We start from the raw sequence: 60,948 nt of genomic DNA, 5'->3' as shown, positions 1-60,948 counted from the left end.
GACCCCCATCCCACCTCTTCCCAGAGTCCAGATCCCAACAGGCTGGAAAAAAAAAAAAAAAGCTGGATTTTTACCATCTGTTTTTGTTTTGGGGCCCAACCAAGAAATGGCGGAGAGGGTAGAAGACATCTTTAGAACATTATTTTTTTGTTGTTTTAAAAACCCCTGTAATGTCACAGTCACAATAAGATAAGATGTGAAGATTTCCCGTGTTCTAAATGGACTGAATTCGGGGACTGAAACGGACGGCGCCTGCCCCCACCGCGCGGTCCAGGGTTCGCGGGGGCGGGGCGGGGCGGGGCCTCCCGACGTCACGGGACCCGCGGGCCGCCGCGTTGTTTTCGTGCCCGCGGCTCTCGGGAAAAGCCTCCGGGAATTCTCTACCTGGCCCTGCCCGGTGTTGGAACCCAGGCCCCGAGTCCCCCGTTTCTGAAGGCTCTGCCGAGCGGCCCTGCGACGTGGGCTGGCCTCTCGGAAGCGAATCTGAGACTCACTGCGAATTGCCCAAAGGGATCGTCAAAAGACGGGAGAGAAGCCTTCGTCCGCGAGAGAGGCAGGCCCCGTGCGGGGATTTTAGAAACCCTGCGGTTCATCATGAAGTTCCAGTATAAGGAAGACCATCCCTTTGAGTATCGGAAAAAGGAAGGAGAAAAGATCCGGAAGAAATATCCGGACCGGGTCCCCGTGAGTGTCCTCGGGGGAGAGCGGAGATGGGGTGGGGGCAGGGGAGTGGGGATGGCTGCCCAAAGGCGCAGAAGGGTGGCCCCTAAAATTACCCAGCCCGCACGCCCTTCGCCGCGGGGAGAGCCAGTGGAATGGCCCTTCGGACTGCGGACCTTCTAGAACTCGTATCCCTAGAGCCGGTCCCCATCTTTTAGGACTGACCGCAGTTTTAGAGCGGATCCTACGATTGAGTGACTCAGCAGTGTTGAGCGGCTGTGTTGGCTGGGATGTACTCAAAATGTAGCTTTTTGGGGCGAGAATGATGAGGTCGGGACCACCCATACGCCGCCTTAAGATAGCATGGAACTGTTCAGGAATGACAGATCCAGGGGATTTGCTCCCATCAGATTCTGCCCTTACGTGGTTCTCCGTTAATCGGGAGGACTTTGGCCCTTTGTAGCCCTGGGTTTGGGAGGGAAGTGTTCGGAAGCCATTGGATCTTTTTATTCTGTGAGGATTAGGAAGGGAAGGGGACGCCACAAGAGAGGCCTGGCCCAGAAAACAAGGTCACGTTCTCTGCGCAGCAACCCGGTTGCCTCATCATTCTTGGCTCCACGGTATGTGGGCCGGTGTTTATTCTGAACACATTGTACCTGAACACAATCAGGAAGGGCTGAGACCTTCTTCTCGGGTTTTTGGACTCGGGTTTATGTTCTTCAACCTAGTGCAGGCGGAGAGAAGGAACAGGGAAGAAATGCCGAGGTGTCTTTTTGCATCCGGGCGTTTTTCCTGTCACCCTCCCTTCCCCCCGCCTCTTGCCTGGCTTTCGCTAATGTGGGCTGCGTAGCTGGATTTGAGGGCAGAAGGCTTTTAAAGTGTGATGGAACAGCAGTCCTTGAGTTTTGGAGATGGGAGGATTAGAGACCCTAAGACTGCTGTTTATCTTAGGGCAGGGGCTTTAGGAGAAATATTACAGGTAATTTACGTGTAAAGAAATTGTAGTTACCTGATGGTGAATTCCTTTCCAGTCTTCATCTAAGTTTTCATGTTCTTGCAGCTGCCAGAAGCGACCCGGGCCGTATAAACCTCTTGCAGTACTTTTCCTATAAACTAAGGGAGACGTGAGGGCTGTTCCATTAGAGGAATTACGTACAAAGGTGTTTTCAGCTAAAAAGGAGAACTAGCCTTATTACTCACTAAAGGATGCTTCGCAAATTTCTTTCCTGGTCTCTGGACCTTGGATGACTGCTTTATAAGTTTCCCACCAAGTCTTGGTGACGCCATCCTACCCTCTTATAATATTTTCAGGTGATAACTAACTTTGATTGGTAGCTGACCACGTCCCTGGCAATATCTTCAGTGCCCTGTCTGGGGGCATTCACTTAGTCCTCACACCATTATAACCCCTTTATACAGAAGAAGGAGCTGAAGAAATGCAGTTACTTCCTGAAAGTGGCTAATGTGTGCCTGAGCTGGGATTCTGATCCTGGCTGTTGGATCCTCCGGGCCATAGTGTTTCTCAAGGTCTAAGGCACTTCATGATTTAAGAATGATTTAAGTGTGCCTTGCGCTGTCAGGTGTTGGAAATAGAGATGTCAACTGTTGCTGCCCTCAACAGTTAAGATGGCAGTATGATGCCAGGAAAACATTCCAGTAAGCAAATGATGACTGTTTTTTTTCAGAACTCTAAGACTAAAGCTCTGTTCCAATAGTTCTGTATAAGCTACAAGCTCAGAATTGTACCTGTTCCGAAATCTAGTTAAAATTCTCCTGTATTTCCTCAAAACAGCCCTTCCCATTTCAGTTTTTTCCATGCATTCACCCAGAATTTCAGCTAATCCCTCTTTTTTTTTCTTCTCATTGTTTGCTGTTAAATATTTTACTTATTTGATAATTTGTAAGCTCTTATGACTCACTCAGATCTCATGATTTCTCCAGTTGGATTTTAACCAGTGGCCAGACTCCTTCCAGCTGCTCAGTGTGGCTTTCTTTCTGATAACCAATAATAATAATAATAAAAGGAGCTTTGCCCTCTGAATCCTGAGATTTGGTGTTAGTTCTGGGCAGAACTCTGCATCTCACTGTGCTGAAGTGTTGTGTTGACTGAAAAGAGGGTTAAATAATTTCCAAAGCCCTTTCTCACTGGACTGTTTTGTTATTAAATCAGTCATGTACCCTGATTCAATTGCACTTGTCTTGCTCTCTTTTCCTGCTCCCTTCTTGTGGTTTCCATCTCTTATTAATTGGGGCTGGAGCTGCCAGGTCTCAGAGTTCCTGCGTAGCACAATGCTATGCTCCCTTTTTCCCTTTCAATTTTATTTACTTGCTGCCTCATTGTTGGGTCTTCACTGGTCTATTCCTATACTCTTCCGACTTTCTTCTCATTTCTGATTCATATATCAGTACTCCAGGTTTAATTTTTATTTTTTTTAATTTTTTTTCTTCTGGTTTTATAGAAATATAATTGACATATGGCACTGTATAAAGTGTGGTGTACAGCATCATGATTTGACTTACATACCTTATGGAATGATGGTCACAATAAATATAGTGAATCTCCATCGTCTCATACAGATACAAAATTAAAGAAATAGAAAAAAATGTGTGTGATAAGATCTCGTAGGATTTACTCTCAGAGTATAATTGACCTACAACACTGTTAATTCCTGTTACACAGCATAGTGTTTTTTTATGTACATTTCAAGACACAGTGATAAGTCTAGTTATGATAATGTCACGTGTTAGTTACCACTCTGTTCCTCACACTTTACATTTTGTGCCTGTGACTTATTTAAGTGTGATCACGTTCTTCTCTGGTCTTCCTGGTGCAGGATTCTTTTTCTCTGCAAAAATAAATGGGTTTTTCACTATGTTAACCTATCCCCTTAAATTTAAAAGCTTCAGATTTCTCCAAATCTTTGTTTAGATTTTTACAGTTTACAAAGCCTTTTCACATAAAAGTTTTATGGATTTATGGATTGTTTGAGTTTGTTGTATCCATTCCATGTGTCTGTAAAAGATGTGTTGAAGGTTACCGTGTTCCTTTTTATCAGGCTTGCCTGGTGGCTCAAATGGTAAAGGATCTGCTTGAAATGTGGGAGACCCAGGTTTGATCCCTGGGTTGGGAAGATCCCCTGAAGGAGGGCATAGCAACCCACTCCAGTATTCTTGCCTGGAGAATCCCATGGACAGAAGAGCCTGGTGGTCTTTAGTCCATGGGGTCACAAAGGCTCGGACACAACTGAGCAACGAGACATAAAGTACATTATTTAAATTATTGCTTGAAATTTTATTTATAAAATAGTTCCTGTTTTATATATCTACATGTATAACTTTTGTGTGTCTTTTTTCCTTTTTTTAAAAAATTATTTTTTAATTGAAGGATAATTGCTTTACAGAATTTTTTTTTCTGTCAAACCTCAACATAGGTATACATATACTCCCTTTTGATCTTTTTTTCCTTTTCGTTACAGAAATAAATGACCCTTCTAAACTTGGAAGTATTGTAGAAATATTTAATGTAGACACTGAAAATCTCTTAAAATCCTAACATATAATCATTATGGGTTATTGCACTGACATTCTATTAATATAAGCACTACTTTAACACTTTTTTCACTTAATAATGCCTTGAATGCATTTTTTTTGCAGTCATTCCCAAAAATTTTGATGAAGTACAAAAGTTAAACCACATTATCTGTAGCTTTACAGATAAATATCATTTATGAGAAAGAATAAAGCTAGTAGATACTCAGGACCACTTGAGAAAATCCAGACTATTTTCTTGGTGCTTCAACTAAATGCCAGAAGGTATCTATCCTATAATAAAGTACCTGCCTACCAATGCAGGAGCCAAAAGAGACTCTAGTTTCATCCCTGGGTCAGGAAGATCCGCTGGAGGAGGTCATGACAACCCACTCCAGTATTCTTGCCTGGAGACCTAAGGAGAGGGGAGCCTGGTGGGCTACAGTCCATAGGGTTGCAAAGAGTTGGAAACGACTGAAGCGACTTAGCCTGCACGCACGCACATCTTATAGGTAACTTGTAATTAAAATCAAGGTCCTCTTTTCATAATACCCCTTCTCTATCCTCATGTTGTTTCAGTAATAAAATTATAACCTTATTAAGAAAGTTTGTTTCCCTGTACATTTTGTAAAGGGTAAGCAGCAGCAAGAGAGAATAAGAGATGAAAAGTTGTATTGAGCCTAGAGAAACTCACTTCAGATAAGGGCAATTGTCCAGTACTCTTGCCTGGAAAATCCCATGGATGGAGGAGCCTGGTGGGCTGCCATCCATGGGGTCGCACAGAGTTGGACACGACTGAAGCGACTTAGCAGCAGCAGCAGGGTGTAGAAGGTAACATACTAGGTTGAATTCTGCAGTTTTCATTCCCACCCTTTGTCTCTCCTCCCAGGTGATCGTGGAGAAGGCTCCCAAGGCCAGGGTGCCTGACCTGGACAAGAGGAAGTACCTCGTGCCCTCTGACCTCACTGGTAATGCTCTGTCCCTCCCCTGACCTTTCCTCCCACAGCAGAGCCTTCCCAGTCCTTCCTGTGTGCATGCGATCGGGGGCTTGAGAAGAGGCAGAACTGAGGAAAGTGAGTGGAATGCCCCAGAGTTGGGTGATTCAGCGGTGGTGACGTAATTGTTCTTTCCCATCACTGATTTCCTTAAACTTTCCCCATTGTTGATTTAGAGGCAGCAGAGTGTGAGAGCTTGAAAGAAAAGACCAGATGTGTATTATATAAGCCGCTTAAAATTCAGGTTTGTTATTGTGATACCAATTTACACCATAAGGAAAACCAGACTAATTAGTTGGGAAGATCACATTATAGAGATTCTCAGCTGAATACCCTGACCTCTTCAAGTTATGGTTTTTTGGTTCATACATCTTACAGATACTGTTTGGACTTGGCAAAAGATATGTTAATTCTTCATGTTGATTTTTAATGGAATAACCACTGCATCCAGGAGACACTTGGAAAGATATTGGTAGATGTGTTTGCTCCAGCGTTGTTAGGTTTGAATATCAGCCTTCTAGAAACCTTTCAGTGTGCTCGGTGAAAAATAAAGCACTGAACCCCACTCATTGCCCCGACATTGGGATGAGTGATGAGTGATTGTACTAAGATTACTGGAGTCCAGTAGATCTCTTCAATCACAAGTTAGGTGGAAATGAACATGAAAGTGTTTTTTTTTCCCCCCCCCCCCACATTATGTGGCTTTGGAATCTTAGTTCCCCCTACCAGGGATAGAACCTGGGACCTGGCATTGAAAGGACCAGAGTCCTAACCACTGGACCCCAAAGAATTCAAAAAGTATGTTTCAAATCAGATTTAGACCATGGGAATGTTAGCATTAGGTCTGAAATTGAGTAAACTGGAGACAGATTGAGGAATTAAACTCCATGGCACGTCAAGGAACATACAGGTTTCTTGCCATATCATTGTTTGTTTCTAAGCTGCAGAACAGTGTTTGGCTCTGCTCAGATGATAATGCCAGTCTGGTGCTTTGGGAAAAAGGTGCAGTAGAATTGTCTTCTGGATCTTATTACCCTTCTACTAACCTCTTGTCTTCTGCTTCGTCTTCGTTTTCTAACCCTCCCTCCACCCCCCTATCCAGTTGGCCAGTTCTACTTCTTAATCCGGAAGAGAATCCACCTGAGACCTGAGGACGCCTTATTCTTCTTTGTCAACAACACCATACCTCCCACTAGCGCAACCATGGGCCAGCTGTATGAGGTAATGGTCCTGGCGAAAGGCCGTATCGTCTGGCCTTCTCTAGCCTCTGTCCCAGGCGTTATCATCCACACACCTGGGAAGTGGGGCAGACGGTAGAGGTGTCATTTATCAGGATGCTCTCACATGGCCGTGTCAGGCTCTGGGGGATCAGGTGTCACTTATCCCTCAGCGATTGAGTGGCCCACTGGGTTCAGTCCCTTTGAATTCTTTTCTCAGTCTTGCCCTGCCGTAGTGTTTTAACATTGGAATGTCCTTATTGAAACAGCAGGAAGTGCTTTCTGACCACAGATGTACCAAATCAAATGAAATTTAAAGACCAGGCAGTCTTTCATTGGATTCATTTGTCTTCACAAATCAGCTTAGTTGGAGGGAGTAACTTGAATGATTTTATTTGGTTTAATTTTTGGTAAACTGTAAAAATATGATGATAAACAATAGTAAAGAACTTGATCATGATTTATCACCTTAGATTGTAGCTGCATCATTATTCTTCAAAGGGTTTCACACAATACTGCCTTATAATTGTATCCTATTACTGAGCTTTTCTAATAATTTCTAGTTTTTATTCCACAGCATGCATTCCCTGGTAGTTTATATCCCAATATATATAATAATCCCTTCGATTCCTGGGTTGGAAAAATCCGCTCGAGACGGGGTAGGCTACCCACTCTGTTATTCTTGGGCTTTCCTGGTGGCTCAGCTGGTAAAGAATCTGCCGGTAATGTGGGAGACCTGGGTTCAGTCCCTGGGTTTGGAAGAACCCCTGGAGAAGGGAAAGGCTACCCACTCCAGTATTCTGGCCTGGAGAATTCCGTGGACTGTATAGTCCATGAGGTCATAAAGAGTCTGACACGACTGAGCGACTTTCACTTTCAAATATTTATAGTTAATGGGTTTCCCCAGTGGCTCAGCGGTAAAGAACCCACCTGCCAATGCAGGAAACACATGTTCAATCCTTGGGTCAAGAAGATCTCCTGGAGGAAGAAATGGCAACCCACTGTAGTATTCTTGCTGGGAAATCCCATGGACAAGGGAGCCTTTGAACTTAAGAGTTCAAAGTTGAATCTCAGCCACTTCTGCTGCTTCTTTGATCCCTTTTTTTTTTGGCCCTGCCCAGTGGCATGCAGGATCCAAGTTCCCTCACCAGGGGTCAAACCAGTGCCCCCTGCATTGAAAGCTCAGCGTCTTAAGCACTGGACTACCAGGGGAGTCCCGCAATTCTCTTTTGAACGGAGATGAAGGGTACCTCCTATGCCTACCTTACGAGGTTGTGTGAGGCTCCAGACCCTAGGGATGATAAACTTGATTATGTTTCTAAACCATCCTCTCCCCTCTTTGCCTAGGACAACCATGAGGAAGACTACTTTCTGTATGTGGCCTACAGTGACGAGAGTGTCTACGGGAAGTGAGTGGCGGAAACCGGCCGATGGGAGCGACCGGACTCGGGGCAGGGGGAGGGGAAAGTGTGGGGTTTGGGGAGAGAGAGACAGGGAGGGCTCCCCCCGTGAAGGAGGCAGAGGTGGAACACCTGGAAACATGACACCACACACACCATCACCATATTTTCACACGCTCGATTGACATTTCTTGCTGCTTTCTCCGCCCTGGGAGAAAGCACGTCAGGACAGAGCTGTTGGGTGGCTTTGATAGAAAAAAAAAAAAAACAACAAAAAAACGGGGATACTCTAGTCTCACAACAAACACTGCTGCAAAATCTGATTTCCATGGAAGAATCAGGGGGTGGGCAGGTTGGGGCCAGAGATCATGGACCGACAGTAACTTCCTGCTCTCCTTTGCTTTGGGCAGAGATTCTGTTTTTGACATTTGCACAAGACAGGTGGGGAAAAGGGTTGAGAATGTTGCAGGATTACTGGCTGGTGGTGGACCATTCCTGGGGACCAAAAGAGAACCCACTGTAATTGAAGTATTGTGACCCCGACCTCTCCTATCTCCCACATCCCTCCCATATCCCAATGGTCACCTCACAAGCATCACAGTACCCAGCCCACCACCCCTGTGGTGGCAGTAGACCTCGGACCCGGACACTTAGATGGAGCTCCCCTTCTGCTGGAGAGTAGCGGGCAGGCGTGAGGGACGTCAGGATTGCGAAGGTAGTCTCCATAGCACAGAACTGGAATTGATGAGTACTGAGCATCTCTGTCTAACCTGCTTTGCTCCCTGGTGCCCGTTTTCCCCACACCTACCTTGGACTTGAATGAATGAGCGTCACCCATTTCAGTAATAGGCTAAAACCACTCGTCTTGACATTTCCCAGACTTCACTCCATTAGTTAACGGAGTTACGTACAGAAGGGGCAGGTATGGGGTAAGATGGCTTGTCTGCACCTCCCGCATATCCAGAAGTCTTGCTCTGGGGCCGCTGTCCTCCACTCTCACAATGCACAGAGATGCACAGTGAGGGCCAGTGGCACCCCCCTCCTTGGGTCTTAGTTTCCCGCAGCTGCTAGTTAGAAAAATTTGAGAAGGGTGACTTTTCGTAGTTCTTGGGGATTCCATTTGACTCTGATTATTTTCATGTTAGGGCTGTGATCTGGGTGGGAAGCAGGAATTTGCACCCAGATGAGACATTTCAATTCATCTCAGACACTTCAGTTCATCTGCGTGAATGAAAAGGGTCCTTCCCATGGGGGAAGTCCGAGGGTCAGCTCTGTCAAGCTGCAGGTTCTTGTATAATGAAGTTTCTGCTGTCAGGCCAAGGAAATAAAAGAATTGCATACCTTAAAATGAGTTAGAAATGTTGCCTTTATTTAGTAGGTATTAGAGTAGACGGCGTGTGGACTCCGAATGGGAAACTTTGGGAGGGGGTGGCCTTTTGAGGGGTCACCCAGATGTGGTCAGATGAGTACTCCGCCCCTCACCACCCAGGAGTCACCATCCAAAGGCCAGAGGCGAAGGGACCTGGGGATGGGGTGCCCAGGGTGTCTGTTGGTGGAATGTGCGTGGCTTTTTCCTCCACAATAAATGCCTTGTCACTGCCTTACGTGCACCTCAGAGCTGAAGGTGGAAGACTGCCTACATCAGAAGATAGCGGAGTGGAGGTGGGGGGTGCTTGTTAAAATGTGAATGTCTAGGCCTTGTCCCAGGTTTAGCTGACTCAGAATCTCAGCGTAGGCAGCTGTATTTTTAACTGGTTCCTTGTGACTCTGCTGCACACCGAAGCTGCAGAGGCGCTGCTCTGTTAACCTGGCTTCCCTGTAAGTCCCAAGCCAGCCTGTTCTTGCTATCACATCCTGGTCTGTAAGAGGCCACTGCCTCCCAGAGCAGCAAAAGGCCCCTCGATGGCTTTCGGGCTTTGCACAAGCTTGGTGCTCCTTCCAACCTTAGGTTAGAACCTTCAGTCAGGAACTCATATGTAGGTGGGCAGTTGGGGTACAAGTTAAGAGACAGCAGAAAACAGATGAGTGGAAATTCCTTTCTGAAAGAAATCAGGTGGTTCTGCTTTATTCCACTTTTTTCCCAACGCAAAATTATTTTTTTCCCTAGAGAACCTGGTGCACTTAAGAAAGTTCGTAGGACTATATTGTGAAATCAGGTTAAAAGTGCGCGAGAACAACAAATGGTTAAAATGTGAACAGTGGTGGCTAGGCAGACAAGTGCACTGCCATGCTCAAACTCCGGGGGGCGCTCTACCCTGGTGGTATGTACGGCATTCTCCAGAGTGGGTAGGGCCCAGGTCTCTGCCTCGTTGCATTCACCCTTTGGACAAAATATTGTCAGTTAGTGCAAGTTGCTTTGAAAATGTTCCACATGTTAACCACACAATTCTTTATGGTGTCCTTGTCAGTAACCACCCAATATAATAGGTATGGTGTGATTTGAAGTCTTGTGTGTGAGCTAGGGGTGCTCTTGCCCATGAATGCAGCCCCAAGTCAGCTGTTACAAAACACTAGTCATTTCCAGAAAAATAAACTAGTTGATAAACTGATTCTGTCCAGTTTTTTACAATACAAAACTTGTATTCAACTGTTTCTAGCTGTGTTTCCTTTTGGATATATTTTTACTCTTATTTGAATAAGCTCCAAGCATTCATGCTCATTTTGTTTTTGCTGCATGAAACCACCAATTATTTTGAGAAACTGGTCTATTTTTTCCTTGAGTGGCTGAGTCCAGCTGGTCACTCTACTGCAGCCCCGAGTAACTGTTTCCTTCCTGGCCCTGCCTCCTGCCCAGCTCCTCACTCACCCCTTTGTTTACCTGGTTATTACAGAGCTAGGCCTGCAACTGGTCAGCTCCAGCCTGTGGCATGCTCTCCTGTGGGTAATCAGGGCTACAGAGCTTGTTTTTCTTGTGTTTTAACCTTCCCCATCCCCCAAACAAAAAACAAGAGTCCTTGTCCCCAAAGCTGTAAGATGTTCTCAGTCTGTGAGGTCAGTCTATTTACCATAGTTTTTACTTTTATTCTTGCGGTTAAGGACACTTTAATAGTTTGTAAATACAGGCAAACAGATTATTTTCATTTTGAAGTAACAGGAAGCGATCACTCCAGAAGGAGTCAAATGACGACATATTTCAACAGTGACTAAGAGACAACTCTCATCACTCTTACGAGTATATTTTGCAGTGTGGACCATCGGTTTTGACAGTTCTGTTTTCAACACAGCAGTGTATTTAAGCTCCTCAAGACTTCCATTTAGAGGTGTTTAGCACCTGAAACTTGCAGAAAGTGATCCTGAGCTCTTGGGTTGGAGGTTTGAAACAACTTTGTACTCATCTCTTGGGGTCTATGTTGCCTTCCATCACTCAATCAAAGCTTGGTTTTGCATTGCTTGCCATTCAAAGAAAAAGACTGTGTTTTAGGTGTTCCGACTCCCTACCTCCTTCAAGTCTTGGCTCAGCTGTCACTTCAGGCTACCCAGAGTACCTTTTAAAATATTTGAGCAACCTTCACCCACTCACAGCTCTCGCTAATTCCCACCTTGATCTACTTTTGTCCTGTTTACTGAACACAAATCCTGACATTTTCTCAAGTTCATGGTCTACTCTTACTAGATTGTAAGCTCCACAAAGGCAGAAATTTTATTTTGTTCAGTGGTTCATACAAGCTGGTCAGAACAGTGCCTGGCCTATGCTCAAAAAATCTTGAAAGAATGGTTGCTTCTGATAGGCTTGAAGGTTTCAGTTCAGGGATTAGGTCATGAAGAACCAAATTATCCATAAAAGCACAAGTTTCAAATGGGCCATTCAAGGATTGTTGGGAACACCTTGGAGCTTACTAGAAAGATTTGGAGCCTGGGCATAGGGCTCGAATCCCAGGTCTGCTACTAAACTAGCTCTGCGACATGGGCAGGCCAATTTATTTTTGTATAAAGGAAGTGGTGAATTTCCTTCCTGTTATAATTACATCAGAGGTTGTGACTATGAAATCCTTTGCAAATTAAATGGCAGTGTTGCATATTAGGAGTAAGTTTTATTTAAGACTAAAATGGCAGTGATTTAGGCTAACGAGCCAGAATAATCTAGGTTTCTGTTTTTGTATTCACCGGTGATATTTATTGGAAGAACTGATACAAAAGCTGAAACTCCAATGCTTTGGCCACCTGATGCGAAGAACTGACTCATTTGAAAAGACCCTGATGCTGGGAAGGATTGGGGGCAGGAGAAGAAGGGGACGACAGAGAATGAGATGGCTGGATGGCACCACTGACTCGATGAACGTGAGTTTGAGCACGCTCTGGGAGTTGGTGGTGGACAGGGAAGCCTGGAGGGCTGTAGTCCATGGGGTCACAAAGAGTCAGACACGACTGAGTGACTGAACTGACTGACTGAACATTGCAGGGCATTTATTGGAAAATGCAGGATATGGCATGAGTCAGGGATAGTGCAGCATATGTTGAGCTGGGTGTCTCTAAAAACAGTTTTCAGACTTGATGGGAAATATAGCTGAGAAGGCTCTCCTTCTTTTGGTTAGTAAACTCTCCTTGAGGATTGATTTTCTTGATGGAAGTAGGTGATCATCATCTTTGAAGATGATCTTGCCCGGTCTCCTTTTCCTTGGGTGCAGGTAAAACCGAGATGTGGAACAGAGTAGCTCGAACACTTCAGAGCCTTATCAGGCCAGAACCAACATGAATATGTGAACATATTTGAAATATATAAGTATTTTAAAAATATTTAAAACATATTTAAAATATACAAATATTTGTATATTTAAAATACATGCACAAGACATTGACTCCATTCTCGTGTAAAAACGTCCAGGTTTGGCGTAATGACTCTGCCTCCTGTTGTTCAGTCACCAAGTTGTGTTCGACACTTTGTAACCCCATGGATTGCAGCATGCCAGGCTTCCCTGGCCTTCACTATCTCCGAGTTTGCTCAGACTGATGTCCATTGAGTCCGTGGTGTGATCCAACCATCTCATCCTCTGTTGCCCCCTTCTTCTCTTGCCTAATCTTTCCCCGCATCAGGGTCTTTGGCCAATGAGTTGTCTCTTCGCATCACGAAAGAATACACAGAATGCACACAGAAGAACTACACATAAAAGGTCTTAATGACCAGGATAACCACGATGGTGTGGTCACTCACCTTGAGCCACATCCTGGAGTGTGAAATCAAGTGGGCCTTAGAAGCATTACTTCTAACAAAGCTAGTGGGGGTGATGGCATTCTGGCTAAGCTGTTTAAATCCTAAAAGATGATGCTTTTAAAGTGCTGCATTCAATATGACAGCAAATTTGGAAAACTCAGCAGTGGCCACAGGACTGGAAAAGGTGAGTTTTCATTCCAACTCCAAAGAAAGGCAATTCCAAAGAATGTTCAAATTACCACACAATTGGGCTCATTTCACATGCTGGCAAGGTAATGCTCAAAATCCTTCAAGCTAGGCTTCAATAGTATGTGAACTGAGAACTTCCAGATGTTAAAGCTGGATTTAGAAAAGGCAGAGGAACCGGAAATCAAATTGTCAACGGATGTTGGATCATAGAAAAAGCAAGGGAATTCCAAAAAAGCATTGACTTCTGTTTCATTGACTATGCTCAAGCCTTTGGCTGTGGGGATCACAACAAACTGCCTCTTGAGGCCCAGACTACTTCTGCCCTCCGTTCCACATCAGTTGGGTGTAATTCTCCTCCTGAAAGTCAGACGCAAGATCTACTCCTTGTAATCAGATGGAGGAAGAGACCCAGAAGAGGACAGCCTACCGGCCAGCTCTCTGAAGGAGAGCTCCCTGAAGGTACTAAGGACAGCACCACTGACCTCTACTGGCTGGAATTGAGTAACACAGCCACTCCTACTTGCAAATGGAATTGGGAAAATTTAGTCTGTATCCTAGGTGGCCATTATCCTGGTTCAAAACTTCATTACTGATAAGAACATATAGTACGATTGATCATATACACCGCCATGTGTAAAATAGATAGCTAGTGGGAAGTTGCTGTGTAGCATAGGAAGCTCAGCCTGGTGCTCTGATGACCTAGAGGGGTGGGGTGGAGGTGGGTTGGGGAGAGGGAGGCTCAGGAGTGAGAGGATGTTTGTATACTTAGGTTTGATTCATGTACTGCAGAAAGTAACACAACACTGTAAAGCGGATATCTGATTGCTTTATAATGATTTAAAAAAAATTAAAATCGGATTTAAATGTATTGCTATAGAAAAAGAACATAAAGGAAATCACTAGCATCTGACTTGCCTGGATTAGTGGCTAAAGGTAGGAGATTTCTACACACCCCTTCAAAGTTACAAAGAACTTCTGAGGGGTAAAGAAAAGAAACTGAATTTTAAGCAAGGCTTTCCCTAAACAGATACTAGGTAGGGTGTTAACACTTGCCAAACAATGACAGAAACTTACAACATTGGAATGGCCACACTAAAATGCATCTAGGCTTAAAAAGGAATGAAAACCAGACTGCCGTTTGGAATATATGAACTTTATTGGGCCCATTCTAGATAGATTTGGGGTTTTTTTTCATATAATCATTCTAAAGATTTGGATAATATCACTGTGTTATCATCTGCACGTGACTTGCTGTAATGTAGGGAGTTTTGTTTGTTCTTGAACAGAATAACCTGGGTTTTATAACCACATTCAATTAAAATTTCCAACCATTTGAGACTTCCCTGGTGGTCTAGTGGTTAAGAGTCCACTTGCCAACGCAGGGGTCATGGGTTTAATCCCTCGTCCAGGAAGATTTCACATGCCTCAGAGCAACTAAGCACTTGTGCCCCAACTTCTGAGCCTGTGCTCTAGAGCCCAGGAGCCGCAGCTACTGAAGCTTTCATGCCCTAGAGTCTGTGCTCTGAAACAAGCCACCACAATGAGAAGCCAGTGCACCACAACTAGAGAAAGCCCAGGGACAGCAATGAGGACCTGGTGCAGCCAAATATAAATATGAATAAAATGAAAAAAAAAAAAAACTACCAACCATCCCACTGAATGGGTTTAAGTTACATGGTATTTCCAGGTCCAGCTGCGTGGCATCAGTTGTACATTTTTAAAAACCACTGATACCAATCAGGACACCACTTTAGCATCAGGATATAACGAGATCCTGGCATCTTTACGTTTTTACGAACCTCAAGGAATCTCTGCAGTCAGGGTTCTGAACAACTCAGCTGGATGCTTTTTGTCTAACAAACTCATTGGTACCACTTCTGAAAATGGCTTTTCTTCTGAATTTACTTCATTTTCCTTCAGTTCAGTTTAGTCGCTCAGTTGTGTCCGACTCTTTACAACCCCATGGACTGCAGCACGCCAGGCCTCCCTGTCCATCACCAACTCCCACAGGTTGCTCAAACTCGTATCCATTGAGTCTGTGATGCCATCCAACCATCTCATCCTTTGTCATCCCCTTCTCCTCCTGCCTTCAATCTTTCCCAGCATCAGGGTCTTTTCCAATAAGTCAGTGCTTTTCATCAGGTGGCCAAAGTATTGGAGCTTCAGCATCAGTCCTTCCGATGAATATTCAAGACTGATTTCCTTTAAGATTGACTGGTTTGATCTCCTTGCAGTCCAAGCGACTCTCAAGAATATTCCAACACCACAGTTCAAGCATCATTTTCCTAGTCCTAGAATAATTCTTGCCAGATCTGTATTTCCTTCATTAATCCTTGCAGGGTTGCAGAATCTAAATAAGACAATACCATGAACTAGTTTTCTGTTACATATGAGTAGGCGTTACAAGACTTCTCTCACATCTTTAAGAAAACAAGCCACCTGTCTTTCTGCAGTGACCCTGTTACTGTTTTGATCTGATTGAGAGACTTTGATGAGCAAGACACCCCCCACCCCCACCCCAAGCCCTGACTCTTTCTTGCTGCTGTTGCTGCTAAGTCGCTTCAGTTGTGTCCGACTCTGTGCGACCCCATTCCTGGGATTTTCCAGGCAAGAACACGAGTGGGTTGCCATTTCCTTCTCCGATTGACTCCTACTCAAACTAGGTTTTGGGAAAAAAAAAAAAAATATGTTATTTCACTTAATGGCCACAAGGTGGCGGGCCAGACAATTTCATTAGTTTCAGTTGCCACAGGCAGCAATGATCTTTTTCCCATTTGCTATTAATAAGAATGTATCACCCTTCTACAAACGAAGAGTACAGAATCCTAGCACTAGACAGAAATATGAGATGATCCTGATCATTGATTGTCTTTTAATATCTTCCAAAGTAGGGAGGTTGCTTACACATTTTAAATTGTTATTCTGACCTTCTAGTGTCCCTTCCAGAATCTAATAAAAACACTAACACTCTTATTTCAGACACATGGAAATGTCTCTGTTCAAAGAGTTAACGGTGATGGAAATCTAGGAATGCAATTACAGGCATACCTGTAATTTTATTGTGGCATATTGTGGGTTTGGTTCTAGATGACAGCAATAAAGTGAATATTGCAATAAAGTGAGTCTCAGTTTTTTTTGGTTTCTGAGGGCATATAAAAGCTATGTTTGTATTATACCATAGCCTATTGAGTAGAATGCCATTTTGTCTAAATGTGTATACTTTAATTAAAAATATTATATTAGTAAAAAATGCTAACCATCATCCGAGCCTTCAGTGAGCTCTCATCTTTGCAATAGTAGCATCAAAGGTCACTAATCAGAGGTTACTATGATAAACAGAATAATAATGAGCAAGTTTGAATACTGTGAGAATTACCACATGTGACACATATATGAAGTGAGCAGATGGTCTTGGAAAAAGTGGTGCCGATAGACTTGGTGAAGGTTGGCCACAGATCTTCAATTTGTGAAGAATGCAACATCTGTAATCTAACTATAGACCTGATCCCCCATTTGTTTTGTCTGAGTTACCTAAAAAGTTGAAACAAAGAGCGAAGCCCAAGTGAAGATTTACCGGGGGGAGGGCGGGGAAGCCAAATGCCGTATGCTTTGTCTCTGTTTTCCCACCTCTGAGAGTATTCTGTAAAAGGTGAAGTTTTGTTAACAGACCATCATTACAATCCAAAAAGTAGGTATCAGTGATAAATTCCTTTAAATGTCTCAAAACTGACTTTGGTCTCATTGCCTCAGTGTTACCAATTAATGAAGAACTTCCTCCTGTGGCAGGTGATAGAGGAAGATGAGGCAGGAAATGAACACTTTCGAGCATCTTTTTCCAAATGTGCTCTACTCCTAATATTTAGGAGACTAAGCTTTCACTGGGGGCTTGCCAGGTGGCACTGGTGGTAAAGAACCCTCCTGACAATGCTGGAAGCATAAGAGACTTGGGTTTGATCCCTGGGTCAGGAAGTTCCCCTGGAGGAGGGCAGGACAACCCACTCCAGTATTCTTGCCTGGAGAATCACATGGACAGAGGAGCCTGGTGGGCTACAATCCATGGGGTCGCAAAGACTTGGACACGACTGAGGTGACTTAGTATGCATGCACGCAAGCTTTCAAGAATAAAAAACTAGAACTACATTTTGGTACTTCCTTAAAAAGGAAAAAAGGCAAAAAAAAAAAAAAAAGAAAAAAGGCAAACAGAAAAATGAACCTCTGCTGCTAGGAAAATACACTCCTGAGTTTGTTTAGAATGTTCAGATCTAAAGAGATGTTATATATATACACACACACATATACAGTAGTCCTCGGCTTATCTCTGCTACTGCTTGTCAATTGCCCTCTCTAATTAATCTTGAACCGCATGGGTCCTTCATCTCTTTTGGCAATTAGACTAAGCAGTTTCCTCTTTGAGGGCTGTGTGCATGCTCGCATGTTCTGTTGAATTGCTCCTTCCTTCACTCTGTATGTTCACTTCATTCTTATACTTTGTTTTAATCTCTGATTGAGATTATAGGCCCCCTTCACTATTGCTCTGAATCTCAAACTCTTTTTTGTTTCATTTGTAACATGAATTGGAACTTGTATTTTTTGTTTTATTTTTGGCTTCATAGCTATGCGCGGGCTTCCCCTAATAGCAGTGATCTGCATCTACTCTTTGTTGTGGCTCTTGGGCTTTCTCCTGTTGCAGAGCACAGACTCTAGGAGCCTGGGCTGAGTAGTGCGGTTTGGTTGTGCTGTGGCATGGGGGATCTTCCTGGACCAGGGATTGAATCCATGTCCCCTGCATTGGCAAGCAGATTTTTATCTGCTGCACCATCAGGGAAGTCTGGAACCTGCATTTTTTAACTTGCCTTTTTACTTAGATTTTAAAATTTCTCTTATTAGGAAGAGTATAATCTCCATGACTCCAGAGACCATGGAGATCATGAGACCAACAGAGACCATGTCTGTTTTTTAATTATTCCATAATTTTGTCACTTAAATATTTAACGTGTATGTGTGGGTATGTGTAAGTCTCTCAGTCATGTCTGACTCTTGGTAATCCCATGGACTGTAACCCGCCAGGCTCCCCTGTCCATAGAATTATCCAGGCAAGAGTACTGGAGTGGGTTGCCATGCCATCCTCCAGGAGATCTTCCCAACCCAGGGATGGAACCTAGGTCTCCTGCATTGCAGGCAGATTGAGCCACCAGGGAAGCCCACTGTCTGTCTACTCTTTATCAAGTAGTATACCATTGCTGCTGCTGCTGCTGCTAAGTCACTTCAGTCGTGTCCGACTCTGTGTGACCCCATAGACGGAAGCCCACCAGGCTCCCCAGTCCCTGGGATTCTCCAGGCAAGAACACTGGAGTGGGTTGCCATTTCCTTCTCCAATGTGTGAAAGTGAAAAGTGAAAGTGAAGTCGCTCAGTCGTGTCCGACGCGTAGCGACCCCATGGACTGCAGCCCACCAGGCTCCTCCATCCATGGGATTTTCTAGGCAAGAGTACTGGAGTGGCTTGCCATTGCCTTCTCCGAGTATACCATTAGGCACACAATAACTGATAAATGAATAACAGTATCTCTTTAGAGGGAACCCTCTCTCCTTTGAATTTTCTGTATATAAATAAAGAGAAGCAAGTAGTAAAAGTTCAAACTCTTGAACTTTTCAGAAGTTCAGAACTTGAAATAAGCACATGATCTTATTTCCATATCAGTAAGAAAGTAGTGTGATAGATACACCTGCTGCTAAGTCACTTCAGTCGTGTCCGACTCTGTGCGACCCCATAGACGGCAGCCTACCAGGCTCCTCCGTCCTTGGGATTCTCCAGGCAAGAATGCTGGAGTGGACTGCCATACACCTATTAAGATATATAAGAAAAAAGTGCATCACTAACCTAAAATTTTATATATGTGGAACACATATCACAGAACCAGAACCATGTAACCTAAATAATTGAACATACATTAGTTTAACAAAGTGATGGATTGAAATTTAGTGAAATGAGACAAAGCCAGCCCATCTGGGTCTAAATTAGCGTCATGTTTCAACCTTAAGCTATGGTTACTGTGACCTTCCTTTCATTAGGATTGTGTGACTCTGATTTGAAGAAGGATAACAACGTGTGTTGAAGATGGTGTTTGCGGTCTCTGACCTGTGATTTTTCCAGTTCATCCATCTACTCAGCCAGACTTTCAAAGCTTTTTTAAAAAATTACAATTATTTTAATTTTTTTGTTAGAGGATAATTGTTTCACAATGTTGTGTTAGTTACTGCTGTACAATAAAGTGAATCAGCTATCAGTTCATTTCAGTTCAGTTGCTCAGTCGTGTCTGACTTTTTGCAACCCCATGGACTGCAGCACTCCAGGCTTCCCTGTCCATCACCAACTCCCAGAGGTTTCTCAAACTCATGTCCATCAAGTCAGTGACACCATCCAACCTTCTCATCCTCTGTTGTCCCCTTCTCCTCCTGCGTTCAATCTTTCCCAGCATCAGGGTCTTTTCCAATGAGTCAGTTCTTCGCATGAGGTAGCCAAAGTATTGGAGTTTCAGTTTCAGTATCCAGTCCTCCCAATGAACATTCAAGACTGATTTCCTTTAGGATTGACTGGTTGGATCTCCTAGCAGTCCAAGGGACTCGCAAGAGTCTTCTCCAACACCACAGTTCAAAAGCATCAATTCTTTGGCTATATGCAAACACGTATGCCCTCCCTCTTGGATTTCCCTCACACTGCACCCCCACCCCCCATTTTTCTTGGGCAGTCACTTAATTATTACGAAATTGTTCTAGAAGCTCAGGAATTCTGTAAGTCTTGAGTGGGAAGCCTGACACTCACCAAAGTTTTTCCTGTTACCTTATGCTGGTTTTTGTTGTGGTTAGTTACTCAACTGATTTATTATTAGTTTAATAAGAAAGACCCCAAAGACCTAAAGATATTTCTTCAGTATCGGGAGATTAGATACTGAATCCTGGGCCAATGGCCGAGCATGGGGAAAAGACTGGTAACACGGCTTCCCTGGTGGTCCATTGGTTAAGAATCTGTCTGCCAATTCAGGGGACATGGGTTCGATCCCTGGTCTGGGATGATCCCATATGCATGGGAGCAACTAAGCCCATGGGCCACAACTACTGAGCTTGCGCTCTAGAGCCCGTGAGTCATAGCTAGTGAAGCCCGGTTACCCTAGAGCTATGCTCAGCAATGAGAAGCCACTGCAATAAGAGGCCTGAGCGCCACAAGCAAGAGTAGCCCCCGCTCACCACAACTAGAGAAAGCAGCAGCAAAGACCTACTGCAGCCAAAAATAAATAAGTCAATAAATTAAAAAAAGAACTAATAGCCTAAAAAAGGCTTGTCTCACTTCAGAGAGATAAGCATACAGAAAGTCCTTTTTAATGTAATTTACCTTAGTCATTTTGTAGCTCTCCGGTTAAATTTAGCTTTGTAAACAGGCATGCACGTACTACATGTGCGTTGATTATTTAATCATTAATTGCTGTATACAGCACTTGACTGCATACTATCTGCCCATCTTCATTGAGCCAAAACATATTTTGGGGTTTATTGTCAATTTTGTCATAAGCAGAGTAGTTTGAGGAAGTTTGGCATGCTTCCTATTTCCTAGTGTTTTTCTTTCCCCGTGTTCTGTCCATTAAGGAGCATGGTGGTGGTGGTGGTATAGTCCCTAGGTCTTGTCCGACTCCATGGGGACTGTAGCCTGCCAGGCTCCTCTGTCCATGGGATTCTTCATGCAAGAATCCTAGAGCATATATTGACTTAAAAAAACCTCACTCTCCCTTTGTTTATTTTAGGATTTTGTGATACTTTTTGATATAATAAACTTCATTGTATTATCATATTGTCATTGAGAGAGCCAATATTGTGATTTCCTTGAGATTTATTTAAAGGTAATTCCCCACTCCCCCGCCAACTTGCACATTGTTCCTACCTTTTTAAATTTCCCTGTGTGTGTGAATGTGTGAAGAGAAATCTCTGATGGGAAAGATGTCAGTGCAAAGTCGTCTATGTAGCCTGAATGAAGAAATTGCAAGGAATTTCTTTATCCACTATAGATGAATTTTATGTCTACTATGTTCTCATAAACATAAAATTCAGTTCAGTTCAGTTCAGTCGCTCAGTCGTGTCCGATTCTTTGCGACCCCATGAATCATAGCACGCCAGGCCTCCCTGTCCATCACCAACTCCCGGAGTTCACTCAAACTCATGTCCACAGAGTCGGTGATGCCATCCAGCCATCTCATTCTCTGTCGTCCCCGTCTCCTCCCACCCCCAATCCCTCCCAGCATCAGAGTCTTCTCCAGTGAGTCAACTCGTCGCATGAGGTGGCCAAAGTATTGGAGTTTCAGCTTTAGCATCAGTCCTTCCAATGAACACCCAGGACTGATCTCCTTTGGAATGGACTGGTTGGATCTCCTTGCGGTACAAGGGACTCTCAAGAGTCTTCTCCAGCACCACAGTTCAAAAGCATCAATTCTTCGGTGATCAGCTTTCTTCATAGTCCAACTCTCACATCCATACATGACCACGGGAAAAACCATAGCCTTGACTAGATGGACCTTTGTTGGCAAAGTGATGTCTCTGCTTTTTAATATGCTATCCAGGCTGGTCATAACTTTCCTTCCAAGGAGTAAGCGTCTTTTAATTTCCTGGCTGCAATCAGCATCTGCAATGATTTTGGAGCCCCCCAAAATAAAGTCTGACCCTGTTTCCACTGTTTGCCCATCTATTTCCCATGAAGTGATGGGACCAGATGCCATGATCTTTGTTTTCTGAATGTTGAGCTTCAAGCCAACCTTTTCACTCTCCTCTTTCACTTTCATCAAGAGGCTTTTTAGTTCCTACCTAGAGATAAAATTATCAAAATATATGATATCTCTCAGGACTTCAGTCCAGTGGAATGACTGATACACAAACATCAATTATAATGCAGTGTAGTAAATAATAGAGAAGAACGATGTTTTCTTTAAAGTTCACAAAAATTATTATTTAGCATGGCTGAGAATAAAATGCAGGTAATATTTTCTTGTAACTTTGGCCTAAGTTACAAGAAAAACGATTATATCACCCATATTGTCAGTGCTAAGGACAAATGCAGAAAAAAAAAGAATAAAGCTTCCTGTTGGTTAATTATGAAACCTTGCACAGCAAGTGGTTTTCCTACTGAGGCACAGTTTCTGATTCTGTGCCACCTTACCAGGTCCTGCTTCCTCAGCCTTACAGAAACTAATTCGTAGCACAAGGAATTCCCTCCTCATCTCAGGTATGTTTTATTGTTTCTGGCTCTTTTGTAATCCCTCCTCCTCTAATTCCTGAAAGATGTGACCACTAAACAGTTCTTTGTGCAGTTTCTAGTTTTAAACATTTTAAATAAATGTAAACCTTAAGTATAATATTTTTTCTCCTTGAACATATTGTATTTTGCTTTATTTGACTATGTTCTTTTCAAGTCTTTGATGTATGTCCAGTAATCTTTTTTAAATAAAGTTTCTCTGAGAAGTTTAAACTGAAGGTATTTAGAACCCTGACAAATAAGGGACTTCATCCTGTGTAGTGTTTTGCCAGCACTGAATCTGATAGCCCATGTTTACAACAAAATTCTTCACATTTTTGAAGTTTAGCTATTTGGATACTTAACCTATTTTATTTTTTAACAATAAAGAGAATTTATATAAAACATAGAAACAAGCTATTAAGTCCACTTATGGGGTGTCTTATTTCAGTTACAAAATAATACAAAAGATATTGTTCATAAGTCGTGTTGTTAATCATAGAGTCACTTAGTAAAAGTGAAATGGTTAACTTTGTGTTTTAATCATAAATTGTGCAATGCCTCCGAGAATCACAGCTAATACACATATCTCAATTTCTAATAATAGCAACTCTATGTTTTACTATTCAGTTTCATGAGACAAACTGCAACTATGTTAGAAATAGGCTTGGAATTTTTGGGTGACTTCATTGCAGACCTAGAATTTTTAAATTCTGTACTAAAAGCAATGATTAGTTTCAATGTAAGAAGTGGTTAAAGAGAGCTTAACTTTTGTAGGGTTCTATTTCCTTTACTTTTATGTTCTTGGTGACATTTTTTTCCTGTACTCATGGCTTCAGACTGTTGAGAACATGCTTCCAGGAAGTGTAATAGATGTATCTATTTATCAACTCAAATTTCATTTCATTTTATTTTATTTTGGCCATGTCATGTGGCTTGCAGGATCTTAGTACCCTGACCAGGGATTGAACCTGTGACCTCAGCAGTGCAAGTAAAAAGTCCTAACTATTGGACTGTTGGGGAATTCCCTGCAACTCAGATTTTATATTATTGTTTTATTTTTCTATATTATAATATGCTTTCCCAAATTATAGGATACACTGATATTTGAGCACTTTATCCCTTACAGTTTTTTTCCTATGTAAAGATGGATGAAGAACCCATAATTTATAGTATTACTACTCTAAACCAGGATTTTCAGCAGAGGCATACACCAAAAAATATTAAGCATAAATTTGATCCAAATGAATTGCCATTAACCAAGAAGAAGCTGAAACACCAGAAACCTTGTAAAAGACAGCACGAAAATATAGCAGAAGATGTCAATGATGAAGGTAAGTTACATTAAACAGAGTATTCAGTAAACATGTAGAGAATGCCTAAAATTATATACTGACATGCTATGCACTGCTGCTACTGCTGCTGCTAAGTCACTTCAGTCGTGTCCGACTCTGTGTGACCCCATAGACGGAAGCCCACCAGGCTCCCCCGTCCCTGGGATTCTAGGGGGATACAAAAATACAATAGTTTCTAAATTTAGTTAGAAAATGAAAATGTACAAGCAGAAATGTAAATGTTGATTTAGTGCAGATAATGCTAAAGGCCAAATGTTAAATACTGTAAATAATTTAAAAGATACCTTGGATAGTTTAGAAATCTCACTGCTAAAGTGGGAGTTTATTTAGACTTTAGAGGAAGAATATGATTTGAATAGAAAAGCGTTGGAAAGTAATTCCCTTGAGACAACAATGGTAAATGAAGGAAAATGACTAACTGTGGCTGTTCCAGAGGATTGAGTTAGATACCTTGATTGGAAGCCAGAAGTTGTATAGTGTGAGAAATAAATGTTTTCGATTGATTGATTTCTGGACTAGAGTGTGGTGTACTTTGTGCCATAATCTTTGATGTAACTATTTACATAAGCAGAACATAAATGTACTTCTTCTAAATCTGGAGCACAGAATAGATTGAGTAAATCATGGTCAAGTGACACTGAGAATCCAGGTGAAGTTTGGGATCCCGATGTGAATTAGTAGCAAGCTGTTTGACTTCCTTTGTCAGATATCTGTAACAGTACACACGGTGTATAAAATGGAAAATGAGCAGTTGGCATCTGTGCAACCACTCAGGTGACCCATCACTAGGTCTAAGTTGGGTGATTAAGCCATGGTGGTGATAACGAATGAGGAGACTGTGAGAGGTGTGTGACAATAATATTGGGGAAGAAATTCAGTGGGAGGAAGGAAGTTGATATGAAAGATAAAGGTGATACTCAAAAATTATTTTTTTACATATTAAATGTCCCCAAGTTGAATGACAAAAATAAGCCTGTATTTTATTGCTTTTGATCTTCCAACTGGTGAAGTATAGGTCCATTGAGGATGCTGGCAGCTTTTTTTTTTTCCTTAAAGATTTTTTTTTTTTTTTTCTGATGTGGGCCATTTTTAAAGTCTTTATTGAATTTGTTACAATATTATTTCTGTTTGATGTTTTGGCTTTTTGGACATGAGGTATGTGGGATCTTAACTCCCCAGCCAGGGCTCAAACCCACAGACCCTGTGTTAGGAGCAAAGTCTTATCCACTGGGTCATCAGAGAAGTCCCTAGCTTCTTATTCTTTCCATAACACCATCACTGGTTCTATACTTGCATGAAACACTATGAACCTTAATATGAGAGAAGAATAAACAAATGGTATTTGTTGACTTCCTAATCTAAATTGTAGCCTCTTTTAACTTTTCATGTTGGAAAACTGCTCAGTGCCTAAATAAATCAATTGGCATTCTGCAGTTTTCTTGTTCAACTTATCTTTCTTTTCTTTTGGGGGATGGAGAATGATGGTAAGCTTTGGAGGCAGCATTAGTGAATTAGGGACTCTGTTTTGTTGTGAATTGATTGTGTTATCTTAGACAAAAAGCCTATGTAAAAAATGAGATTTTTTTAAAACTTCTATTCCAGTATTATCTAAAATTGTTTGAAAATATTTTGCAGGCTGGTTGTGAGAATCGAGAATTGACATGTATTTGATGTGTTCTTAACTGTAGATTACTCTTTAAGCATTGGGTTTATTCATCCAGTCATCTTGCTTCATCTAATTTTGATTCTGCTTGTGTTTTCAACCCTCTAAGGAGATGTCTTGCCTCTTCCATGGAGGCTCATTTCTAAAATGCTGGGTGTCTTGTGCCTTCTCCTAATGGCCATGGCCATTGTGGTAGCTGTTGTTACTGCAAACTGTAAGTAAATACAGAAACTTCCAAATTGTCTTCCCCTCAGGAGCACTGTTTAATTTCATAGAATATGATAAGCCAAAACATGCTGAGAATAATTTTAGCTTACCAAAATTCTTCCTTTTATATTTTCTTGAAAACTGCTGATTTATTTTTATGAAATATAGTCTTTGAGTATCTCATTTTTGATGTTTCAATTTAAAATAAGACCTACTCATGATATTTGACTGTTTTTGCAGCATCTTCCAAAAAACCACCTCTCAAAATCCAGCAGAAAGGTAGGTTTTACAGACTGATTTCTTAAACTGATTTAAAAGTATTATTGTGTTGGTCAGAGACCCAGGTTCTATCCCTGGGTTGGGAAGATCCCCTGGAGAAGTGAATGGCTACCCACTCCAGTATTTTTGCCTTGAAGAATTCCATGGACAGAGGAGTCTGGCGGGCTACAGTTCATGGGGTTGCAAAGAGTCAGACATGACTAAGCAATTAACACTATCACTATCTATCCAGACACACGGAAATTTCTCTGGACGTGGTACTCTAGTATGTGTAATAGAAAATATAAGATATAATCCCAGCCATCAAATAACTTACAGTCTTGTGAAACTGAGGTTTGTGTATAATTAACTGAAATATAGGAACACAGGGGTAAGGTTTTCTGGGGGTTTCCTGGGGTGTTTTAAGAAATTGTAAAACTTCATGTGTTTGTAGGGGAATAGAAATACCTGTTATGAGAACAAATTTTGGAGAAGTAGAGTTTATATTACAGGGGCAAAATATTAACAAACATTAATCTAATGGAGATGTAATGTGAAGACATTCTAGCCCTGAAATACTGCAATATCAATAGTATGGAAATAAGAACATGAATAGATTCTAGGTCACCAGTGTCATATGATATATGAAGGGTTCAACATGTCTCAGAAGTGAGAGAAAAAGAAAATTTTTCATTCTAATTCATAATTTTATTATGAGTAATTTTTGTGTCTATGAAATGTTACTCTAATGACAAAAGTGTACTTCTGTTTACAAGGTGTATTTAAGAAATAATAAAGTCAGGCTTTGTGATTTGTTTTCCCCAATGCAATCATAGAGAACCTGTGTCTTGGACCTCAGTGTCATTCTTGTCCAGAGAATTGGGTTTGGTTCAGATGTAGCTGTTACTACTTTTCCAAGGATGAGTTAACCTGGAGAGAGAGTCAAAGTGCCTGTTCATCTCTAAATTCCAGTCTCATCAAGATAAACAAGGAGGAGCTGGTAAGTTGTGAAACAGAGCATCATAATGGTATGTGAAATATGTGAAGTCGATTGAGTGGATTAAGCTGAGAGTTATTTGCATTTACCTCTCCTCAGTGCTAGACAAATGGCTGAAGGGTATGACTAGTTTATCTTTTGTTTATATTTTCATATGCAAAATGTGTCACTGGATCTAGCTCTTATGTAAAGAGGAGAGGTGTTTTGAAATAATAGGTAGAAAGACCTTCATGTACAGTCAGATACTGTTAGATTCCCCTTATACACGGTACCTAGAATAGTCAAACTCACAGTCGGAAAGTACATTTGTAGTTGCTAGGGGAAGGGGAGTGCATTGCTGGGGAGGAGCGATGGGGAGTTAGTGTGTAGTGGGAACGGAGTTTTGGTTTAGGAATGTGAAAAAGTCAGGTGACAGATGATGGTTGAGAGTTTCATAACTGTGAATGTACTTAGTGCCATCATGAACTGTACAATTAAATATAGTTCAAATAGTATATTTGATATTATGTGAACATGTTAGTTGCTCAGTCGTGTCCGACTCTTTGTGACTCCATGGACCATAACCCACCAGGCTTCTCTGTCCATGGGGTTCTCCAGGCAAGAATGCCGGAGTGGATTGCCATGCCCTTCTCCAGGGGATCTTCTAGCCCAGGTGAATTCCACCCCCCTCAAAAAAAGTCATTTAGAAAATATGCATATTGAATGAATTTTGAAGGAGACAGTTATTACAAGAACTATCCCAATCAGAGAAAAGAGAACCTGGGATATAGCCCAACGACCAGATAGTATAGCCTTTGTGGTCCAAAAGTTAATGGCATTGTGTGAGCAGTACCTCACAATCTAGAACAGGATGCGAGGAGATGGAAGAGCTTTCCCTCACTCTGCCAATGGACATCAGCATCGAGTTAAAGCATCCACTGTAAGAATTCTTCTGATAGAGAAGGTTCTCTCCATTCTGCACCTGAAGAGACAGGCATTAGACATTGGGGGTAAAATTAATCTTCAAGACATCTATAAAGGCCTTGCTTATAGACATTGATGCTATTCTTTTAAAAACCTTACTCCCTTATTCACCAAACCCACACTATCTTTTTACTCAGATTTATTTATTTTCCCATGAAGACTGGGAATTTGTGTTGTTTCTTGCTGTATCATTAGCTAAATCTCAAAACGGTCTTGGAATATAGCATATGATAATGAGTTTATGGACGGATTGAATTGAATAAAGATAAATACGATGTTGAATTTTTTTAAAAAGGACTCTCATGCAGTTGATGAAAAGATAATAATGAGAACTTTGTATTTACATGTATTTGTTTATCACTAGCATTTCTTCTCCTTAAAATCTTTCTTTTGGATTGGAGTCTACTATAATGAAACTGTCAGGCACTGGCTGTGGGAAAATGATTCACTTCTGCCCTCTGATATGTAAGTATCCGTCTGACATAATGCAGCCTTCTTTGCCCTTGGTTTAATTGCTGCATTTGCCCAAAATAATAGAAATAAAGGGTGCCCCAGACACCATTTCAAGGACATTTAGGGAATTGGGAAAAGAGATAGTAACTCAAATTCAATCCCATGTCCAGAATTATAGCCTCCAGAAGCAGATAACATAACTCAGTTCCTTAATAAGTCCTCTCCTGAGAATTTTTCTTCACATCATCTCAGTTTGCTAGGGCTCTCATAACAAAGCACTGCAGATGGAGTGGCTTAAACAGCATAAATTTATTTTCTTGAATGCAGAGGATAGAAGTGCAAGTCCGAGGTGCTGGCAGTTTGATTTCTCCTGAGGTCTCTCTCCTTGACTGTATACTCTGTGGGTCTGCAGGTGGTCTTCCCCCTATACCTGTTTATGTGCAAATTTCCTCTTGTAAGGACAGCAGCAATATTGGATTAGGGCCCACCCTAATGACCTCTTTTAACTGAATTAATTCTTGAAAGACCTTATCTACACTCATATTCTAGGGTAATGGAGGGTAGGATCCCAATGTATGCATTTAATGGTACACAATTCAGCTCATAACACAAACCATGGATTAAAATCTTACTTCCTCACTAACCACAGTGCTCTATAAGACCCAACTTCCAGGTCATTAATATATCTTTAAAATCTCCCTGCATTTTTACATTCTACCCACCATATGCCTAAACACTATGGACACTAAAAGTGTTTATTGTCCTCACCAGAAAAATGTGATGATACCTGTTATTCATAGGCTTTTCACTCTTTTGTTTTTAAGTTGTCTGTCTACTTCTATAAGCAATGATAATCAGCCTGCTCTCCATCCTCTCAAACGCTTACCTCCTTACTTGAGTTTTTATGAAATATTTAAGGTTCTGTAATCTATCAATAACTTTTAAATTTGTAAAAATCTTAGTTATCTGTGCTACTGATAGAAACAGTGTGTTTTAAGTATTTATATATGAAATGAAAGTTTTATATTTCTTCTCTCTGGTATTTAGTTGTTATAGAATTTTATGAAGACTATGCCATTTCTTCTGTTTTAGGTTTTCTCTTTCTGCTCCTACATTAAGACAAAACTGTCTATCTTACAAATCGGGAGATGTTTATTTAAGTGAAAGCTGTGGAATTAAACAGACTTACATTTGTAAGAATCACATTATTTTTTGATACATATATGTGGAATCTAAAAACGGTCCAGATGAACCTACTTGCAAAACCTATTATCAAACCTAGAGACTGAGATGTAGAGAACAAGTGTGTGGACCCCAAGACGGTGGAAAGAGGGAGTGGGATGGGTTGGGAGAGTGGGATTGACATATATACTCTACCTTGTATGAAACAGGTGACTAGTGAGAACCTCCTATCCAGCACAGGGAACGCTACTCGGTGCTCTGTGGTACCCTCTAGTCGTAAAGCAATTATAGGGCAATAGGAATTTAAAAATGAAATCACCTTATTTATTCTGTAAATTCACAGAAAAGATGAGCATTGCTCTTATCTAATTCTACACCTTGATAGAATCGCCAAAGGTCACTTTCTTGGTCTATAGAGAAAATATGTAAATGAACACCTCTAGTAAAAACGGAATGTTCTCAAAATATACTGCAATGCTATTTTATAAATGTACTATAATTTTGTTGAGTGGATATACTTTGATTTAGATGACTTTTCATGAAATAACACTGTGATGAGACTTAGAATATGTATGCCAATGCACTTTAGGAGACACTGCCTTAAACATTTTCTGAATTACGCCATGAGATAAAGTTAATGAGACAAGGTTAGACCATGTTGGACATTAAACAGTTGTCTTAGGCAAACTTACACTGATGTCACTGATATATGTGTTGCTTCTTTTGTCTGTAAAGTCGAAATATATTGTTAAGCGATAGAACACAGAACCAGATGTAGAGATTAGTATAACTGCACAAGAAATAGAATTGTTCCATAATTTTTTCAAAATTAGTTTTCAGCTTAATTACTACCCAAAAGTCCAATTTATTTTGTAACATGGCTCTGAGATAGCTAATTAGACCCACAAGTGACAATGTGGTTTAACAGGATTTTGCTTTAGTCTCAATTGTGAAATGTTCATTCCTTTAAGTTGTTCTGTTGCATAGTATTTTTAAAAAATAAAAAATAAATTATTAGTATTTATTTCCCTTTAATTGTATCAAAGCCTTTAGAATTATTAAAACAATAGTGATGACAAGCTGCGGTTCATCTTCTCTTAGTCTTAAAACCTTCTATACATTTTATACATACAGATACAATAAGCTCCCTTTTATGTTTATTTAATAAGATTTGGTCTAAAATTATATGCAAAGAGCAAAAGTTATGCTTTACCAAAGTTCTTATTTCACTAGAGCAGAAGCAACATGGTAATGACAGAAGAATTAGATATAATCGTCCCTTGCTTCCAGGACACTTGGTGGGTGCCAAACTGTGTAGATGCTCAAGGTCCTTATATAAAATATTTGCATATATTTTGCAATATCTGTATAAATGTATGGTTTATGTACAAAAAATAACCTTGGTGTATTATTTGCATATAACCTATGTACATCTAAGTCATCTAGGTTATTTATACCTGCTGCTGCTGCTAAGTCGCTTCAGTCGTGTCCAACTCTGTGCGACTCAGAGATGGCAGCCCACCAGGCTCCCCCATCCCTGGGATTCTCCAGGCAAGAACACAGTGTAAATACTATGTAAGTTGTTGTTAATACAATGTAAGTGCTATGTAGATAATCGCCTGGGTGTGGCAAATTCAAGATTTGCTTTTCAGAAATTTCTAGATTTTTAAAAATATTTTCAATTCATGATTAGTTGAATTGAAAGATGCAAAACCCATGGGTGCAGAGGTCCAACTGTGCTGTATTTGTTCTTAGTTCAAGCATTTCCATTGATGAAAATAATCAATAAAAAATCTCTAGTAGGAGCAGAAAAGAGCTTTATTTGAGGCAAACTGCGGACTATAATCTGGAAGACAGACTCTCCAATAACTTCTCTGGAGAAGCAGGATTTTCAGCATCGTTTCATATCTTGTTAGAACAAAGAACAACAAGCGAGTCAGGGATACAGTCCTTCAAAGTGAAAGTGAAGTAGCTCAGTCGTGTCCGACTCTTTGCGACCCCATGGACTGTAGCCTACCAGGCTTTTCCATCCCTGGGATTTTCCAGGCAAGAGTACCAGAGTGGGTTGCCATTTCCTTCTCCAGGGGATCTTCCCAACCCAGGGATCAAGCCCAGTTCACCCACATTGCAGGCAGGTGCTTTACCATCTGAGCCACCAGGAAGCCCAACATTCCTTCAAGGATTCACAAAAAAAGAAGAAAGATCAGCATGTATGCAGAGGGTCAGTGTGGCTGTGGCACCTAGGAAGAGAGTCTTATCATCAAAAGAGGATCAGCATTGGCATGCCCAGAAGGGAGCATTTAATCTTTATTTTTAACATGGACATTCTTTAGTTCTGATCAATGCATGCTTTTCTTTAATAATTAAAGCAGATGTACAGTATATGCTAGATAGGCCACAAATAGAGTGTTAGTTTCCCTATTGGGCTCAGACGGCAAAGAATCTGCCTGCAATGTGGGAGACCTGGGTTCGATCCCCGGGTCTGGAGGATCTCCTATACAAGGGAATGGCAACCCATTCCAGTATTCGTGCTTGGATAATTCCATGGACAGAGGAGCCTGGAGGGCTGCAGTTCATAGGGTCACAAAGAGGCAGACATGTCTGAACAACTAACACTTTCACTTTAGTATAAAATTCAAGTTAATTTATGCATAAGCCACAATGACTTCCACAGACCTCAATAAGTCAAAACTCCTTTTGTTGGTTTCTTCCACTCCTCCATACTTACTTTACTATGCGTTTATTCTTTAAATATTTTCCTTCCTAGATGGTCATTTTAAGCAAAAAATTTCTTTCCTAGATGGTCATTTTAAGCAAAAAATTTCTTTCCTAGATGGGCATTCTAAGCAAAAAAGCAGATCAGAGCAACTTTTCAGAGTTTATTAGCTTTTTGCTCTGGTATGTAGTTTCATGAGGATTTTTAAAAAAGTTTCCTTTTTGAATTTTGTTTTTCTTTGATATATGGCAAGGAGTGAGATTGTAGGAGCAGATGGTAGTTCTATATTTAGTTTTTAAAGGAATCTCCAGATTATTCTCCATAGTGGCTGTACCAATTTACATTCCCACCAACAGTATAGGAGGGTTCCCCTTTCTCCACACCCTCTCCAGCACTTATTGTTTGTAAAACTTTTAGTGCTGGTTATTCTGATTGGTGTGAAGTAATGTCTCATTGCAGAGAAGGCAATGGCAAGCCACTCCAGTACTCTTGCCTAGAAAATCTCATGGACAGAGGAGCCTGGTAGGCTGCAGTCCATGGGGTCACTACTAGTCGGACACGACTGAGCGACTTCACTTTCACACATTGGAGAAGGAAATGGCAACCCACTCCAGTGTTCTTGCCTGGGGAATCCCAGGGATGGCGGAGCCTGGTCGGCTGCCATCTATGGGGTCGCACAGAGTTGGACATGACTGAAGCGACTTAGCAGCAGCAGCAGCAGCAATGTCTCATTGGTGTTTTGATTTGCATTTCTCTAATAATTAGTGCTGGGAAAGATTGAGGGAAGAAGGACAGGGGGCTACAGAGGATGAGATGGTTGGACGGCATCATCCACTCTATGGATGTAAGTTTGAGCAAACTCCAGGAGATAGTGAAGGACAGAGAAGCCTGGCACACTACAGTCCATGGGTTCGAAAAGAGTTTGACACAATTGAATGGCTGAATAACAATGATAATTCATCATGTTGAGCATCTTTTCATGTGTTTTTTGGCAGATCTGTTTAAATCTTCCACCCGTTTTTTTGATTGGGTTGTTTGTTCTTTTGATATTGAGCTGCATGAGCTGTTTGTATATTTTGGAGATAAATCCCTTGTGGGTCAGTTCATTACAAATATTTTCACCCATTCTGTGGGTTATCTTTCATCTTCTTCATGGCTTCCTTTGCTTTGTAAAAGCTTCTGTTTAATTAGGTCCCATTTTTAAAATTTTTTTATTTTTATTATTCTAGGAGGTGGATCAAAAATATCTTGCTGTGATTTATGTCAGAGAGTGTTCTGCCTATGTTTTCAACTTGGTTCCCTTTAAGTTATATAATTACTTACAAGAACACAGCCCATGTGCTACAGTACATGGTTTTATTACCTACTGTTGAAGGGCAATATCTGAAGCATTGACATGCCATGTTACAACTCACCTGGTTTAGAAGTCAGTGAATAATATAACTTAATTATTAGTATAAACAGTCAAATATCATATATAACTTATAGACATTCCCCCAAATATCCCTGAAGTATATATCAACATTATCCTTTGAAGAAGAACCTGAAAAGCTGTTGAAGCGCAGAATAAAGTTAAGCACTGCCATTCATATCATTGTTATATTGTGAAAATTTGAAAACAGAACTGGTGATAGAATTTTGTAGCAAGCACAGGTATATTCATCACCCAGACTGTAACATTAACTTTTGAGTATATTTTCTCCATTACATATCTGTCTCCTATGCTTTTATCCACCTTGATACACCTTATTTTTTATACATTTCAAAATAATTTCCAGGTATCAGCATACTTTCCTCCTGAGTACTATAGCATGTATATCACTAACTAGAGTTCAATATTTGTTTACAATTCTCTTGTTCTTTTGAATTGCAAGTTGCATGCAATAAATGCACAGATTTTAGTGTTGCTATTCAATAAAATTATCATACAGTCTACTGCAAACTCTGATCAAGATGAGGAGTATTGGTCTTCACTGGTGGTCCAGGGATTAAGAATCCTACCCATGTAGGGGACACAGGTTCGATTGCTGGTCGGGGAAGATTCCACATGCCACAGGGCAATTAAGCTCATGCAGCACAACTACTGAGCCCGTGTGCCCTAGAGCCTGTGCTCCACAACAAGAGAAGCCACCGCAATGGGAAGCCTTGCACTGCAACTAGAAAGTAGCCCCTGCTCACTGCAAAGTCTCCTCATAGCAACAAAGACTCAGTGCAGCCAAAAATAAACAAATAAACAAATAAAATGATTTCCTAAAAAGATGAAGAATATTACTCTTTCCCAGAAGATTCCCTCAAGTTCATTCCAAGAGATCCCTACCCACTCTTTAAAGTCAACCACTATTCTGATATTTCTCTAATATATTTTGTATATCCTTTTTCAAGAATTATTTCAAATTCTGTTTTGTTATGTTTTGTATAAAACACTTTTTCTTCCAGTGTAATGTTTGTGTGATTCATCTATGCTATTATATGTGATGTTCAGATTTCACACAAAATTTGATATTAATTTCCACTGATTTTTTTTTCCCTAAAGTGGGCAAGGTTTTATATTTGGCATCTTAGAGTTCCTTTGGCAGCCTTACTTTGACAGTCAGATTTCCAGAAATGATGACTTCATTTTCACCATCTTCATGGATTTCCGTCGGGTTTTGGTGCAGTGTTATCACAGATTAGCACAAAGTATAGGCCTCTGCTTCTGATCACATAGGCTTCTACTACGTACCAGACTTTTGATTCTTAAAGTTGACCCCATTGTTTCCTAGTGGAGGAGACCACAGAGCACTGGGCATTCCTCCCTACCTACTCCTGGTAGATTGATTACATCAGATGCTCGACCCCTTCTTGGAGTTACCATGATACCTCACTGCTGTCAGCGCTTTTCTAAGCAATAGTGTTACGATTTCACTTTATTCAACCAATTCCAGCAACATGACTTTAATCTGTACCAGGCCCTCAGTTTTTGAGATTATTTATATTCTGACAGTCGTGATTGATTTCATATAAAGCCACTCAAAATGGCTAATAGTTAAGGTGTTTAATGGATCACCATGCCCCATATCATTCGTGGGCATCTAGTTGTTTTTGAATTTTAGTATGGCTTCCTCAAAAATTTATGAAAGAAATGAAAGACTCTACTTTTCTTCTTCTTAGTAAGGCAATTGGATCGCTGAATGAGGCTGTCCCCAGAAAGATGCGTGCGTGTGGGCGTGTGTGTGTGTATTTTCAACCAGAAATAAAGCATATATATAGTAAGGATTTGGCATCTATATCTAGTTCTATTACTGGAAAAAAAATGTAGGTAGAACCAACTGGGTCCAAGATGGTGGAAGATTTAACTTTCAGTAGACCTTGAGCCTCTTTATATGCTCATTATAATTCACTAGCATAAGCTAAAGGGCATACCCAGAAAAACATCTATTTCTGCTTCATTGACTATGCCAAAGCCTTTGACTGTGTGGATCACAATAAACTGTGGAAAATTCTGAAAGAGATGGGAATCCCAGACCACCTGACCTGCCTATTGAGAAACCTGTATGCAGGTCAGGAAGCAAGAGTTAGAACTGGACATGGAACAACAGACAGGTTCCAAATAGGAAAACGAGTACGTCAAGGTTGTATATTGTCACCCTGCTTATTTAACTTATATGCAGAGTACATCATGAGGAACGCTGGGCTGGAAGAAGCACAAGCTGGAATCAAGATTGCTGGGAGAAATATCAATAACCTCAGATATGCAAATGACACCACCCTTATGGCAGAAAGTGAGGAGGAACTCAAAAGCCTCTTGATGAAAGTGAAAGAGGAGAGTGAAAAGGTTGGCTTGAAGCTCAACATTCGAAAACGAAGATCATGGCATCTGGTCCCATCACTTCATGGGAAATAAATGGGGAAACAGTGGAAACAGTGTCAGACTTTAATTTTTTGGGCTCCAAAGTCACTGCAGATGCTGATTGCAGCCAGGAAATTAAAAGACGCTTGCTCCTTGGAAGGAAAGTTATGACCAACCTAGACAGCATATTAAAAAGCAGAGACATCACTTTGCCAACAAAGGTCTGTCTAGTCAAGGCTATGGTTTTTCCCGTGGTCATGTATGGATGTGAGAGTTGGACTGTGAAGAAAGCTGATCGCCGAAGAATTGATGCTTTTGAACTGTGGTGCTGGAGAAGACTCTTGAGAGTCCCTTGGGCTGCAAGAAGATCCAACCAGTCCATTCTAAACGAGATCAATCCTGGGTGTTCATTGGAAGGACTGATGCTAAAGCTGAAACTCCAATACTTTGGCCACCTCATGCGAAGAGCTGACTCACTGGAAAAGACTGATGCTGGGAGGGATTGGGGGTGGGAGGAGACAGGGACGACAGAGAATGAGATGCCTGGATGGCATCACCGACTTGATGGACATGAGTGAGTGAACTCCGGGAGTTGGTGATGGACAGGGAGGCCTGGCGTGCTGTGATTCATGGGGTCGCTAAGAGTCGGACACGACTGAGCGACTGAACTGAACTGAACTGAAAGGGCATACACACAGGCACCATGACAGTTCTGAAGCTAACCATAAAAGGAAACAAAGTGGGCACTGGACCAATTCCTGGAAATCCCTGACCTTTCCCCAAAATGTTGGAAAAATTCTCTTATTCATTGTGTGTGCTTGGTCATTCAGTTGTGTCTGACCATTTGAACGGTAGCCCACCAGGCTCCCCTGTCCATGGGATTTTTTCAGGCAAAAAAACTGGAATGGGTTGCTATTTCCTCCTCCAGGGGGTCTTCCTGACCTAGGGATCAAACCCAGATCTCTTGCTTTGCAGGCAGATTCTTTATCCACTGAGTCATCAGGGAAGCCCTGAAATTACCCAGTCCATAAAAACTAATCACTGCATATTTTAGGGCCTCTCACCTTCTTAAATGTCTATGCTCTGTCTGTGGAATGTGTTTCTCTCTAAATAAATCTACTTCTTACCTTAAAAAAGAGAGAGAGAAAAGAAGTAGTGTGACTGTATCTTGTACTTAACACAATCCTTGAACTGGTGCTGTCTTTAACCCTTTTTATTGTCTGTTGGTTTACTTATTCATCTCTTAAGGCTTTGTCTCATGACAAACATGATTTTAAAATCCTATTGCTTTAAATTCTTAGCCTTCTATAATCTTCCTAAAACTTCCATTTGAATACAGAGGTTTTATAGCTGGTTGCTAGGGATGGATTGTTTCCTTCCACATGTTCATGTAAATCATTCACTTATTATTTTAGGAATTATTTTTATCATGGTTTCATAGTCTAATTTTCTGTTTTGTTTAGCATGAATATCTACATATCTGTTCTTATAACTTTTTTATTCAATTACAATTTAGTTCCCTAAGGGAGAATAATTAAAGTTTTCAAAAAATTTTATTTTATTGTTTTGTAGAAGTGGAAAGTATGCCAGGTATTTCAGAGCTTTTCCTGATAATGCATTTTCTTTCCCAGTATTTTCTTCTAAAAAATATGCTACCCAATGCACTCACTTGAAAAGAAATCTCTGGGGAATATATCATTTAGAATATGATTGTAATGTTTACATCATCATATATATGACTTGCATTAATGATTTCTCCATCCTCATGTAATTCCAACTTTTGTTAAAGACTTTGCCAGCCTCATATTATTTCACATTTTTTTCTGTCTCTTCTTCCTCCTTCCTTCCTCTTACGAAAAAGAGCAATCATGATTTTGAAGCTAATTCTGTCACTTGTGATAATGTATGCCCAACTGATAACACTAATGTCCATGTTCCCACACATCTAAGCTTGCAAATTAAGAATCCTGAGATAGGAAGATTATTCTTGATTATCCAGGTGTGTCCTAAATGTAATCACAAGTGTCCTTTCAGGATGGAAGTAAAGTGTACCTTGACAGACAATCAGTGAGAGGGGGTAAAGTGATGTGGCTGCAGAAACAGAGGCTGGAGTGATGTGGCCACGATTCAAGAAATGCTGGCAGCCCCAAAAGCTGTGTGAGACAAGGATGAGACTTGAAGCTTGCAGATGAAACCAGTCCTGATGAAATCTTAACATTGGCCCTCATTTAGATTTCTAGCCTCCAAAACTATAGGAGAATAAATTTCTGTTGTTTTCATTTACTTACTAAGATTGTAGTGATTTGTTGCTGAAGCAATAGCAAACAAATATAGATACTATATAAGAATGTGCTCAGTCGCTCAGTCGTGTAGGACTCTTTGTGATCCCATGGACTGTAGCCTGTCAGGCTCCTCTGTCCATGGGATTTTCCAAGCAAGAATACTGGAGTGGGTTGCCATTCCCTTCTCCAACTATATAAGAATATTGTCTTGTCAAATATAGAACTCAACCAGATTTCCCCGAGGGTCTTGCAATGCAGGGGGCTGGGTTCAGGCTCTGGTCAGGGAGCGAAGGTCCTACATGCCATGGCATTCCTGAATCTGCACACTCTGGAGCATGTGTGTCACAAGTAGAGAGCTGGTGAACCATGATCAAAGACCCTGCATGATACAACACAGATGACTTGTGCTGCAAATAAGACCCGATACAGCCAAACAAATACATATATATATATATATATATATATATATATCTCAAACAGAAGGTGTGGGACACAGGATGTCTGATTTGAGGGGATGATCATGATTGGAAAATAAATCAGTGCAAGTTCACTGCCCAAGTGAGGACAACTGTATGTACAGGGCTCCATGAAGATTTTCCAGGAATAAAACCTGCACAAAATATAAATGAAATGAAGGAGCAAGCCTCCAAAACATTTTGGGGAGGAGCCATGCAAACAGTGCAAAGGCTTTGAGTTGCAAGATGGCATGGTTTGTTTGAGGAACAGCAGGAAGGCGTTGTGACCAGAGCTGAGTGAATGAAGAGACCAGGGGTAGGAAATGAGACTGGAGGACTAGTCAGGCAGGCAAGGATGTGTCGATTAGTTTGGATCTTATTGTAGAAGGGTGCAGCACTGGTGAGGGTCCGGTCAGGTACACTAAGCCCAGGCCAGATCATTAAATGGAGGGAATTTAATACAGGGAAATAGTTCCAAAGCAGTTATAGATCTGAAAAGACAAACAGGGAGAAAGAAGACAGCCCAGAGATGAGCAAAACAGACAGTGGGGACCATTCCCAGGGCTGGAGGAGATAAGGGAACAGGTGGGTCTCCAAAGCCACTTAGTGGGAACCGGGACCACAGTTCCAGTTGGTGGGATAGTGTCTGGTGGAGACTGGGAAGCGGAGGCAGTTGCTGTATGGCAGGAGTTAAATCCGTTTGGTGTAGCCATGGTGGGAGATGTAGCCTGAAGCAGAGAGAGAGATACATGAAGACCAGGCTTCTCCCCACTTCCTACCTTTCAAATGGCAAGCCTTTTGCTCCCATTGGCTGAATTGGACTGGAAACTGGTTAGCGTGAAAACTGTGACATGTATTTTGTGGGAATTGGCACCTGAGTTAGGAGCTGCTGCTGCTACTGCTAAGTCACTTCAGTCGTGTCCGACTCTGTGTGACCCCATAGACGGAAGCCCACCAGGCTCCGCCGTCCCTGGGATTCTCCAGGCAAGAACACTGGAGTGGGTTGCCATTTTCTTCTCCAGAGTTAGCGCAGAGCAGGAGAAAGTGGAGGGGGACAAAAAGGGTAGTGAGTGGCGCAAGGTGGAAAAAGGAGGTCTCCCAAGGACAAAGGACCGCAGTGATTTGGGAGATATTTCTTATACCCAATCAGAAGGATGACTTATTAACACAGTTATTTTGTGAAGAGATTCATTAAACCCCTCTTGTCTAATCTGTATGTCAGCTTCTTTATTGTGACACATGGGTGAGATCGCTAAGATAAATTATCAATACGGTACCATATGTAGAAGGGTTCAGGAATGGTGGGGGGTTGCATTGAAAACATGTTTTATCAAAGAAAGAACTGAAAATACTTTATTTGATATACTGACATGAGAGATACAAGTGTCTTATCCCTTATCCACAATGCCAAAATCCATATCTCTATAAAGTAAAACATTTTTACCTGGTTGGCTCCAGGGCCTAAACTAAACTAATTATAGATTTCCCATTTTACATTTTGCTGAGCAAATATTATTGTGCTTGATTTTCAAATGACCTCACTGGAAACTAATTCATATATGTATTCATATATAATGCTTATTAATAAAAAGTATTAATCTTAAAATTCCCTTTCTCTTCACAGGCTTTACATATGATATCATGGACTTTACACATTATACTTCCTTTAAAGAAATGATGAGAAAGCACTGTCTATAAAAGAACAATCACTATTTGTCATTTGATTTATCTTTATTTTCTGACTCTGTTGGATGTTATGTGTGATTCATGTTGGCTATGTCTCATGTCACTCTGGATTAGAATAACATTTTTAATTTAGAAATTTGACTTCTATTTAAAATAAGCTTTAAATTTTAGATTGTGTTCTTGCTAAAACTGACATTTAACTACACAGTCTTGCAACTGATTTCTAAGAATAGGTTGATTTTTTTAATATATTCTGCAAAACCATGATTGTGTGATTCACCTTTTATCTCAGGAATAATTTTTGTCATATGATAGCTTTCTTTTCTTACAGTGTGAGTTGCCTGTTCTGAAAACTTTCCATTGAGTTCAGTCACTTTTCAGTGGTGCTGAGGAAATTGAGACAGACAATAAAGTTTTTTACTAAGGTAAATACTTTTTAAAAATCGTATTTAATAGCAACCAGAAAAACTTTTGTTTGGTATTATTGAGACCCTTCCCCATGGCAATTTAGGTGTTCCTGATGTGTCTTTATTCTCCAGTATTTCCATCTACAGAATATGCTACCTCTATGCATTCTATTATATTATAATGAATTTTTAGGTTAAAATATATCTCATGTAAAATGTGGCTAGAGTATCCACAGGCCAGTCAATGCTTTATGATTGTCATCTTTACTTATTTATTTTTTTCCTTGATTTGGGTATTTATTCTTCCACCCTCCTCTTTTAGTGGGTAAAGACTCTCATGATCCTGAATCTAGCGTGATCACTTCCTGTGATCACACTTGCCTGAATGATAACAACACAAACAATGATGTTAAAGTGACAGTGGTCACGCACATCCAGGGTTGTGCACCTCACTTTTGGTCTCTTTCTTCCTTAAACTTCATCTTCTGTTCCTTGACCAGGTACACTGCTTTGACTCCTAATATATTTTGCGACTGCTGCTTGTTCTTTTAATCAACCATGCTGTTTTCATGTTTTCCATGCCCTTCCAACTCTTCCCCGGAACGGTATGGTCACATCAAGACTAGTGTTAAGTGTTAACTGTTGTTTCGAGCAGCAACAAGTCTGTGGTTGGAAATATTCTGTACTGTACAGGGTGATGTTTCAGCCACACACGTATAAACTATTGAACTGATACAGCATATTCAACTGATGCATAAAGGTGTGGACAGAGAAGACAGGTTGATTGATATGTGATGACCATGTTTGTAGCATTTCTGAAAATTTTGGCACTGTGCCATATCAGGGTCCTGATTCTTTAGTTAAAATTTAATTTCCAAACTTATTCTAAATATCACCCTCTGTCCTGTGAGCCCCAACATACATTTTTTTTTCTAATTATTTTTATTATTAATAGTTGCTGCTGCTGCTGCTGCTAAGTCACTTCAGTCGTGTCCGACTCTGTGTGACCTCATAGACGGCAGCCCATCAGGCTCCCCCGTCCCTGGGATTCTCCAGGCAAGAACACTGGAGTTGCCATTTCCTTCTCCAATGTGTGAAAGTGAAAAGGGAAAGTGAAGTCGCTCAGTCATGTCTGACTCGTAGCGACCCCATGGACTGCAGCCTACCAGGCTCCTCCGTCCATGGGATTTTCTAGGCAAGAGTACTGGAGTGGCTTGCCATTGCCTTCTCCGATTAATAGTTGCTAGGTATATGTTAATGCTTTTATATGTTCGTACATTGAACTGTTCTCAGGACATATTTCAATTCAGTTTAGTTTTACATTTTTTCAGATGATCAGAATGAATCTTCTAGGGATTGTGAATCTTATTCAAGTTTATAGATCTAACAGTTAACAGAATCAGGTACTCAAAACAACTGACGTTTGACATCTCTTGTTCAGCAGGTTGAAGAAGGAAAGGAAGAGAATGTCCACACAATTTGGATCAATGAAAATTAGATTTATCCATCTCAAACTCCAGCAGATAGCCAACAAGGACCTACTGTATAGCACAGGGAACTCTGCTCAATGTTATGTGGCAGCCTGGATGGGAGTTTGGGGGAGAATAGATACATGTATGTGTATGACTGAGTCCCTTGGCTGTTTACCTGAAACTATCACAATATTGTTAATTGGTTATACTCCAATACCAAGTAAAAAGTTAAAAATAATTAGATTTGAATGCTAAATAGCTTGCCATTCTGTTGTCATACCATTTAGCTTTGTGCTGCTACTTTTCTAGATACTCTGTACCTTTTCTCATTAGATTACCCCACTCCGTGGATAAGTTGGAAAGGTTATAATCATGTTTAAATAAATCTATTCAATTCAGTTTTTCTTTCCTACATAGTAGTCAATCCTATGAGAAATCAGTCCTGACTATTCATTGGAAGGACTGATGTTGAAGCTGAAGCTCCAACACTTTGGCCACCTGATGCGAAGAGCCAACTCGTTGGAAAAGATGCTGGGAAAGATTGAAGGCAAGAGGAGAACAGGGCGACAGAGGATGAAATGATTGGATGGCATCACCAACTCAACGGACAAGAGTGTGAACAAATTCTGGGAGATGGTGAAGGACAGAGAAGCCTGGCGTGCTGCATTTCACGAGTTTGTAGAGTCGGACATGACTTAGTGCTTTAACAGTAGCAACAACTCTCACATTGGTGTTGAACCTGTTCATAGTTGATTCTTTTCTTCCTCTTTGTAAAAATACACTTTTTGCATTTATTTTTTCATTGAGGTATAGTTGATTTACAATATTAAATAGGTTTCAGGTATATAGCATAGTGATTCACAATTTTTAAAGCTTAGATTTCATTTATAGTTATTATAAAATATCAGCTATACTTCCTGTGCTGTACTGTATATCCTTCTAGTCTATTTATTTTATACATAGTAATTTGTATCACTTAATCCCCTCTCCCTATCTTACCCCTCTCTTCTTCCCACTCCCCAAGATCTTAGTTGGTTTTTAAAAGTGATTCAGTTTTAGAATGCTATTCCTCTCCAGGTTCCATTTGTACACTCATGCACGCATTCATTCATTGGAGAGATGATACAAAAAAAATCTGCAATGGTTTAGACATGGTTATGCGAATGTCACTTAACAGAAGTAAAAAGAACTGATAAAATCTGTTTTCAGAAGTCATTTATTCTGAAGGGTTGACAGAAATAGATAGTGACAAAGTAGACACTATTTTGGAGTCAGAATTTCGGTAGTATGCATGGGATTTTTCCTTTCTTTTCCATACATTCTAAGCATAGTAATAGAAATTCAGTTCATCACAGTATAGGGTAGTAACTTGTCTTTTTTTTAACCACTCTGAACATTTTTATTTGTTTTTATTGTGAGAAGAACACGACATGATATCCACCCTCTTAAAAATTTTCAAAGTATAGTGACAATGCTCTACAATAGATTTCTAGAACTTATTTGTATCGCAAAGCTAAAATTTTATACTGCTTGAGCAGCAGCTCCCCATTACCTCCACTCTCAGTCCCTGGTAACCACTATTCTGTTCTCTGTTTCTATGAATCTGACTCTTCATTACCTCATATAAGTGGAATCATGTGTATTTGTCCTGTTTGGCTTTTTTCTCTTATCATGTCTTCCAGGCTTACCTGTGTTGCTGCATATACCAGTATCATATTATTTTGACTACTGTAGCCTTGTAATATGTTTTGAAATTAAAGAGTGTGATACCCTCAGCTTGGTTCTTGCTCAAAATTGCTTTGGTTATTCAGGATCTCTTGCAGTTTTATGCATATTTTAGTATTGGGTTTATTTATTTTTTGTTAAAAAGAAAGGCCATTCGGGTTTTGATAGATATTGCATTGTATCTGCAGATCACTTTGGATAATATGGACATCTGTGTGTGCATGCTAAGTTGCTTCAGTAATGTCCGACTCTTTGTGACCCTATATGGCCTAAAGCCCACCAGGCTCCTCTGTCCATGGAGAGTCTTCAGGTAAGAATACCGGAGTGGGTTGCCATTCCCTTCTCTCCAGGGTATCTTCCCGACCCAGAGAGTGAACCCATGTCTCTTATGTCTCCTGCATTGGCAGGGCGGTTCTTTACCATTAGCGCCACCTGGGAAGCCCAATATTTGGACATTTCCACAATATTAAATCTTCCAATCCAAAAACATAGATTGTCTTTTCATTCATTTGTCTTCCTTAATTTCTTCTATTAATGATTTGTTGTCACTGTACAAGTTTTTCACCTCCTTGGTTAAGTTTATCACTAAGTGTTTTATTATTTTTTGATGCTATTATAAATGGGATTGTTTAATTTTTTCATAATTCACTAGCTTATTTTTACTGTATAGAAATTCAGTTGATTTTTGTGTGTTGATTTGTATTCTGTAACTTTGCTGATTTAGTTTATTAGTTTCAACAGGTCTTTACACTGAGATATAATTGACATACAATATATTAGCTTTGGGTGTACAACACAAAGATTTGACAAACAGTCCATGCTGAGTGAGCTTGAATGCTGGGCCTGCCTTGGTTTAATGTAGAGGAAGGAATTCAGTGGCTTAAGGAGATTAGAACATTAAAGTGAATTTGTCATTCAAGACCCTCTCACGCACATGTGGGAGGTGATCCAGAAGATATACCTTTCACCAATGCTGTGAAAAATAAATTTCTAAGGGGATGCCAGGTATCCTTAAAGAGCTGTATGTTACAGTTTAAGTCCAGGATCAGCAGATGAGAGCAGCTCTCTTTTAAAGATCACTGGTTTCTGAACTAGTTCCTAACTTGCTTTTCTCAAACAGGGTTCTCAGGCCTTTATGAACTTGCATCTTGCCTGAGTCTGTGCAGATTTTTACTCCCTCATATATATGGCTGCTTTTAGATGTCCTACCTTCCCAGCTTGTCCTCAGAGCCTTTAGATGATCTGTTGCATGTCTCTCCCTCTAACCTCTTGCTCCAGGTGTATATAGGTCTGTAGAGTCCCGCAGCTTTTACCTGCAATATCTGCCATGTTTATTACTATTATCAACATGCAACATAAACTACTCTTTCCCAAGATAATGGCCTTTTGGAAGTGGAGCATATTCTTTTCAACAAACAGGGTGAGATACACACATTTTCTCTTGAGAGAACAATGATGAGGCATTCAACCTAAATAGAGTAGTCAGTAATAAGACAATCATGGGAATTATATCCGGGGACTGTAAAATCCTAGTGCAGAAAATTCACTGAAAGTAGAAATTAAGATAATATTTGGAGCCTCAGCTATTAAAATGATTTGAAGAATCAGTTACCATCAGTTCCTCATGAAGATAATAAACTAGTTCTTACAGGAACACAAGTTAAGGGGGAGAAATAGAGCAAAAAGGATCTTGAAAATTTATTTTAGGCAATTACTTGAAACTGAAATAAATGGGGAGTTAGATTACATAAAGATGAAGTTCCTTAGTGTGGCTTCCTCACACAAAACCACATGGTTCTTTTTCTAGAAAAAGAGGCTGAGAAAATTACATTATGGGCTACTAAACTATATATATTCATCTGAGATAAATGAATCTGTTAAGAACTATGAATAAGTCAAGGGAGCTAAAGTAGCTTTTAAATAAATGACCAACTGACAGAAGTAAATAAAATTAGTCTGCAAGTGAAGTTGATAGGAAAAGGAGAATACAAGAAAACTCTGACTTGGAGGCATTTGAGCTTGCTTCCATTTTTTTTTTTTTTTTTTTTACAGTTAAAAGTATTTTTATTAAAAAAGCACAAATGCAAAGAAATGAACAGAGGAAAATTTATGCATCGAACCTGGACTGGTCACTTATGATAATATGCTACAATTCCATTCTCCCCAATCATTCCACCTTCACCCTCTCCCACAGAGTCCCAAAGACTGTTCTAAATGCCTATGTCTCTTTTGCAGTCTCTTATACAGGGTTCAGGTTACCATTTTTCTAAATTCCATATATATGCGTTAATATACGGTATTGATGTTCTTCTTTCTGGCTTACTTCACTCTGTATAATTGGCTCCAATTTCATCCACCTCATTAAAACTGATTCAAATGCATTCTTTTTGATGGCTGAGAAATACTCCATTGTGTATATGTACCAAAGCTTTCTTATCCATTCATCTGCAGATGGACATCTAGGTTGCTTCCATGTCCTGGCTATTATAAACAGTGCTGCAATGAACATTGGAGTACATGTGTCTCTTTCAATTCTGGTTTCCTTGGTGTGTATGCCCAGGAGTGCGATCGCTGGATCATATGGCAGTTCTATTTCCAGTTTTCTGAGGAATCTCCACACTGTTCTCCATAGTGGCTGTACTAGTTTGCATTCCCACCAACAGTGTAAGAGGGTTCCCTTCTCTCCACACCCTCTCCAGCATTTATTGCATGTAGACTTTTGGATAGCAGCCATTCTGACTGGTGTGAAATGGTATCTCATTGTGGTTTTGATTTGCATTTCTCTGATGATGAGGGATGTTGAGCATTTTTTCATGTGTTTGTTAGCCATCTTTATGTCTTCTTTGGAGAAATGTCTGTTTAGTTCTTTGGCCCATTTTTTGATTGGGTCACTTAGTTTTCTAGAATTAAGCTGCAGGAGCTGCTGGTATAATTTGGAGATTAATCCTTTATCAGTTGCTTCATTTGCTATTATTTTCTCCCATTCTGAAGGCTGTCTTTTCACCTTGCTTAGAGTTTCCTTTGCTGTGCAGAAGCTTTTGATTTTAATTAGGTCCCATTTGTTTATTTTTGCTTTTATTTCCAATATTCTGGGAGGTGGGTCTTGGAGGATCCTGCTGTGATTTATGTCGGAGAGTGTTTTGCCTACGTTCTTCTCTAGGAGTTTTATAGTTTCTGGTCTTACATTTAGATCTTTAATCCATTTTGAGTTTATTTTGGTGTATGGTGTTAGGAAGTGTTCTAGTTTCATTCTTTTACAAGTGGCTGACCAGTTTTCCCAGCACCACTTGTTAAAGAGACTGTCTTTTCTCCATTTTATATTCTTGCCTCCTTTGTCGAAGATAAGGTGTCCATAGGAGCGTGGGTTTATCTCTGGGCTTTCTATTTTGTTCCATTGATCTATATTTCTGTCTTTATGCCAGTACCATACTGTCTTGATGACTGTGGCTTTGTAATAGAGCCTGAAGTCTGGCAGGTTAATTCCCCCAGTTCCATTCTTCTTCCTCAAAATTGCTTTGGCTATTCGAGGTTTTTTGTATTTCCATACATATTGTGAGATTATTTGTTCTAGTTCTGTGAAAAATATTGTTGGTAGCTTGATAGGGATTGCATTGAATGTATAAATTACTTTGGGTAGTATACTCATTTTTACAATATTTATTCTTCCAATCCACGAACACGGTATATTTCTCCATCTATTCGTGTCCTCTTTGATTACTTTCACTAGTGTTTTATAGTTTTCTACGTACAAGTCTTTTGTTTCCTTAGGTAGATATATTCCTAAGTATTTAATTGTTTTCGTTGCAACAGTGAATGGAATAGTTTCCTTAATTTCTCTTTCTATTTTCTCATTATTAGTGTATAGGAATGCAAGGGATTTCTGTGTGTTGATTTTATATCCTGCAACTTTACTGTAATCATTGATTAGCTCTAGTAGTTTTCTGGTAGAGTCTTTAGGGTTTTCTGTGTAGAGGATCATGTCATCAGCGAACAGTGAAAGCTTTACTTCTTCTTTTCCAATTTGTATTCCTTTTATGTCTTTTTCTGCTCTGATTGCTGTGGCCAAAACTTCCAGAACTATGTTGAATAGTAGTGGTGAGAGTGGGCACCCTTGTCTTGTTCCTGACTTTAGGGGAAATGCTTTCAGGTTTTCACCATTGAGGATAATGTTTGCTGTGGGTTTGTCATATATAGCTTTTATTATGTTGAGGTATGTCCCTTCAATTCCCACTTTCAGGAGGGTTTTTATCAAAAATGGATGTTGAATTTTGTCGAAGGCTTTCTCTGCATCTATTGAGATAATCATATGATTTTTATTTTTCAGTTTGTTAATGTGGTGTATTACGTTGATTGATTTGCGGATATTGAAGAATCCTTGCATTCCTGGGATAAAGCCCACTTGGTCATGATGTATGATCTTCTTAATGTGTCGTTGGATTCTGATTGCTAGAATTTTGTTAAGGATTTTTGCATCTATGTTCATCAGTGATATTGGCCTATAGTTTTCTTTTTTTGTGGGGTCTTTACCAGGTTTTGGGATTAGGGTGATGGTGGCCTCATAGAATGAGTTTGGAAGTTTCCCTTCCTCAGCTATTTTCTGGAAGAGTTTGAGTAGAATAGGTGTTAGCTCTTCTCTAAATTTTTGGTAGAATTCAGCTGTGAAGCCGTCTGGACCTGGGCTTTTGTTTGCTGGGAGATTTTTGATTACAGTTTCAATTTCCGTGCTTGTGATGGGTTTGTTCAGATTTTCTATTTCTTCCTGGTTCAGTTTTGGAAAGTTGTACTTTCCTAGGAATTTGTCCATTTCTTCCAGGTTATTCATTTTATTGCCATATAAGTGCTGATAGTATTCTCTAATAATCCTTTGTATTTCTGTGTTGTCAGTTGTGACCTCTCCATTTTCATTTCTAATTTTATTGATTTGGTTCTTCTCCCTTTGTTTCTTGATGAGTCTGGCTAGTGGTTTGTCAATTTTATTCACCTTCTCAAAGAACCAGCCTTTGGCTTTGTTGATTTTTGCTATGGTCTCTTTTGTTTCTTTTGCATTTATCTCTGCCCTAATTTTTATGATTTCTTTCCTTCTACTGACCCTGGGGTTCTTCATTTCTTCCTTTTCTAGTTTCTTTAGATGTAGAGTTAGGTTATTTAGTTGACTTTTTTCTTGTTTCTTGAGGTGTGCCTGTATTGCTATGAACTTCCCCCTTAGCACTGCTTTTACAGTGTCCCAGAGGTTTTGGGTTGTTGTGTTTTCATTTTCATTCATTTCTATGCATATTTTGATGTCTCTTTTGTTTTCTTCTATGATTTGTTCATTCTTCAGCAGCGTGTTGTTCAGTCTCCATATGTTGGCACTTTTAATAGTTATTCTCCTGTAATTGAGATCTAATCTTACTGCATTGTGGTCAGAAAAGATGCTTGGAATGATTTCAATTTTTTTGAATTTACCTAGGCTAGATTTATGTCCCAGGATGTGATCTATCCTGGAACAGGTTCCGTGTGCGCTTGAGAAAAAGGTGAAATTCATTGTTTTGGGGTGAAATGTCCTATAGATATCTATTAGGTCTAACTGTTCTATTATATCATTTAAAGATTGTGTTTCCTTGTTAATTTTCTGTTTAGTTGATCTATCCATAGATGTAAGTGGGGTGTTAAAATCTCCCACTATTATTGTGTTATTGTTAATTTCCCCTTTCATACTTGTTAGTAATTGTCTTACATATTGTGGTGCTCCTATGTTAGGTGCATAAATATTTATAATTGTTATATCTTCTTCTTGGATTGATCCTTTGATCATTATGTAGTTTCCTTCTTTGTCTCGTTTCACAGCCTTTCTTTTAAAGTCTATTTTATCTGATATGAGTATTGCTACTCCTGCTTTCTTTTGGTCTCTATTTGCATGGACTATCTTTTTCCAGCCCTTCACTTTCAGTCTGTATGCGTCCCTCGTTTTGAGGTGGGTCTCTTGCAGACAACATATATGGGGGTTTTGTTTTTGTATCCATTCAGCCAGCCTTTGTCTTTTGGTTGGGGCATTCAACCCATTTACGTTTAAGGTAATTATTGAAAAGTACGATCCCGTAGCCATTTTCTTTATTGCTTTGGGTTCAAGTTTATACACTCTTTCTGTGATTCCTGTCTATAGAAGATCCTTTAGCATTTGTTGGAGAGCTGGTTTGGTGATGCTGAATTCCCTCAGCTTTTGCTTGTCTGTAAAACTTTTGATTTCTCCTTCATATTTGAATGAGATCCTTGCTGGGTATAGTAATCTGGGCTGTAGGTTATTTTCTTTCATCACTTTAAGTATATCTTGCCACTCCCTTCTGGCCGGAAGAGTTTCTGTTGAAAGAGACGCGAGAGACGCCCGGCTCCCGGCGCAACCAATCACGTGCAGAATCGTGGCTGAGAGGAGCTGCCCCGCGCCTAGGGTTGGGGCGGTGGCCGGGAGGAGCTGTACCACGTCCAGGAGGCGGTGGCTGCTTGGGCACCAGAGGGCCGAGAGGAGCTGATCCACATTCAAAGCAGGAGGGGCGGCCTTGGGGAGATACCCCTCGTCCAGGGTAAGGTACAGCGGCTGCGCCTTGCTGGAGCAGCTGGGAGGAGATACTCCACGACCAAGTGGAATATAAGAGTCCAGTGTTCTGGGGAGGAAGGAACAAGACGGTGAGACCACTTTCTTCCCCACAAATTCATCAAAAGAACATTTGAACGTGGAGTAAAGTCCGCAAAACAACTTCTGAATACTGGCAGAGGACATCAGGCTCCCAGAAAAGCAGCCCATTGTCTTCTAAAGGAAAGAGAAGAAATCCAGCTCCACCCACCAGAACACTGACACATGCTTCCCTAACCAGGGAACCCGGACAAGTCACCTGTCCAACCCCACACACTGCGAAGAAACTACATAATAAAGAGAACTCCACAAACTGCAAGAAGAGGGAAAGGACACCCCAAGCAAAGCAATATAAGCAAGATGAAGAGGCAGAGAAATACCCAGCAAGTAAAGGAACAAGATAATTGCCCACCAACACAAACAAAAGAAGAAGATATAGGGAATCTACCTGATAAAGAATTTCGAATTTTGATGGTGAAAATGATTCAAAATCTTGAAAGTAAAATGGAGTTACAGATAAATAACCTGGAGAAAAGGATTGAGAAGATGGAAGAAAGATTTAATAAGGACTTAGAAGAAATAAAAAAGAGTCAATATACAATGAATAATGCAATAGATGAGATCAGAAACACTCTGGAGGGAACAAACAGTAGAATAACAGAGGCAGAAGACAGGATAAGCGAACTAGAAGATAGAATTGTAGAAATAAATGAAACAGAGAGGAAAAAAGAAAAACGAATTAAAAGAAATGAGGACAATATTAGAGACCTTTGGGACAATGTTAAACGCTCCAACATTCGAATCATAGGAGTCCCAGAAGAAGAAGACAGAAAGAAAGACCATGAGAGAATACTAGAGGAGATAATAGTTGAAAACTTCCCTAAAATAGGGAAAGAAATAATCACCCAAGTCCAAGAAACCCAGAGAGTCCCCAACAGGATAAACCCAAGGCGAAATACTCCAAGACACATATTAATCAAATTAACAAAGATCAAACACAAAGAACAAATATTAAAAGCAGCAAGGGAAAAGCAGCAAATAACACTCAAGGGGATTCCCATAAGGATAACAGCTGATCTTTCAACAGAAACGCTTCCATTTTTGAGATTAGAATTATTCATTCTCGTACTCCAATATCCACCCTCAATAGTTTATGGGCCCCTGAATACCCAGAAAGGATAAGGCTGAAATTCTTTCTTTAACTCCTGAAACCCTCAGATTGATTGTCTTTGTCTAAGAATGATTCTGATATGAAATCTTCTACTTCATTGATTTTGTAGAGTTCAGTTCAGTTCAGTTCAGTTGCTCAGTCGTGTCTGACTCTCCGCGACCCCATGAATCACAGCACGCCAGGCCTCCCTGTCCATCACCAACTACTGGAGTTCACTCAAACTTATGTCCACAGAGTCGGTGATGCCATCCAGCCATCTCATTCTCGGTCGTCCCCTTCTCCTCCCGCCCCCAACCTTTCCCAGCATCAGAGTCTTTTCCAGTGAGTCAACTCGTCGCATAAGGTGGCCAAAGTATTGGAGTTTCAGCTGTAGCATCAGTCCCTCCAATGAACACCCAGGACTGATCTCCTTTAGAGTGGACTGGTTGTAGAGTATTATCTATTAATTAAGAATTAGCTGTTTGGACTTCCCTGATGGTCCAGTGGTGAAGAATCTGCCTGCCAATGTGGGGGACACTGGTTTGTCCCTGGCCTGGGAAGATTCCACATGCAGGACAACTAGGCCTGTGTGCCACAGCTAATGAGTCTCAGTTCTAGAGCCTGCACTCAGCAAGGAAGACCTAGCACAGCCAAACATGAATAAACAAATAAAGTAATTAAGGAAAAAGAATTATCCACTAAATTATTATCACTCCACTAATTAATTCCTTCATTAGCTTCATCAGTTCAGTTCAGTGCAATCGCTCAGTTGTGTCCGACTCTTTGCGACCCCATGAATCACAGCACGCCAGGCCTCCCTGTCCATCACCAACTACATACTATTTTATTATTTTAGCAGTTATTCTAAATAACTAAAAATTTCAACATGCTTTCTTGACCTAGTAATCCCCAACGTAAATAATTCCTTTACCTCTTCTTAGACATTTTAATAGCCTTGTTGTTGCTTTTGCTAAGTCACATCCAACTCTTTTGTGATCACGTGGACTGTAGTTCCCCAGCCTCCTTTGTCCATAGGATTTCCCAAGCAATATTTTCAGGAGATCGTCCCAACCCAGAGATTTAACCTGCATGTGCTACATTGCAGGCAGATTCTTTATTCTCTGGGCCATAGCCTTGCTGTTGCTGTTAAGTCACTTCAGTCGTGTCCGACTCTGTGTGACCCCATAGACAGAAGCCCACCAGGCTCCCCCACCCCTGGGATTCTCCAGGCAAGAACACTGGAGTAGGTTGCCATTTTTAACTCCATATCCTCCTTTTAATTTAAATGCAACATTTATAGTGTAGTTCAGGCTTATGCAATTTTAAACTATAGACACTAATATTATGGTTTTATATAATCACTATTCATTTAGATTTACACCTGCATTTACCTATTTCATTGCTCTTTATCCTGAATCTTAGAGGTTCCATTTGGGATTATTTTCTAACTTCTAAAGGGTATTATATGGCTTCCCTGGTGGCTCAGAGGTTAACGCGTCTGCCTCCAATGCGGGAGACCCGGGTTCGATCCCTGGGTCAGGAAGATCCCCTGGAGAAGGAAATGGTAACCCACTCCATTATTCTTGCCTGGAGAATCCCATGGATGGAGAAGCCTGGTAGGCTACAGTCCACGGGGTCGCAAAGAGTCGGACATGACTGAGCGACTGAACAGAACAGAACTGAAAGAATATTATAGTATATCCTTAGCATAGAAGGTAATGACAATTTTTCTCTACCTATCTTAAATTATCTTTATTTCACCTATGGAATATAAGTATATCTTCATATGATTCTCATATAATTATCTTTTCTCTGGGGATAGAGTTTTGCAAAACAATTGTCTTTCAATACTTCCATGCTTATTTCTTTTTATATATTAGCTACTAATTACTTCTTTAAAAGTAAATTCTGGACTTCCCTGGTTGTCCAGTGGTTAAGACTTGACTTTACAATGCAGAGGATGTGGGTTTAATCCCTCCCTAGTCAGGGAGCTAAGATCTTGTGTGCCTCGTGGGCGAAAAAACAAAACAGAAAACAGAAACAATGTTGTGACAAACTCAGTAAAGACAAAAAAAAGCATTAAAAAATAAATATACAAATATATAAATTCTGTATTTTACTGCCTGCCTTTCAGCTTCCATTTATCTTTGGTTTTTGGCAATTAAACATGATATACGTAACATTGTTTTTATTTTGTTCACTCGACAGGAATTCAGAATGCTTTGGCATTACGTAGTTTGATGTCTTCTATCAGTTTTGGAATATTCACAGACATTAGCTATTCCACTGTAAGTTATGGGTAACCTGTATTTACAAAATCACATTTTGAGGTAAGAGATCATTAGGAGACACTGCCTTAACAAATGCATTACTTTGTATATACATTTAAAAAATTGTTTTTCCTGAAAGAGGAAAGAGTTCACTATTGATATGTATGCATGCTCAGTCACTCAGTGGTGTCTGACTCTTCGCAACTCTGTAGACTGTAGCCCATCAGACTCCTATGTCCATAGGATTTTTCAGGCAAGCGTCCTGGAATGGGTTGTCTTTTCTCCTCCAGGGCATCTTCCTAACCCAGGGATCAAACCCATGTCTCCTGTGTCTCCTACATTGTCAGGTAGATTCTTTATCATTGAGCCCCAGGAAGCCCAATGATCTGTATATATAAGTTTAATTTAGAGCATTTTATGTGGTTGAGATGGGAGCAATGCAACTGGGAAAGATTGTCAGGAATTATTTAGAGCAGAGGCCAGCCTTGACAGGGAGGAATGCTGAAATTATGAGGTGTGTCTCCCAAGGGCATCATATGGAAATTGTCAGCATATATGCCATCAATTTATCATCATGCTAGAGACTGAAGTCTTTATTAAAGGTAATAACAGAACTTGAAAGCAATAAAAAAAGAAATAATATACAGTCACATAGTAGATGAGAACTAAAATTAAAGGAGACCTATATTCTTTAAGCTTGCTGGAGTCTACTAAGGTGAAAAATATCACTTCTATTAGTCTCTTTTTTCCATATTCCAGAGAATGATTAGTATAAAATATTTATAAAATACTCTTTATAAAGAGCTAGTATAATATTTCATTCTTGAAAGTTATTTTTCTCATTTGTTTCTCTCTGAAAGATATAGCTGGGTAGGGAAAATGTAAATCTACAGCCCTCATTGTTTCTGAAGAAGCAATATTTTTATATCTTGATCTGACATGACTTATTGTTCTGAGGTCAGCATAGCATAATGGTTTCATGTGTAATCTCTAGAGTAAACTTATCTTGGCTTAAATTATGTTTCTATTTTTTACTAGCTATATAAGTTGGGAAAATTCCTCATTCTTTCTGGGTCTCAGTTTCTTTATTAATATGACAGCCATAAAAATAGTATAGTTTTGTAGGAATTATTGGGGCAGTACATGATCTAATATGTGATACATCGAGTAGTATTGGGAACATTAGAAGCAATCAATAAATATTAGGTATTTTTTAAGTGCTGATTATGACTAAATGCTCCTTAGTATATATGTGTTATGTGCTTTCCTCTCATTTATTTACCAGGCTCTGAGATTTTAATATATTAGCATTTACTTCTATGTACAAATATATTTAAAATTTAAACATCACATAACCATTTAAGCTCATATTTTGATGTTTGGGTTTGATTAAGAGGTCTCCAATTATTACAACATGTTGAGTTTAGCATGCTTAAATGAACACAAAATGTTAAAATGTCTCTATAATTATCTTCTGTATAAGAAAATGTAGGAAGGGTTATTGTGCCATACATTTCCAATTCTTCTTTGTTATATGTCTTGATAAGACGAGCTCAGGGCTTCAGGACAATTTCCTTGCTGCCAAGATCTTATTTTCAGCAGAAATAAGATATCAATTTTCTTCAGAGAAGGACCAATTACCTCGACAACAAAAAATGCATCCATGAGTATAACTTTGTCACCCATGCTAACTCTGTGTGTCATAATTTTTGTATTATTGTTTTAAATTATCTTCCCTAACTTCAAGAGAAGCCCATATTTAAGAATTTTTCTGAAAAGTGAGCCATAGTTACTAACTTTGATTTTGTATTTATTAATTGTATATATACATCTAAATTTAAACAACTTAACATGGATAGCAAGATTCTCATTGCAATTCAATACTTACCTCTGTTTTGCTATATTGTGTTGCAATGTCCAGCCACAATTGACTTATTGTTTTGCTGTGTATTCAGAATTTCTTCTAGACAATTAACTGGAATTTGTAAAATTTACAAACAAAAATACATTTTAAGATTTATCACTTTTAAACCTTTGAGAATGCAAATAAAATAGAAATTCAGAAAAGTTTAAATATAATTTATCCATTTATTTTTTAAATGATTAACTGCAGAGTAAATTGGAATTATCACTTGCAAATAACTGACATTAAATATAAAACAGTTTTCTTATGACAGATGTTTATGAGGTAATGACCGATGCTTTAATCATTGCAGATCTCCACATCTGACTGATGCTATTCTAAGCAATTAGTAAACCCAGTTAGGACATAATGACCAAAGTTGCCTCTGAAGCAGATGCCTTTGACATAGCACACATCCAGTCAGTCACAAAGTACTGTTTATTCTATTACTACAGCGCTTCACAAATCTATTTACTTTTTCACAGCACCATAACCTTTCCCCCATTCAGAGTTTCATTATTTTTTTGTGGAACTTTTATAATATTCTACAGACTCTCTATCACTATCCACTGGTTTTCTCAAGATGCCTCTAAAATTAACACCCCCATTACACAGCTTTACTAATGCTACCCTTTCAAAGATCTTTAAGCTATCAATTATTTATATTTTAAATTTCAAGCTCATTAAAATAAACAATTTCTAAAATTGTGCCATTTTTCTTAACATCCATATTTCTATTTTCAAATATGAAACCTTTAACCCACGTCATTTCACATGATGTATTTTGTTTTGTTTTGGAGAATCTGGCCTTCTCGTTGGCTAAACTTGATTTGAAAAAAATAGACTGACGGGACACTTCTAGTTTGAATTTATTTTATCTAGTCTGAATGGCCTATGGTTGCTTCTAAGATAATTTGGAGACTTCACACAAATTGTAAAGAAAATCTTTCTGCATGCCTACTTTTTAAAGATCTGATCCTAGTAAAGCTACAAGATCATGTAACTTGTTGGACATGAAGTTTCAATCAGCCGAGAGCAGGCTCATATGAGGGAGACTTTAAATTCTTTCGACCATAGTACTGCAGTTTGAGTCTCAAATGCATTGCCGGACTCATAAGAATAAATGTACTAGAAGAGCATCAAAAAGGCAGAGTAAGAAGACATGGAATTCACCACCCCCTACAAGAGTCCCTTGTACAGCAAGGAGATCCAACCAGTTCACTCTAAGGGAGATCGATGCTGGGTGTTCATTGGAAGGACTGATGCTAAAGCTGAAACTCCAATACTTTGGCCACCTCATGTGATGAGTTGACTCACTGGAAAGTCTCTGATAATGGGAAAGGTTGGGGGCGGGAGGAGAAGGGACGACCAAGAATGAGATGGCTGGATGGCATCACCGACTCTGTGGACATGAGTTTGAGTGAACTCCGGGAGTTGGTGATGGACAGGGAGGCCTGGCGTGCTGTGATTCATGGGGTCGCAGAGAGTCGGACACGACTGAGCGACTGAACTGAACTGAACTGACACACACATCAAAAATGCAACTACCTGTGGAATAATTGTCATGGAAAATGAACTGGAAACTGGCAGAAGTACTCCTATGCAACCAAGACTGCAAGAATGACACACACGTTATTGGGTAAGACTGGAAAATTAAGCAGAACCTGTATCCTTGGGAGGAGACTAAGAGCAAAAGGGAGATTGTACAGGGGAACACTCGCCCTGGGATGTGAGAGTGTGCCACCGTCCAGGTGTCCCAGTTCAGGGGTCCTACATGGAGGATGCAAGCCCCCTAGGCTTGTTGGAGAAGATTTGGGATGGAGAGAGGGGCTGGAGAAGCTTAAACTCCTCTCGTAAGGCAGATGCTGGCTTGCCTGCCAAGTGCCTTCAAACCAAGCAGAAAGAGGTCTGATGTAGCAGCTGCTGCCTCACTGTGCTCCTGGATTCCTCACTCACTGCATGCTACAGCTTGACACTAGATCTAGGGTATCCAGGACCTAGGAAAGGGCTTGATCTAAGGACACAGAGGCAACACAGGGTCCAGGGTGTGGTCCAGGTGGGGCAATGGTGGTCACTGTTGGTGCTTACTCAAACAGCACCCCTAAAGCAGCCCAGACTTCTGATAGCAACACAGCTGTTTGATTTCCCACAACCACCACACCACACTCCACAGTCCTTGTCAAGCAAACACTCCAACCCCTGCTATTCCATGCCATAAACTAGTACTAGATCTGGGATGACCACGGCAAGAGAAAAGGTATGACATTGGGCTGTGTCTGAGTGAAGCCATAGACACCTACACAGGCAGCACATCAGACTTCTGTAAGTAAACCAGCCTCATTTACTTCAGCACTCCCTGCCTTTGGGGCAAAGTCCCCAGTGTGGGGAAAAGGAAGAACACACAAAGGAAACAGAACCAGCTGGAGCTCAACCCTCAAGACTTTTGCTGTAGCAACTTGGAAGCAGACTGTGCCCCAACATGGTGAGTATGGTCACTGAGCAGAGAGGAAGTCCCATCTCACGCCCTAATAAGCCTCTCGCTACTCATCACCACCACACCTCCTACCAATAGTTAACAGTTAACAGTTTTGCCTAAACTCACAGAGACAGAGAAAGTTAAGTAAAATGAAAAAGCAAAGGAACTACTCTCGATTGAAAGAGCAAGAGAAAACCCCTGAAAATTGAATAATGAAGGAGAGGTAATCAGCCTACCAGATAATGAGTTTAAAACATTACTAATAAAAATTCTAACTGAATTAGGGAAGAGAATTGATCGTAGGTCGTTTTAACAAGAAACTAGAAAGTATAAAGAAGACCCAATCAAAGATAGATAATTCAATTTCTGAGATTAAAAAACTCTCTAGAAGCAATGAATAGCAGACTAAATGACTCAGAAGAATGCCTAAGTGATCTGGAATTTAGAATTCAAATCAGAATAGCAGACAAAAAGACAAACAAAAAATAAATAAATAAAAACAACATGGATAACATTAAACAACATTATCAAAACAACATTATCTATTGGATAATATAAAGTATTCCAACTATACATAATAGGGGTTCAAGAAGGAGAAGAGAGAGAAGGGTATCAAAAATGTACTTAAAGAGAAGGGAACCCTCCTAAACTGTTGGTAGGAATATAAATTGATACTGCCACTATGGAGAACAGTATGGAGCTTCCTTAAAACAACTAAAAATACAGCTTCCATATGACCGAGCAATCCCACTCCTGGGCATATATCTGGAGAGAACCATAATTTTAAAGGATGCATGCACCCCTATGGGGCTTCCCTGGTGGCTCAGATGGTAAAGAATCTGCCTGCAATGCCAGAGACCTGAGTTCAATCCCTGGGTCAAGAAGATCCCCTGGAGAAGGAAATGGCTACTCACTCCAGTATTATTGCCTGGGAAATTCCATGGGCAGAGGAGACTGGTGGGCTACAACCCATGGTGTGGCAAAGAGTTGGACACAACTGAGCAACTTTCACTCATGCACCCCTATGTTCACTGAGGCACTATTTCAATAGCCAAGACATAGAAGCAATGTAAATGTCCATCTAGAAAGGAACGAATAAAGAAGACGTCACACATATATGCAATGGAATAATACTCTGCCATAAAAAGGAACAAAATAGTTCTATTTGCAGAAACATGATGGACTATCACACAGAGTGAAATCAGTTGGAAAGAGAAATGTAAATACTGTATATTAATGCATGCATGTGATATCTAGAAAAATAGTACAGATGAACTTACTGGCAAAGCAGAAACAGATGCAGACAACAAACATGGTTATCAAGAGGGAAAGGTGTGGGGGAGTAGAACGAAGGTGGGAGTTAGGATTGACATATATACACTACTATGTGTAAAATAGATAACTACTGAGAAACTATTGTTTAGCACAATGTTCTGTGGTGACCTAAATGTGAAGGAAATATAAAAATGAGTGGATATATGTGTTCAGTTCAGTTCAGTTCAGTCGCTCAGTCGTGTCCGACTCTCCGCGACCCCATGAATCACAGCACGCCAGGCCTCCCTGTCCATCACCAACTCCCGGAGTACACTCAAACTCATGTCCACAGAGTCGGTGATGCCATCCAGCCATCTCATTCTCCGTCGTCCCCTTCTCCTCCCGCCCCCAACCTTTCCCAGCATCAGAGTCTTTTCCAGTGAGTCAACTCGTCTCATGAGGTGGCCAAAGTATTGGAGTTTCAGCTTTAGCATCAGTCCCTCCAATGAACATCCAGGATTGATCTCCTTTAGAATGGACTGGTTGGATCTCCTTGCAGTATAAGGGACTCTCAAGAGTCTTCTCCAACACCACAGTTCAAAAGCATCGATTCTTCGGCGATCAGCTTTCTTCACAGTCCAACTCTCACATCCATACATGACCACGGGAAAAACCATTGCCTTGACTAGACGGACCTTGGTCGGCAAAGTAATGTCTCTGCTTTTTAATATACTATCAAGGTTGGTCATAACTTTCCTCCCAAGGAGCAAGCGTCTTTTAATTTCATGGCTGCAATCAGCATCTGCAGTGATTTTGGAGCCCAAAAAAACAAAGTCTGACACTGTTTCCACTGTTTTTCCATCTATTTCCCATGAAGTGATGGGACCAGATGCCATGATCTTTGTTTTCTGAATGTTGAGCTTCAAGCCAACCTTTTCACTCTCCTCTTTCACTTTCATCAAGAGGCTTTTGAGTTCCTCTTCACTTTCTGCCATAAGGGTAGTGTCATCTGCATATCTGAGGTTATTGATATTTCTCCCAGCAATCTTGATTCCAGCTTGTGCTTCTTCCAGCCCAGCGTTCCTCATGATGTACTCTGCATATAAGTTAAATAAGCAAGGTGACAATATACAACCTTGACGCACTCCTTTTCCTATTTGGAACCAGTCTGTTGTTCCATGACCGGTTCTAACTGTTGCTTCCTGACCTGCATACAGGTTCCTCAAGAG

General features: G+C 40.3%; 3 protein-coding genes across 9 annotated transcripts in view; 2 read left to right on the top strand and 1 right to left on the bottom strand.

The window, feature by feature from the left end:
- The first annotated feature begins 303 nt into the window (after nt 1–303).
- GABARAPL1 (GABA type A receptor associated protein like 1) lies at nt 304–22,389 on the top strand. 3 transcript variants are annotated; one of them, XM_055394387.2, is made up of 5 exons: nt 304–684; nt 5,078–5,156; nt 6,286–6,404; nt 7,748–7,809; nt 22,338–22,389. In XM_055394387.2, the coding sequence occupies exons 1-5, from the start codon at nt 595–597 to the stop codon at nt 22,372–22,374; spliced, it is 387 nt and encodes a 128-aa protein (XP_055250362.2). In that variant the 5' UTR covers nt 304–594; the 3' UTR covers nt 22,375–22,389. The 3 variants fall into 3 exon arrangements, with proteins under 3 accessions (XP_055250362.2, XP_055250361.1, XP_055250363.1); XM_055394386.2 differs by lacking the exon at nt 22,338–22,389 and adding an exon at nt 8,946–9,148; XM_055394388.2 differs by lacking the exon at nt 22,338–22,389 and adding an exon at nt 19,208–19,280 and having other exon boundaries at nt 305–684.
- Nucleotides 22,390–23,556: 1,167 nt separating this feature from the next.
- On the top strand, nt 23,557–46,343 carry LOC129535765 (killer cell lectin-like receptor subfamily E member 1). 5 transcript variants are annotated; one of them, XR_016037679.1, is made up of 7 exons: nt 23,557–23,743; nt 25,537–25,641; nt 25,875–25,913; nt 26,729–26,892; nt 28,217–28,317; nt 40,771–40,880; nt 42,752–46,343. XR_016037679.1 is itself a non-coding variant. In XM_088837345.1 (7 exons), exons 1-7 carry the CDS (start codon nt 23,557–23,559, stop codon nt 40,465–40,467), a joined length of 771 nt encoding a protein of 256 aa, XP_088693471.1. In that variant the 3' UTR covers nt 40,468–40,750. The 5 variants fall into 5 exon arrangements, 2 of the variants coding, with proteins under 2 accessions (XP_088693471.1, XP_088693470.1); XR_016037678.1 differs by having other exon boundaries at nt 42,304–46,343; XR_008681719.2 differs by lacking the exon at nt 42,752–46,343 and adding an exon at nt 29,398–31,062 and having other exon boundaries at nt 40,787–40,871.
- An 8,872-nt stretch (nt 46,344–55,215) lies between these two features.
- LOC129536334 (uncharacterized) overlaps nt 55,216–60,948 on the bottom strand; it is a 13,734-nt gene continuing 8,001 nt past the window's right edge. Inside the window, exons 4-5 of the mRNA XM_088836743.1 lie at nt 55,975–56,061; nt 55,216–55,727 (exon numbers count right to left, since the gene is read on the bottom strand). Of these exons, the coding sequence (XP_088692869.1) occupies nt 55,985–56,061 (77 nt within the window). The 3' untranslated portion in view covers nt 55,216–55,727; nt 55,975–55,984. The remainder of the gene's footprint in view (nt 55,728–55,974; nt 56,062–60,948) is intronic.

The sequence above is a fragment of the Moschus berezovskii genome, chromosome 6 (genome assembly GCF_049115385.1).
Source record: "Moschus berezovskii isolate FMDL1 chromosome 6, NW_MosBer_1.0, whole genome shotgun sequence".
NCBI classification, from domain to species: Eukaryota; Metazoa; Chordata; class Mammalia; order Artiodactyla; family Moschidae; genus Moschus; species Moschus berezovskii.
This window is presented reverse-complemented; position numbering and strand designations above follow the sequence as displayed.

Excerpts from the sequence above, each read along its gene's own strand:
- GABARAPL1 (XM_055394386.2), top strand. The coding sequence starts at position 595 with ATGAAGTTCCAGTATAAGGAAGACCATCCCTTTGAGTATCGGAAAAAG. Across the intron at positions 5,157-6,285 it reads CGTGCCCTCTGACCTCACTG|TTGGCCAGTTCTACTTCTTA; the intron begins GTAATGCTCTGT and ends CCCCCTATCCAG. Across the intron at positions 7,810-8,945 it reads GACGAGAGTGTCTACGGGAA|GGCTGTGATCTGGGTGGGAA; the intron begins GTGAGTGGCGGA and ends TTTTCATGTTAG.
- LOC129535765 (XM_088837345.1), top strand. The coding sequence starts at position 23,557 with ATGGATGAAGAACCCATAATTTATAGTATTACTACTCTAAACCAGGAT. Across the intron at positions 25,914-26,728 it reads TCTCAAAATCCAGCAGAAAG|AGAACCTGTGTCTTGGACCT; the intron begins GTAGGTTTTACA and ends ATGCAATCATAG. Across the intron at positions 29,499-40,393 it reads AATTAAACAGACTTACATTT|GCTTTACATATGATATCATG; the intron begins GTAAGAATCACA and ends TTCTCTTCACAG.